The 70,567-nt window shown below is 49.3% G+C and overlaps 1 protein-coding gene and 1 long non-coding RNA gene across 2 annotated transcripts; both read left to right on the forward strand.

Moving 5' to 3' along the window:
- Positions 1–35,181: 35,181 nt before the first annotated feature.
- Positions 35,182–35,505, forward strand: LOC142882452 (uncharacterized). The gene is made up of 2 exons (XR_012925794.1): positions 35,182–35,266; positions 35,385–35,505. It is a non-coding gene; the product is annotated as an uncharacterized LOC142882452 (long non-coding RNA).
- A 5,703-nt stretch (positions 35,506–41,208) lies between these two features.
- LOC142882451 (CUGBP Elav-like family member 4) lies at positions 41,209–46,645 on the forward strand. Its single transcript, XM_076017197.1, has 2 exons — positions 41,209–41,544; positions 46,548–46,645. Exons 1-2 carry the CDS (start codon positions 41,229–41,231, stop codon positions 46,643–46,645), a joined length of 414 nt encoding a protein of 137 aa, XP_075873312.1. The 5' UTR covers positions 41,209–41,228.
- The last annotated feature ends 23,922 nt before the right edge of the window (positions 46,646–70,567 follow it).

Consider the following 70,567-nt stretch of genomic DNA (forward strand, 5'->3'; position numbering starts at 1 on the left):
GTGGAAAAACCTAAAAAATCAAAAAAAGAGGAGAAACCCTATTGGCTTATACTTACCTGGAACCCTGTGAAAGGAAGTATACTTACTCGATGGAAAACTGCAGAAATCCCCTATTGTGGTCTGCAGAGTAGATGACAGTAAGGTCCTATTCCGTCCTGGGCATGACGTTAAAGTGCATCCATGGGAGTAGCAGGCCATGGGCCTTTGGTGAAAGCAAGCCATAATAGGTTGCTCACCCTCAGTCGACTTGCCTGATGAAGGGTATATCAACCCGAAACGTTGCAACGGTCGACTGCTAACTATTTCAGCAAGAATAGTTGAATTTTTTGAACTCCCACCACCTTAGGGTGGTGGTTTTCACAGCTCAGGGATCTGCCCAGAGCCTTTCTCGAAGCGGAGAGTGCTACAGGTTCCTTCTCCTCGGAGAGGAACTCTTTTTCCCTTAACCTACCCGGCCAGGTCCCGCGAGTCTGGTGATGGGATGTGGTCCCTTGTGCTCGTTGAGCCCCTCTAGCCTGCTCTGAAGTCCTATTAGACACCCAGACCTAATCCTAACCCTAAACTGAACCTCAGTCGGCTACACGCCTAAACTTAACCCCTATCTGGACCCTAAACTTAACCCCTAATTGGTATATGGTCTAAAATTAACCCCTATTCGGATGTAACCCTAGCCACTAATTGGATGATTTAACCCTGATTTGGATGTCTATTCCCAACCCTAACCCTAACCCTAAACCTAACCTCGATAATCCGATAAACCTTGAACCTGACCTTGGGCCTGACCCCGCTCCTCTTCGGAGGGGACGGGAATGACGGCCTGGGGTTGGGTGATGGGGGAAGGGGAAGAGGAAAGGAGGGGATGGGGGAGGGGGAGGGAGTAGAAGAAGAGTAGTAAGCTAAACAGAATCCCTATCCCTATTCCTATCCCATAACCCTAATCCTGGTCCCTAATTCTAACCCATATTTGGTACCGCTCATTCATCTTTTCATGCCATTTACTCACGCCACAAGACGGAAGAGGCCAAGAGAGCCGTTATAAAGAAGAAGGCCGCACAAGGATGTTGAGCCGTTACAATTTATTCAAGCACATATTTGTGAACATATGGGGTTGGGGGGTTTTACTAAGGCATTAGAGAAAGGTAGGAAGATAGGATGAAGCAGTTTAAGAAGAAAGGTAGATTAGAGGAACAAAGGAGATGGAAGGGAAGGATAGTGGAAGAAAGGAGGAAAAGAAGCTATACTTACCTTCACTTAAAATGGTATACTTACCTGAAAACCTGAGGAAAGAAAAAAATACTTACCCTAATTGGAGCCCCTAATGTGGAAAAACCTAAAAAATCAAAAAAAGAGGAGAAACCCTATTGGCTTATACTTACCTGGAACCCTGTGAAAGGAAGTATACTTACTCGATGGAAAACTGCAGAAATCCCCTATTGTGGTCTGCAGAGTAGATGACAGTAAGGTCCTATTCCGTCCTGGGCATGACGTTAAAGTGCATCCATGGGAGTAGCAGGCCATGGGCCTTTGGTGAAAGCAAGCCATAATAGGTTGCTCACCCTCAGTCGACTTGCCTGATGAAGGGTATATCAACCCGAAACGTTGCAACGGTCGACTGCTAACTATTTCAGCAAGAATAGTTGAATTTTTTGAACTCCCACCACCTTAGGGTGGTGGTTTTCACAGCTCAGGGATCTGCCCAGAGCCTTTCTCGAAGCGGAGAGTGCTACAGGTTCCTTCTCCTCGGAGAGGAACTCTTTTTCCCTTAACCTACCCGGCCAGGTCCCGCGAGTCTGGTGATGGGATGTGGTCCCTTGTGCTCGTTGAGCCCCTCTAGCCTGCTCTGAAGTCCTATTAGACACCCAGACCTAATCCTAACCCTAAACTGAACCTCAGTCGGCTACACGCCTAAACTTAACCCCTATCTGGACCCTAAACTTAACCCCTAATTGGTATATGGTCTAAAATTAACCCCTATTCGGATGTAACCCTAGCCACTAATTGGATGATTTAACCCTGATTTGGATGTCTATTCCCAACCCTAACCCTAACCCTAAACCTAACCTCGATAATCCGATAAACCTTGAACCTGACCTTGGGCCTGACCCCGCTCCTCTTCGGAGGGGACGGGAATGACGGCCTGGGGTTGGGTGATGGGGGAAGGGGAAGAGGAAAGGAGGGGATGGGGGAGGGGGAGGGAGTAGAAGAAGAGTAGTAAGCTAAACAGAATCCCTATCCCTATTCCTATCCCATAACCCTAATCCTGGTCCCTAATTCTAACCCATATTTGGTACCGCTCATTCATCTTTTCATGCCATTTACTCACGCCACAAGACGGAAGAGGCCAAGAGAGCCGTTATAAAGAAGAAGGCCGCACAAGGATGTTGAGCCGTTACAATTTATTCAAGCACATATTTGTGAACATATGGGGTTGGGGGGTTTTACTAAGGCATTAGAGAAAGGTAGGAAGATAGGATGAAGCAGTTTAAGAAGAAAGGTAGATTAGAGGAACAAAGGAGATGGAAGGGAAGGATAGTGGAAGAAAGGAGGAAAAGAAGCTATACTTACCTTCACTTAAAATGGTATACTTACCTGAAAACCTGAGGAAAGAAAAAAATACTTACCCTAATTGGAGCCCCTAATGTGGAAAAACCTAAAAAATCAAAAAAAGAGGAGAAACCCTATTGGCTTATACTTACCTGGAACCCTGTGAAAGGAAGTATACTTACTCGATGGAAAACTGCAGAAATCCCCTATTGTGGTCTGCAGAGTAGATGACAGTAAGGTCCTATTCCGTCCTGGGCATGACGTTAAAGTGCATCCATGGGAGTAGCAGGCCATGGGCCTTTGGTGAAAGCAAGCCATAATAGGTTGCTCACCCTCAGTCGACTTGCCTGATGAAGGGTATATCAACCCGAAACGTTGCAACGGTCGACTGCTAACTATTTCAGCAAGAATAGTTGAATTTTTTGAACTCCCACCACCTTAGGGTGGTGGTTTTCACAGCTCAGGGATCTGCCCAGAGCCTTTCTCGAAGCGGAGAGTGCTACAGGTTCCTTCTCCTCGGAGAGGAACTCTTTTTCCCTTAACCTACCCGGCCAGGTCCCGCGAGTCTGGTGATGGGATGTGGTCCCTTGTGCTCGTTGAGCCCCTCTAGCCTGCTCTGAAGTCCTATTAGACACCCAGACCTAATCCTAACCCTAAACTGAACCTCAGTCGGCTACACGCCTAAACTTAACCCCTATCTGGACCCTAAACTTAACCCCTAATTGGTATATGGTCTAAAATTAACCCCTATTCGGATGTAACCCTAGCCACTAATTGGATGATTTAACCCTGATTTGGATGTCTATTCCCAACCCTAACCCTAACCCTAAACCTAACCTCGATAATCCGATAAACCTTGAACCTGACCTTGGGCCTGACCCCGCTCCTCTTCGGAGGGGACGGGAATGACGGCCTGGGGTTGGGTGATGGGGGAAGGGGAAGAGGAAAGGAGGGGATGGGGGAGGGGGAGGGAGTAGAAGAAGAGTAGTAAGCTAAACAGAATCCCTATCCCTATTCCTATCCCATAACCCTAATCCTGGTCCCTAATTCTAACCCATATTTGGTACCGCTCATTCATCTTTTCATGCCATTTACTCACGCCACAAGACGGAAGAGGCCAAGAGAGCCGTTATAAAGAAGAAGGCCGCACAAGGATGTTGAGCCGTTACAATTTATTCAAGCACATATTTGTGAACATATGGGGTTGGGGGGTTTTACTAAGGCATTAGAGAAAGGTAGGAAGATAGGATGAAGCAGTTTAAGAAGAAAGGTAGATTAGAGGAACAAAGGAGATGGAAGGGAAGGATAGTGGAAGAAAGGAGGAAAAGAAGCTATACTTACCTTCACTTAAAATGGTATACTTACCTGAAAACCTGAGGAAAGAAAAAAATACTTACCCTAATTGGAGCCCCTAATGTGGAAAAACCTAAAAAATCAAAAAAAGAGGAGAAACCCTATTGGCTTATACTTACCTGGAACCCTGTGAAAGGAAGTATACTTACTCGATGGAAAACTGCAGAAATCCCCTATTGTGGTCTGCAGAGTAGATGACAGTAAGGTCCTATTCCGTCCTGGGCATGACGTTAAAGTGCATCCATGGGAGTAGCAGGCCATGGGCCTTTGGTGAAAGCAAGCCATAATAGGTTGCTCACCCTCAGTCGACTTGCCTGATGAAGGGTATATCAACCCGAAACGTTGCAACGGTCGACTGCTAACTATTTCAGCAAGAATAGTTGAATTTTTTGAACTCCCACCACCTTAGGGTGGTGGTTTTCACAGCTCAGGGATCTGCCCAGAGCCTTTCTCGAAGCGGAGAGTGCTACAGGTTCCTTCTCCTCGGAGAGGAACTCTTTTTCCCTTAACCTACCCGGCCAGGTCCCGCGAGTCTGGTGATGGGATGTGGTCCCTTGTGCTCGTTGAGCCCCTCTAGCCTGCTCTGAAGTCCTATTAGACACCCAGACCTAATCCTAACCCTAAACTGAACCTCAGTCGGCTACACGCCTAAACTTAACCCCTATCTGGACCCTAAACTTAACCCCTAATTGGTATATGGTCTAAAATTAACCCCTATTCGGATGTAACCCTAGCCACTAATTGGATGATTTAACCCTGATTTGGATGTCTATTCCCAACCCTAACCCTAACCCTAAACCTAACCTCGATAATCCGATAAACCTTGAACCTGACCTTGGGCCTGACCCCGCTCCTCTTCGGAGGGGACGGGAATGACGGCCTGGGGTTGGGTGATGGGGGAAGGGGAAGAGGAAAGGAGGGGATGGGGGAGGGGGAGGGAGTAGAAGAAGAGTAGTAAGCTAAACAGAATCCCTATCCCTATTCCTATCCCATAACCCTAATCCTGGTCCCTAATTCTAACCCATATTTGGTACCGCTCATTCATCTTTTCATGCCATTTACTCACGCCACAAGACGGAAGAGGCCAAGAGAGCCGTTATAAAGAAGAAGGCCGCACAAGGATGTTGAGCCGTTACAATTTATTCAAGCACATATTTGTGAACATATGGGGTTGGGGGGTTTTACTAAGGCATTAGAGAAAGGTAGGAAGATAGGATGAAGCAGTTTAAGAAGAAAGGTAGATTAGAGGAACAAAGGAGATGGAAGGGAAGGATAGTGGAAGAAAGGAGGAAAAGAAGCTATACTTACCTTCACTTAAAATGGTATACTTACCTGAAAACCTGAGGAAAGAAAAAAATACTTACCCTAATTGGAGCCCCTAATGTGGAAAAACCTAAAAAATCAAAAAAAGAGGAGAAACCCTATTGGCTTATACTTACCTGGAACCCTGTGAAAGGAAGTATACTTACTCGATGGAAAACTGCAGAAATCCCCTATTGTGGTCTGCAGAGTAGATGACAGTAAGGTCCTATTCCGTCCTGGGCATGACGTTAAAGTGCATCCATGGGAGTAGCAGGCCATGGGCCTTTGGTGAAAGCAAGCCATAATAGGTTGCTCACCCTCAGTCGACTTGCCTGATGAAGGGTATATCAACCCGAAACGTTGCAACGGTCGACTGCTAACTATTTCAGCAAGAATAGTTGAATTTTTTGAACTCCCACCACCTTAGGGTGGTGGTTTTCACAGCTCAGGGATCTGCCCAGAGCCTTTCTCGAAGCGGAGAGTGCTACAGGTTCCTTCTCCTCGGAGAGGAACTCTTTTTCCCTTAACCTACCCGGCCAGGTCCCGCGAGTCTGGTGATGGGATGTGGTCCCTTGTGCTCGTTGAGCCCCTCTAGCCTGCTCTGAAGTCCTATTAGACACCCAGACCTAATCCTAACCCTAAACTGAACCTCAGTCGGCTACACGCCTAAACTTAACCCCTATCTGGACCCTAAACTTAACCCCTAATTGGTATATGGTCTAAAATTAACCCCTATTCGGATGTAACCCTAGCCACTAATTGGATGATTTAACCCTGATTTGGATGTCTATTCCCAACCCTAACCCTAACCCTAAACCTAACCTCGATAATCCGATAAACCTTGAACCTGACCTTGGGCCTGACCCCGCTCCTCTTCGGAGGGGACGGGAATGACGGCCTGGGGTTGGGTGATGGGGGAAGGGGAAGAGGAAAGGAGGGGATGGGGGAGGGGGAGGGAGTAGAAGAAGAGTAGTAAGCTAAACAGAATCCCTATCCCTATTCCTATCCCATAACCCTAATCCTGGTCCCTAATTCTAACCCATATTTGGTACCGCTCATTCATCTTTTCATGCCATTTACTCACGCCACAAGACGGAAGAGGCCAAGAGAGCCGTTATAAAGAAGAAGGCCGCACAAGGATGTTGAGCCGTTACAATTTATTCAAGCACATATTTGTGAACATATGGGGTTGGGGGGTTTTACTAAGGCATTAGAGAAAGGTAGGAAGATAGGATGAAGCAGTTTAAGAAGAAAGGTAGATTAGAGGAACAAAGGAGATGGAAGGGAAGGATAGTGGAAGAAAGGAGGAAAAGAAGCTATACTTACCTTCACTTAAAATGGTATACTTACCTGAAAACCTGAGGAAAGAAAAAAATACTTACCCTAATTGGAGCCCCTAATGTGGAAAAACCTAAAAAATCAAAAAAAGAGGAGAAACCCTATTGGCTTATACTTACCTGGAACCCTGTGAAAGGAAGTATACTTACTCGATGGAAAACTGCAGAAATCCCCTATTGTGGTCTGCAGAGTAGATGACAGTAAGGTCCTATTCCGTCCTGGGCATGACGTTAAAGTGCATCCATGGGAGTAGCAGGCCATGGGCCTTTGGTGAAAGCAAGCCATAATAGGTTGCTCACCCTCAGTCGACTTGCCTGATGAAGGGTATATCAACCCGAAACGTTGCAACGGTCGACTGCTAACTATTTCAGCAAGAATAGTTGAATTTTTTGAACTCCCACCACCTTAGGGTGGTGGTTTTCACAGCTCAGGGATCTGCCCAGAGCCTTTCTCGAAGCGGAGAGTGCTACAGGTTCCTTCTCCTCGGAGAGGAACTCTTTTTCCCTTAACCTACCCGGCCAGGTCCCGCGAGTCTGGTGATGGGATGTGGTCCCTTGTGCTCGTTGAGCCCCTCTAGCCTGCTCTGAAGTCCTATTAGACACCCAGACCTAATCCTAACCCTAAACTGAACCTCAGTCGGCTACACGCCTAAACTTAACCCCTATCTGGACCCTAAACTTAACCCCTAATTGGTATATGGTCTAAAATTAACCCCTATTCGGATGTAACCCTAGCCACTAATTGGATGATTTAACCCTGATTTGGATGTCTATTCCCAACCCTAACCCTAACCCTAAACCTAACCTCGATAATCCGATAAACCTTGAACCTGACCTTGGGCCTGACCCCGCTCCTCTTCGGAGGGGACGGGAATGACGGCCTGGGGTTGGGTGATGGGGGAAGGGGAAGAGGAAAGGAGGGGATGGGGGAGGGGGAGGGAGTAGAAGAAGAGTAGTAAGCTAAACAGAATCCCTATCCCTATTCCTATCCCATAACCCTAATCCTGGTCCCTAATTCTAACCCATATTTGGTACCGCTCATTCATCTTTTCATGCCATTTACTCACGCCACAAGACGGAAGAGGCCAAGAGAGCCGTTATAAAGAAGAAGGCCGCACAAGGATGTTGAGCCGTTACAATTTATTCAAGCACATATTTGTGAACATATGGGGTTGGGGGGTTTTACTAAGGCATTAGAGAAAGGTAGGAAGATAGGATGAAGCAGTTTAAGAAGAAAGGTAGATTAGAGGAACAAAGGAGATGGAAGGGAAGGATAGTGGAAGAAAGGAGGAAAAGAAGCTATACTTACCTTCACTTAAAATGGTATACTTACCTGAAAACCTGAGGAAAGAAAAAAATACTTACCCTAATTGGAGCCCCTAATGTGGAAAAACCTAAAAAATCAAAAAAAGAGGAGAAACCCTATTGGCTTATACTTACCTGGAACCCTGTGAAAGGAAGTATACTTACTCGATGGAAAACTGCAGAAATCCCCTATTGTGGTCTGCAGAGTAGATGACAGTAAGGTCCTATTCCGTCCTGGGCATGACGTTAAAGTGCATCCATGGGAGTAGCAGGCCATGGGCCTTTGGTGAAAGCAAGCCATAATAGGTTGCTCACCCTCAGTCGACTTGCCTGATGAAGGGTATATCAACCCGAAACGTTGCAACGGTCGACTGCTAACTATTTCAGCAAGAATAGTTGAATTTTTTGAACTCCCACCACCTTAGGGTGGTGGTTTTCACAGCTCAGGGATCTGCCCAGAGCCTTTCTCGAAGCGGAGAGTGCTACAGGTTCCTTCTCCTCGGAGAGGAACTCTTTTTCCCTTAACCTACCCGGCCAGGTCCCGCGAGTCTGGTGATGGGATGTGGTCCCTTGTGCTCGTTGAGCCCCTCTAGCCTGCTCTGAAGTCCTATTAGACACCCAGACCTAATCCTAACCCTAAACTGAACCTCAGTCGGCTACACGCCTAAACTTAACCCCTATCTGGACCCTAAACTTAACCCCTAATTGGTATATGGTCTAAAATTAACCCCTATTCGGATGTAACCCTAGCCACTAATTGGATGATTTAACCCTGATTTGGATGTCTATTCCCAACCCTAACCCTAACCCTAAACCTAACCTCGATAATCCGATAAACCTTGAACCTGACCTTGGGCCTGACCCCGCTCCTCTTCGGAGGGGACGGGAATGACGGCCTGGGGTTGGGTGATGGGGGAAGGGGAAGAGGAAAGGAGGGGATGGGGGAGGGGGAGGGAGTAGAAGAAGAGTAGTAAGCTAAACAGAATCCCTATCCCTATTCCTATCCCATAACCCTAATCCTGGTCCCTAATTCTAACCCATATTTGGTACCGCTCATTCATCTTTTCATGCCATTTACTCACGCCACAAGACGGAAGAGGCCAAGAGAGCCGTTATAAAGAAGAAGGCCGCACAAGGATGTTGAGCCGTTACAATTTATTCAAGCACATATTTGTGAACATATGGGGTTGGGGGGTTTTACTAAGGCATTAGAGAAAGGTAGGAAGATAGGATGAAGCAGTTTAAGAAGAAAGGTAGATTAGAGGAACAAAGGAGATGGAAGGGAAGGATAGTGGAAGAAAGGAGGAAAAGAAGCTATACTTACCTTCACTTAAAATGGTATACTTACCTGAAAACCTGAGGAAAGAAAAAAATACTTACCCTAATTGGAGCCCCTAATGTGGAAAAACCTAAAAAATCAAAAAAAGAGGAGAAACCCTATTGGCTTATACTTACCTGGAACCCTGTGAAAGGAAGTATACTTACTCGATGGAAAACTGCAGAAATCCCCTATTGTGGTCTGCAGAGTAGATGACAGTAAGGTCCTATTCCGTCCTGGGCATGACGTTAAAGTGCATCCATGGGAGTAGCAGGCCATGGGCCTTTGGTGAAAGCAAGCCATAATAGGTTGCTCACCCTCAGTCGACTTGCCTGATGAAGGGTATATCAACCCGAAACGTTGCAACGGTCGACTGCTAACTATTTCAGCAAGAATAGTTGAATTTTTTGAACTCCCACCACCTTAGGGTGGTGGTTTTCACAGCTCAGGGATCTGCCCAGAGCCTTTCTCGAAGCGGAGAGTGCTACAGGTTCCTTCTCCTCGGAGAGGAACTCTTTTTCCCTTAACCTACCCGGCCAGGTCCCGCGAGTCTGGTGATGGGATGTGGTCCCTTGTGCTCGTTGAGCCCCTCTAGCCTGCTCTGAAGTCCTATTAGACACCCAGACCTAATCCTAACCCTAAACTGAACCTCAGTCGGCTACACGCCTAAACTTAACCCCTATCTGGACCCTAAACTTAACCCCTAATTGGTATATGGTCTAAAATTAACCCCTATTCGGATGTAACCCTAGCCACTAATTGGATGATTTAACCCTGATTTGGATGTCTATTCCCAACCCTAACCCTAACCCTAAACCTAACCTCGATAATCCGATAAACCTTGAACCTGACCTTGGGCCTGACCCCGCTCCTCTTCGGAGGGGACGGGAATGACGGCCTGGGGTTGGGTGATGGGGGAAGGGGAAGAGGAAAGGAGGGGATGGGGGAGGGGGAGGGAGTAGAAGAAGAGTAGTAAGCTAAACAGAATCCCTATCCCTATTCCTATCCCATAACCCTAATCCTGGTCCCTAATTCTAACCCATATTTGGTACCGCTCATTCATCTTTTCATGCCATTTACTCACGCCACAAGACGGAAGAGGCCAAGAGAGCCGTTATAAAGAAGAAGGCCGCACAAGGATGTTGAGCCGTTACAATTTATTCAAGCACATATTTGTGAACATATGGGGTTGGGGGGTTTTACTAAGGCATTAGAGAAAGGTAGGAAGATAGGATGAAGCAGTTTAAGAAGAAAGGTAGATTAGAGGAACAAAGGAGATGGAAGGGAAGGATAGTGGAAGAAAGGAGGAAAAGAAGCTATACTTACCTTCACTTAAAATGGTATACTTACCTGAAAACCTGAGGAAAGAAAAAAATACTTACCCTAATTGGAGCCCCTAATGTGGAAAAACCTAAAAAATCAAAAAAAGAGGAGAAACCCTATTGGCTTATACTTACCTGGAACCCTGTGAAAGGAAGTATACTTACTCGATGGAAAACTGCAGAAATCCCCTATTGTGGTCTGCAGAGTAGATGACAGTAAGGTCCTATTCCGTCCTGGGCATGACGTTAAAGTGCATCCATGGGAGTAGCAGGCCATGGGCCTTTGGTGAAAGCAAGCCATAATAGGTTGCTCACCCTCAGTCGACTTGCCTGATGAAGGGTATATCAACCCGAAACGTTGCAACGGTCGACTGCTAACTATTTCAGCAAGAATAGTTGAATTTTTTGAACTCCCACCACCTTAGGGTGGTGGTTTTCACAGCTCAGGGATCTGCCCAGAGCCTTTCTCGAAGCGGAGAGTGCTACAGGTTCCTTCTCCTCGGAGAGGAACTCTTTTTCCCTTAACCTACCCGGCCAGGTCCCGCGAGTCTGGTGATGGGATGTGGTCCCTTGTGCTCGTTGAGCCCCTCTAGCCTGCTCTGAAGTCCTATTAGACACCCAGACCTAATCCTAACCCTAAACTGAACCTCAGTCGGCTACACGCCTAAACTTAACCCCTATCTGGACCCTAAACTTAACCCCTAATTGGTATATGGTCTAAAATTAACCCCTATTCGGATGTAACCCTAGCCACTAATTGGATGATTTAACCCTGATTTGGATGTCTATTCCCAACCCTAACCCTAACCCTAAACCTAACCTCGATAATCCGATAAACCTTGAACCTGACCTTGGGCCTGACCCCGCTCCTCTTCGGAGGGGACGGGAATGACGGCCTGGGGTTGGGTGATGGGGGAAGGGGAAGAGGAAAGGAGGGGATGGGGGAGGGGGAGGGAGTAGAAGAAGAGTAGTAAGCTAAACAGAATCCCTATCCCTATTCCTATCCCATAACCCTAATCCTGGTCCCTAATTCTAACCCATATTTGGTACCGCTCATTCATCTTTTCATGCCATTTACTCACGCCACAAGACGGAAGAGGCCAAGAGAGCCGTTATAAAGAAGAAGGCCGCACAAGGATGTTGAGCCGTTACAATTTATTCAAGCACATATTTGTGAACATATGGGGTTGGGGGGTTTTACTAAGGCATTAGAGAAAGGTAGGAAGATAGGATGAAGCAGTTTAAGAAGAAAGGTAGATTAGAGGAACAAAGGAGATGGAAGGGAAGGATAGTGGAAGAAAGGAGGAAAAGAAGCTATACTTACCTTCACTTAAAATGGTATACTTACCTGAAAACCTGAGGAAAGAAAAAAATACTTACCCTAATTGGAGCCCCTAATGTGGAAAAACCTAAAAAATCAAAAAAAGAGGAGAAACCCTATTGGCTTATACTTACCTGGAACCCTGTGAAAGGAAGTATACTTACTCGATGGAAAACTGCAGAAATCCCCTATTGTGGTCTGCAGAGTAGATGACAGTAAGGTCCTATTCCGTCCTGGGCATGACGTTAAAGTGCATCCATGGGAGTAGCAGGCCATGGGCCTTTGGTGAAAGCAAGCCATAATAGGTTGCTCACCCTCAGTCGACTTGCCTGATGAAGGGTATATCAACCCGAAACGTTGCAACGGTCGACTGCTAACTATTTCAGCAAGAATAGTTGAATTTTTTGAACTCCCACCACCTTAGGGTGGTGGTTTTCACAGCTCAGGGATCTGCCCAGAGCCTTTCTCGAAGCGGAGAGTGCTACAGGTTCCTTCTCCTCGGAGAGGAACTCTTTTTCCCTTAACCTAACCCTAACCCTAACCCTTACCCTAACCCTAACCCTAACCCTAACCCTAACCCTAACCCTACCCTAACCCTAACCCTAACCCTAACCCTTACCCTTACCCTAACCCTAACCCTAACCCTAACCCTACCCTAACCCTAACCCTAACCCTAACCCTAACCCTAACCCTAACCCAACCCTAACCCTAACCCTACCCTAACCCTAACCCTAACCCTAACCCTAACCCTAACCCTAACCCCTAACCCTACCCCTGACCCTAACCCTAACCCTAACCCTAATTTCAACTTTGACCTAGAGACATGGGGCCACTTGCTCTTTCATCAGGAGCCCCCAAGAAGCGCCCACAGCAAATTTGGGGCTTCTAGTACTTGAGGAACCCTAACCCTAACCTTAACCCTAACCCTAACCCTAACCCTAGCTTCAGCCTTATTTCAATGCAAGTCTATGGGGTGAAATTTCAACTTTGTCCTAGAGACATGGGGCCACTTGCTCTTTCATCAGGAGCCCCCAAGAAGCGCCCACAGCAAATTTGGGGCTCTTAGTACTTGAGGAACCCTAACCCTAACCTTAACCCTAACCCTAACCCTAGCTTCAGCCTTATTTCAATGCAAGTCTATGGGGTGAAATTTCAACTTTTTCCTAGAGACATGGGGCCACTTGCTCTTTCATCAGGAGCCCCCAAGAAGCGCCCATAGCAAATTTGGGGCTTCTAGTACTTGAGGAACCCTAACCCTAACCTTAACCCTAACCCTAACCCTAACCCTAGCTTCAGCCTTATTTCAATGCAAGTCTATGGGGTTTAATTTCAACTTTGTCCTAGAGACATGGGGCCACTTGCTCTTTCATCAGGAGCCCCCAAGAAGCGCCCACAGCAAATTTGGGGCTTGTAGTACTTGAGGAACCCTATCCTTAACCCTAACCCTAGCTTCAGCCTTATTTCAATGCAAGTCTATGGGGTGAAATTTCAACTTTGTCCTAGAGACATGGGGCCACTTGCTCTTTCATCAGGAGCCCCCAAGAAGCGCCCACAGCAAATTTGGGACTTCTAGTACTTGAGGAACCCTAACCCTAACCCTAACCCTAGCTTCAGCCTTATTTCAATGAAAGTCTATGGGGTGAAATTTCAACTTTGTCCTAGAGACATGGGGCCACTTGCTCTTTCATCAGGAGCCCCCAAGAAGCGCCCACAGCAAATTTGGGGCTTCTAGTACTTGAGGAACCCTAACCCTAACCCTAACCCTAGCTTCAGCCTTATTTCAATGCAAGTCTATGGGGTGAAATTTCAACTTTGTCCTAGAGACATGGGGCCACTTGCTCTTTCATCAGGAGCCCCCAAGAAGCGCCCACAGCAAATTTGGGGCTTCTAGTACTTGAGGAACCCTAACCCTAATCTTAACCCTAACCCTAACCCTAACCCTAGCTTCAGCCTTATTTCAATGCAAGTCTATGGGGTGAAATTTCAACTTTGTCCTAGAGACATGGGGCCACTTGCTCTTTCATCAGGAGCCCCCAAGAAGCGCCCACAGCAAATTTGGGGCTTCTAGTACTTGAGGAACCCTAACCCTAATCTTAACCCTAACCCTAACCCTAACCCTAGCTTCAGCCTTATTTCAATGCAAGTCTATGGGGTGAAATTTCAACTTTGTCCTAGAGACATGGGGCCACTTGCTCTTTCATCAGGAGCCCCCAAGAAGCGCCCACAGCAAATTTGGGGCTTCTAGTACTTGAGGAACCCTAACCCTAACCTTAACCCTAACCCTAACCCTAACCCTAGCTTCAGCCTTATTTCAATGCAAGTCTATGGGGTTTAATTTCAACTTTGTCCTAGAGACATGGGGCCACTTGCTCTTTCATCAGGAGCCCCCAAGAAGCGCCCACAGCAAATTTGGGGCTTCTAGTACTTGAGGAACCCTAACCCTAACCCTAACCCTAGCTTCAGCCTTATTTCAATGCAAGTCTATGGGGTGAAATTTCAACTTTGTCCTAGAGACATGGGGCCACTTGCTCTTTCATCAGTAGCCCCCAAGAAGCGCCCACAGCAAATTTGGGACTTCTAGTACTTGAGGAACCCTAACCCTAACCCTAACCCTAGCTTCAGCCTTATTTCAATGAAAGTCTATGGGGTGAAATTTCAACTTTGTCCTAGAGACATGGGGCCACTTGCTCTTTCATCAGGAGCCCCCAAGAAGCGCCCACAGCAAATTTGGGGCTTCTAGTACTTGAGGAACCCTAACCCTAACCTTAACCCTAACCCTAACCCTAACCCTAGCTTCAGCCTTATTTCAATGCAAGTCTATGGGGTGAAATTTCAACTTTGTCCTAGAGACATGGGGCCACTTGCTCTTTCATCAGGAGCCCCCAAGAAGCGCCCACAGCAAATTTGGGGCTTCTAGTACTTGAGGAACCCTAACCCTAACCTTAACCCTAACCCTAACCCTAACCCTAGCTTCAGCCTTATTTCAATGAAAGTCTATGGGGTGAAATTTCAACTTTGTCCTAGAGACATGGGGCCACTTGCTCTTTCATCAGGAGCCCCCAAGAAGCGCCCACAGCAAATTTGGGGCTTCTAGTACTTGAGGAACCCTAACCCTAATCTTAACCCTAACCCTAACCCTAACCCTAGCTTCAGCCTTATTTCAATGAAAGTCTATGGGGTGAAATTTCAACTTTGTCCTAGAGACATGGGGCCACTTGCTCTTTCATCAGGAGCCCCCAAGAAGCGCCCACAGCAAATTTGGGGCTTCTAGTACTTGAGGAACCCTAACCCTAACCTTAACCCTAACCCTAACCCTAACCCTAGCTTCAGCCTTATTTCAATGCAAGTCTATGGGGTGAAATTTCAACTTTGTCCTAGAGACATGGGGCCACTTGCTCTTTCATCAGGAGCCCCCAAGAAGCGCCCACAGCAAATTTGGGGCTTCTAGTACTTGAGGAACCCTAACCCTAACCTTAACCCTAACCCTAACCCTAACCCTAGCTTCAGCCTTATTTCAATGAAAGTCTATGGGGTGAAATTTCAACTTTGTCCTAGAGACATGGGGCCACTTGCTCTTTCATCAGGAGCCCCCAAGAAGCGCCCACAGCAAATTTGGGGCTTCTAGTACTTGAGGAACCCTAACCCTAATCTTAACCCTAACCCTAACCCTAACCCTAGCTTCAGCCTTATTTCAATGAAAGTCTATGGGGTGAAATTTCAACTTTGTCCTAGAGACATGGGGCCACTTGCTCTTTCATCAGGAGCCCCCAAGAAGCGCCCACAGCAAATTTGGGGCTTCTAGTACTTGAGGAACCCTAACCCTAACCTTAACCCTAACCCTAACCCTAACCCTAGCTTCAGCCTTATTTCAATGCAAGTCTATGGGGTGAAATTTCAACTTTGACCTAGAGACATGGGGCCACTTGCTCTTTCATCAGGAGCCCCCAAGAAGCGCCCACAGCAAATTTGGGGCTTCTAGTACTTGAGGAACCCTAACCCTAACCTTAACCCTAACCCTAACCCTAGCTTCAGCCTTATTTCAATGCAAGTCTATGGGGTGAAATTTCAACTTTGTCCTAGAGACATGGGGCCACTTGCTCTTTCATCAGGAGCCCCCAAGAAGCGCCCACAGCAAATTTGGGGCTTCTAGTACTTGAGGAACCCTAACCCTAATCTTAACCCTAACCCTAACCCTAACCCTAGCTTCAGCCTTATTTCAATGCAAGTCTATGGGGTGAAATTTCAACTTTGTCCTAGAGACATGGGGCCACTTGCTCTTTCATCAGGAGCCCCCAAGAAGCGCCCACAGCAAATTTGGGGCTTCTAGTACTTGAGGAACCCTAACCCTAACCCTAACCCTAGCTTCAGCCTTATTTCAATGCAAGTCTATGGGGTGAAATTTCAACTTTGTCCTAGAGACATGGGGCCACTTGCTCTTTCATCAGGAGCCCCCAAGAAGCGCCCACAGCAAATTTGGGGCTTCTAGTACTTGAGGAACCCTAACCCTAACCTTAACCCTAACCCTAACCCTAGCTTCAGCCTTATTTCAATGCAAGTCTATGGGGTGAAATTTCAACTTTGTCCTAGAGACATGGGGCCACTTGCTCTTTCATCAGGAGCCCCCAAGAAGCGCCCACAGCAAATTTGGGGCTTCTAGTACTTGAGGAACCCTAACCCTAACCTTAACCCTAACCCTAACCCTAACCCTAGCTTCAGCCTTATTTCAATGCAAGTCTATGGGGTGAAATTTCAACTTTGTCCTAGAGACATGGGGCCACTTGCTCTTTCATCAGGAGCCCCCAAGAAGCGCCCACAGCAAATTTGGGACTTCTAGTACTTGAGGAACCCTAACCCTAACCCTAACCCTAGCTTCAGCCTTATTTCAATGAAAGTCTATGGGGTGAAATTTCAACTTTGTCCTAGAGACATGGGGCCACTTGCTCTTTCATCAGGAGCCCCCAAGAAGCGCCCACAGCAAATTTGGGGCTTCTAGTACTTGAGGAACCCTAACCCTAACCTTAACCCTAACCCTAACCCTAACCCTAGCTTCAGCCTTATTTCAATGCAAGTCTATGGGGTGAAATTTCAACTTTGTCCTAGAGACATGGGGCCACTTGCTCTTTCATCAGGAGCCCCCAAGAAGCGCCCACAGCAAATTTGGGGCTCTTAGTACTTGAGGAACCCTAACCCTAACCTTAACCCTAACCCTAACCCTAGCTTCAGCCTTATTTCAATGCAAGTCTATGGGGTGAAATTTCAACTTTGTCCTAGAGACATGGGGCCACTTGCTCTTTCATCAGGAGCCCCCAAGAAGCGCCCACAGCAAATTTGGGGCTTCTAGTACTTGAGGAACCCTAACCCTAATCTTAACCCTAACCCTAACCCTAACCCTAGCTTCAGCCTTATTTCAATGCAAGTCTATGGGGTGAAATTTCAACTTTGACCTAGAGACATGGGGCCACTTGCTCTTTCATCAGGAGCCCCCAAGAAGCGCCCACAGCAAATTTGGGGCTTCTAGTACTTGAGGAACCCTAACCCTAACCTTAACCCTAACCCTAACCCTAACCCTAGCTTCAGCCTTATTTCAATGCAAGTCTATGGGGTGAAATTTCAACTTTGTCCTAGAGACATGGGGCCACTTGCTCTTTCATCAGGAGCCCCCAAGAAGCGCCCACAGCAAATTTGGGGCTTCTAGTACTTGAGGAACCCTAACCCTAACCCTAACCCTAGCTTCAGCCTTATTTCAATGCAAGTCTATGGGGTGAAATTTCAACTTTGTCCTAGAGACATGGGGCCACTTGCTCTTTCATCAGGAGCCCCCAAGAAGCGCCCACAGCAAATTTGGGGCTTCTAGTACTTGAGGAACCCTAACCCTAACCTTAACCCTAACCCTAACCCTAGCTTCAGCCTTATTTCAATGCAAGTCTATGGGGTGAAATTTCAACTTTGTCCTAGAGACATGGGGCCACTTGCTCTTTCATCAGGAGCCCCCAAGAAGCGCCCACAGCAAATTTGGGGCTTCTAGTACTTGAGGAACCCTAACCCTAACCTTAACCCTAACCCTAACCCTAACCCTAGCTTCAGCCTTATTTCAATGCAAGTCTATGGGGTGAAATTTCAACTTTGTCCTAGAGACATGGGGCCACTTGCTCTTTCATCAGGAGCCCCCAAGAAGCGCCCACAGCAAATTTGGGACTTCTAGTACTTGAGGAACCCTAACCCTAACCCTAACCCTAGCTTCAGCCTTATTTCAATGAAAGTCTATGGGGTGAAATTTCAACTTTGTCCTAGAGACATGGGGCCACTTGCTCTTTCATCAGGAGCCCCCAAGAAGCGCCCACAGCAAATTTGGGGCTTCTAGTACTTGAGGAACCCTAACCCTAACCTTAACCCTAACCCTAACCCTAACCCTAGCTTCAGCCTTATTTCAATGCAAGTCTATGGGGTGAAATTTCAACTTTGTCCTAGAGACATGGGGCCACTTGCTCTTTCATCAGGAGCCCCCAAGAAGCGCCCACAGCAAATTTGGGGCTCTTAGTACTTGAGGAACCCTAACCCTAACCTTAACCCTAACCCTAACCCTAGCTTCAGCCTTATTTCAATGCAAGTCTATGGGGTGAAATTTCAACTTTGTCCTAGAGACATGGGGCCACTTGCTCTTTCATCAGGAGCCCCCAAGAAGCGCCCACAGCAAATTTGGGGCTTCTAGTACTTGAGGAACCCTAACCCTAATCTTAACCCTAACCCTAACCCTAACCCTAGCTTCAGCCTTATTTCAATGCAAGTCTATGGGGTGAAATTTCAACTTTGACCTAGAGACATGGGGCCACTTGCTCTTTCATCAGGAGCCCCCAAGAAGCGCCCACAGCAAATTTGGGGCTTCTAGTACTTGAGGAACCCTAACCCTAACCTTAACCCTAACCCTAACCCTAACCCTAGCTTCAGCCTTATTTCAATGCAAGTCTATGGGGTGAAATTTCAACTTTGTCCTAGAGACATGGGGCCACTTGCTCTTTCATCAGGAGCCCCCAAGAAGCGCCCACAGCAAATTTGGGGCTCTTAGTACTTGAGGAACCCTAACCCTAACCTTAACCCTAACCCTAACCCTAGCTTCAGCCTTATTTCAATGCAAGTCTATGGGGTGAAATTTCAACTTTGTCCTAGAGACATGGGGCCACTTGCTCTTTCATCAGGAGCCCCCAAGAAGCGCCCACAGCAAATTTGGGGCTTCTAGTACTTGAGGAACCCTAACCCTAACCCTAACCCTAGCTTCAGCCTTATTTCAATGCAAGTCTATGGGGTGAAATTTCAACTTTTTCCTAGAGACATGGGGCCACTTGCTCTTTCATCAGGAGCCCCCAAGAAGCGCCCACAGCAAATTTGGGGCTTCTAGTACTTGAGGAACCCTAACCCTAACCTTAACCCTAACCCTAACCCTAGCTTCAGCCTTATTTCAATGCAAGTCTATGGGGTGAAATTTCAACTTTGTCCTAGAGACATGGGGCCACTTGCTCTTTCATCAGGAGCCCCCAAGAAGCGCCCACAGCAAATTTGGGACTTCTAGTACTTGAGGAACCCTAACCCTAACCCTAACCCTAGCTTCAGCCTTATTTCAATGCAAGTCTATGGGGTTTAATTTCAACTTTGTCCTAGAGACATGGGGCCACTTGCTCTTTCATCAGGAGCCCCCAAGAAGCGCCCACAGCAAATTTGGGGCTTCTAGTACTTGAGGAACCCTAACCCTAACCCTAACCCTAGCTTCAGCCTTATTTCAATGCAAGTCTATGGGGTGAAATTTCAACTTTGTCCTAGAGACATGGGGCCACTTGCTCTTTCATCAGGAGCCCCCAAGAAGCGCCCACAGCAAATTTGGGGCTTCTAGTACTTGAGGAACCCTAACCCTAACCTTAACCCTAACCCTAACCCTAGCTTCAGCCTTATTTCAATGCAAGTCTATGGGGTGAAATTTCAACTTTGTCCTAGAGACATGGGGCCACTTGCTCTTTCATCAGGAGCCCCCAAGAAGCGCCCACAGCAAATTTGGGGCTTCTAGTACTTGAGGAACCCTAACCCTAATCTTAACCCTAACCCTAACCCTAACCCTAGCTTCAGCCTTATTTCAATGCAAGTCTATGGGGTGAAATTTCAACTTTGTCCTAGAGACATGGGGCCACTTGCTCTTTCATCAGGAGCCCCCAAGAAGCGCCCACAGCAAATTTGGGGCTTCTAGTACTTGAGGAACCCTAACCCTAATCTTAACCCTAACCCTAACCCTAACCCTAGCTTCAGCCTTATTTCAATGCAAGTCTATGGGGTGAAATTTCAACTTTGTCCTAGAGACATGGGGCCACTTGCTCTTTCATCAGGAGCCCCCAAGAAGCGCCCACAGCAAATTTGGGGCTTCTAGTACTTGAGGAACCCTAACCCTAACCTTAACCCTAACCCTAACCCTAACCCTAGCTTCAGCCTTATTTCAATGCAAGTCTATGGGGTTTAATTTCAACTTTGTCCTAGAGACATGGGGCCACTTGCTCTTTCATCAGGAGCCCCCAAGAAGCGCCCACAGCAAATTTGGGGCTTCTAGTACTTGAGGAACCCTAACCCTAACCCTAACCCTAGCTTCAGCCTTATTTCAATGCAAGTCTATGGGGTGAAATTTCAACTTTGTCCTAGAGACATGGGGCCACTTGCTCTTTCATCAGGAGCCCCCAAGAAGCGCCCACAGCAAATTTGGGACTTCTAGTACTTGAGGAACCCTAACCCTAACCCTAACCCTAGCTTCAGCCTTATTTCAATGAAAGTCTATGGGGTGAAATTTCAACTTTGTCCTAGAGACATGGGGCCACTTGCTCTTTCATCAGGAGCCCCCAAGAAGCGCCCACAGCAAATTTGGGGCTTCTAGTACTTGAGGAACCCTAACCCTAACCTTAACCCTAACCCTAACCCTAACCCTAGCTTCAGCCTTATTTCAATGCAAGTCTATGGGGTGAAATTTCAACTTTGTCCTAGAGACATGGGGCCACTTGCTCTTTCATCAGGAGCCCCCAAGAAGCGCCCACAGCAAATTTGGGGCTTCTAGTACTTGAGGAACCCTAACCCTAACCTTAACCCTAACCCTAACCCTAACCCTAGCTTCAGCCTTATTTCAATGAAAGTCTATGGGGTGAAATTTCAACTTTGTCCTAGAGACATGGGGCCACTTGCTCTTTCATCAGGAGCCCCCAAGAAGCGCCCACAGCAAATTTGGGGCTTCTAGTACTTGAGGAACCCTAACCCTAATCTTAACCCTAACCCTAACCCTAACCCTAGCTTCAGCCTTATTTCAATGAAAGTCTATGGGGTGAAATTTCAACTTTGTCCTAGAGACATGGGGCCACTTGCTCTTTCATCAGGAGCCCCCAAGAAGCGCCCACAGCAAATTTGGGGCTTCTAGTACTTGAGGAACCCTAACCCTAACCTTAACCCTAACCCTAACCCTAACCCTAGCTTCAGCCTTATTTCAATGCAAGTCTATGGGGTGAAATTTCAACTTTGTCCTAGAGACATGGGGCCACTTGCTCTTTCATCAGGAGCCCCCAAGAAGCGCCCACAGCAAATTTGGGGCTTCTAGTACTTGAGGAACCCTAACCCTAACCTTAACCCTAACCCTAACCCTAACCCTAGCTTCAGCCTTATTTCAATGAAAGTCTATGGGGTGAAATTTCAACTTTGTCCTAGAGACATGGGGCCACTTGCTCTTTCATCAGGAGCCCCCAAGAAGCGCCCACAGCAAATTTGGGGCTTCTAGTACTTGAGGAACCCTAACCCTAATCTTAACCCTAACCCTAACCCTAACCCTAGCTTCAGCCTTATTTCAATGAAAGTCTATGGGGTGAAATTTCAACTTTGTCCTAGAGACATGGGGCCACTTGCTCTTTCATCAGGAGCCCCCAAGAAGCGCCCACAGCAAATTTGGGGCTTCTAGTACTTGAGGAACCCTAACCCTAACCTTAACCCTAACCCTAACCCTAACCCTAGCTTCAGCCTTATTTCAATGCAAGTCTATGGGGTGAAATTTCAACTTTGACCTAGAGACATGGGGCCACTTGCTCTTTCATCAGGAGCCCCCAAGAAGCGCCCACAGCAAATTTGGGGCTTCTAGTACTTGAGGAACCCTAACCCTAACCTTAACCCTAACCCTAACCCTAGCTTCAGCCTTATTTCAATGCAAGTCTATGGGGTGAAATTTCAACTTTGTCCTAGAGACATGGGGCCACTTGCTCTTTCATCAGGAGCCCCCAAGAAGCGCCCACAGCAAATTTGGGGCTTCTAGTACTTGAGGAACCCTAACCCTAATCTTAACCCTAACCCTAACCCTAACCCTAGCTTCAGCCTTATTTCAATGCAAGTCTATGGGGTGAAATTTCAACTTTGTCCTAGAGACATGGGGCCACTTGCTCTTTCATCAGGAGCCCCCAAGAAGCGCCCACAGCAAATTTGGGACTTCTAGTACTTGAGGAACCCTAACCCTAACCCTAGCTTCAGCCTTATTTCAATGAAAGTCTATGGGGTGAAATTTCAACTTTGTCCTAGAGACATGGGGCCACTTGCTCTTTCATCAGGAGCCCCCAAGAAGCGCCCACAGCAAATTTGGGGCTTCTAGTACTTGAGGAACCCTAACCCTAACCTTAACCCTAACCCTAACCCTAACCCTAGCTTCAGCCTTATTTCAATGCAAGTCTATGGGGTGAAATTTCAACTTTGTCCTAGAGACATGGGGCCACTTGCTCTTTCATCAGGAGCCCCCAAGAAGCGCCCACAGCAAATTTGGGGCTCTTAGTACTTGAGGAACCCTAACCCTAACCTTAACCCTAACCCTAACCCTAGCTTCAGCCTTATTTCAATGCAAGTCTATGGGGTGAAATTTCAACTTTGTCCTAGAGACATGGGGCCACTTGCTCTTTCATCAGGAGCCCCCAAGAAGCGCCCACAGCAAATTTGGGGCTTCTAGTACTTGAGGAACCCTAACCCTAATCTTAACCCTAACCCTAACCCTAACCCTAGCTTCAGCCTTATTTCAATGCAAGTCTATGGGGTGAAATTTCAACTTTGACCTAGAGACATGGGGCCACTTGCTCTTTCATCAGGAGCCCCCAAGAAGCGCCCACAGCAAATTTGGGGCTTCTAGTACTTGAGGAACCCTAACCCTAACCTTAACCCTAACCCTAACCCTAACCCTAGCTTCAGCCTTATTTCAATGCAAGTCTATGGGGTGAAATTTCAACTTTGTCCTAGAGACATGGGGCCACTTGCTCTTTCATCAGGAGCCCCCAAGAAGCGCCCACAGCAAATTTGGGGCTCTTAGTACTTGAGGAACCCTAACCCTAACCTTAACCCTAACCCTAACCCTAGCTTCAGCCTTATTTCAATGCAAGTCTATGGGGTGAAATTTCAACTTTGTCCTAGAGACATGGGGCCACTTGCTCTTTCATCAGGAGCCCCCAAGAAGCGCCCACAGCAAATTTGGGGCTTCTAGTACTTGAGGAACCCTAACCCTAACCCTAACCCTAGCTTCAGCCTTATTTCAATGCAAGTCTATGGGGTGAAATTTCAACTTTTTCCTAGAGACATGGGGCCACTTGCTCTTTCATCAGGAGCCCCCAAGAAGCGCCCACAGCAAATTTGGGGCTTCTAGTACTTGAGGAACCCTAACCCTAACCTTAACCCTAACCCTAACCCTAGCTTCAGCCTTATTTCAATGCAAGTCTATGGGGTGAAATTTCAACTTTGTCCTAGAGACATGGGGCCACTTGCTCTTTCATCAGGAGCCCCCAAGAAGCGCCCACAGCAAATTTGGGACTTCTAGTACTTGAGGAACCCTAACCCTAACCCTAACCCTAGCTTCAGCCTTATTTCAATGCAAGTCTATGGGGTTTAATTTCAACTTTGTCCTAGAGACATGGGGCCACTTGCTCTTTCATCAGGAGCCCCCAAGAAGCGCCCACAGCAAATTTGGGGCTTCTAGTACTTGAGGAACCCTAACCCTAACCCTAACCCTAGCTTCAGCCTTATTTCAATGCAAGTCTATGGGGTGAAATTTCAACTTTGTCCTAGAGACATGGGGCCACTTGCTCTTTCATCAGGAGCCCCCAAGAAGCGCCCACAGCAAATTTGGGGCTTCTAGTACTTGAGGAACCCTAACCCTAACCTTAACCCTAACCCTAACCCTAGCTTCAGCCTTATTTCAATGCAAGTCTATGGGGTGAAATTTCAACTTTGTCCTAGAGACATGGGGCCACTTGCTCTTTCATCAGGAGCCCCCAAGAAGCACCCACAGCAAATTTGGGGCTTCTAGTACTTGAGGAACCCTAACCCTAATCTTAACCCTAACCCTAACCCTAACCCTAGCTTCAGCCTTATTTCAATGCAAGTCTATGGGGTGAAATTTCAACTTTGTCCTAGAGACATGGGGCCACTTGCTCTTTCATCAGGAGCCCCCAAGAAGCGCCCACAGCAAATTTGGGGCTTCTAGTACTTGAGGAACCCTAACCCTAACCTTAACCCTAACCCTAACCCTAGCTTCAGCCTTATTTCAATGCAAGTCTATGGGGTGAAATTTCAACTTTGTCCTAGAGACATGGGGCCACTTGCTCTTTCATCAGGAGCCCCCAAGAAGCGCCCACAGCAAATTTGGGACTTCTAGTACTTGAGGAACCCTAACCCTAACCCTAACCCTAGCTTCAGCCTTATTTCAATGCAAGTCTATGGGGTGAAATTTCAACTTTGACCTAGAGACATGGGGCCACTTGCTCTTTCATCAGGAGCCCCCAAGAAGCGCCCACAGCAAATTTGGGCCTTCTAGTACTTGAGGAACCCTAACCCTAACCTTAACCCTAACCCTAACCCTAACCCTAGCTTCAGCCTTATTTCAATGCAAGTCTATGGGGTTTAATTTCAACTTTGTCCTAGAGACATGGGGCCACTTGCTCTTTCATCAGGAGCCCCCAAGAAGCGCCCACAGCAAATTTGGGGCTTCTAGTACTTGAGGAACCCTAACCCTAACCCTAACCCTAGCTTCAGCCTTATTTCAATGCAAGTCTATGGGGTGAAATTTCAACTTTGTCCTAGAGACATGGGGCCACTTGCTCTTTCATCAGGAGCCCCCAAGAAGCGCCCACAGCAAATTTGGGGCTTCTAGTACTTGAGGAACCCTAACCCTAACCTTAACCCTAACCCTAACCCTAACCCTAGCTTCAGCCTTATTTCAATGCAAGTCTATGGGGTGAAATTTCAACTTTGTCCTAGAGACATGGGGCCACTTGCTCTTTCATCAGGAGCCCCCAAGAAGCGCCCACAGCAAATTTGGGGCTTCTAGTACTTGAGGAACCCTAACCCTAACCTTAACCCTAACCCTAACCCTAGCTTCAGCCTTATTTCAATGCAAGTCTATGGGGTGAAATTTCAACTTTGTCCTAGAGACATGGGGCCACTTGCTCTTTCATCAGGAGCCCCCAAGAAGCGCCCACAGCAAATTTGGGGCTTCTAGTACTTGAGGAACCCTAACCCTAATCTTAACCCTAACCCTAACCCTAACCCTAGCTTCAGCCTTATTTCAATGCAAGTCTATGGGGTGAAATTTCAACTTTGTCCTAGAGACATGGGGCCACTTGCTCTTTCATCAGGAGCCCCCAAGAAGCGCCCACAGCAAATTTGGGGCTTCTAGTACTTGAGGAACCCTAACCCTAACCCTAACCCTAGCTTCAGCCTTATTTCAATGCAAGTCTATGGGGTGAAATTTCAACTTTGTCCTAGAGACATGGGGCCACTTGCTCTTTCATCAGGAGCCCCCAAGAAGCGCCCACAGCAAATTTGGGGCTTCTAGTACTTGAGGAACCCTAACCCTAACCTTAACCCTAACCCTAACCCTAGCTTCAGCCTTATTTCAATGCAAGTCTATGGGGTGAAATTTCAACTTTGTCCTAGAGACATGGGGCCACTTGCTCTTTCATCAGGAGCCCCCAAGAAGCGCCCACAGCAAATTTGGGGCTTCTAGTACTTGAGGAACCCTAACCCTAACCCTAACCCTAGCTTCAGCCTTATTTCAATGCAAGTCTATGGGGTGAAATTTCAACTTTTTCCTAGAGACATGGGGCCACTTGCTCTTTCATCAGGAGCCCCCAAGAAGCGCCCACAGCAAATTTGGGGCTTCTAGTACTTGAGGAACCCTAACCCTAACCTTAACCCTAACCCTAACCCTAGCTTCAGCCTTATTTCAATGCAAGTCTATGGGGTGAAATTTCAACTTTGTCCTAGAGACATGGGGCCACTTGCTCTTTCATCAGGAGCCCCCAAGAAGCGCCCACAGCAAATTTGGGGCTTCTAGTACTTGAGGAACCCTAACCCTAACCTTAACCCTAACCCTAACCCTAGCTTCAGCCTTATTTCAATGCAAGTCTATGGGGTGAAATTTCAACTTTGTCCTAGAGACATGGGGCCACTTGCTCTTTCATCAGGAGCCCCCAAGAAGCGCCCACAGCAAATTTGGGGCTTCTAGTACTTGAGGAACCCTAACCCTAACCTTAACCCTAACCCTAACCCTAGCTTCAGCCTTATTTCAATGCAAGTCTATGGGGTGAAATTTCAACTTTGTCCTAGAGACATGGGGCCACTTGCTCTTTCATCAGGAGCCCCCAAGAAGCGCCCACAGCAAATTTGGGGCTTCTAGTACTTGAGGAACCCTAACCCTAACCTTAACCCTAACCCTAACCCTAGCTTCAGCCTTATTTCAATGCAAGTCTATGGGGTGAAATTTCAACTTTGTCCTAGAGACATGGGGCCACTTGCTCTTTCATCAGGAGCCCCCAAGAAGCGCCCACAGCAAATTTGGGGCTTCTAGTACTTGAGGAACCCTAACCCTAACCTTAACCCTAACCCTAACCCTAGCTTCAGCCTTATTTCAATGCAAGTCTATGGGGTGAAATTTCAACTTTGTCCTAGAGACATGGGGCCACTTGCTCTTTCATCAGGAGCCCCCAAGAAGCGCCCACAGCAAATTTGGGGCTTCTAGTACTTGAGGAACCCTAACCCTAACCTTAACCCTAACCCTAACCCTAACCCTAGCTTCAGCCTTATTTCAATGCAAGTCTATGGGGTGAAATTTCAACTTTGTCCTAGAGACATGGGGCCACTTGCTCTTTCATCAGGAGCCCCCAAGAAGCGCCCACAGCAAATTTGGGGCTTCTAGTACTTGAGGAACCCTAACCCTAACCTTAACCCTAACCCTAACCCTAGCTTCAGCCTTATTTCAATGCAAGTCTATGGGGTGAAATTTCAACTTTGTCCTAGAGACATGGGGCCACTTGCTCTTTCATCAGGAGCCCCCAAGAAGCGCCCACAGCAAATTTGGGGCTTCTAGTACTTGAGGAACCCTAACCCTAATCTTAACCCTAACCCTAACCCTAACCCTAGCTTCAGCCTTATTTCAATGCAAGTCTATGGGGTGAAATTTCAACTTTGTCCTAGAGACATGGGGCCACTTGCTCTTTCATCAGGAGCCCCCAAGAAGCGCCCACAGCAAATTTGGGGCTTCTAGTACTTGAGGAACCCTAACCCTAACCCTAACCCTAGCTTCAGCCTTATTTCAATGCAAGTCTATGGGGTGAAATTTCAACTTTGTCCTAGAGACATGGGGCCACTTGCTCTTTCATCAGGAGCCCCCAAGAAGCGCCCACAGCAAATTTGGGGCTTCTAGTACTTGAGGAACCCTAACCCTAACCTTAACCCTAACCCTAACCCTAGCTTCAGCCTTATTTCAATGCAAGTCTATGGGGTGAAATTTCAACTTTGTCCTAGAGACATGGGGCCACTTGCTCTTTCATCAGGAGCCCCCAAGAAGCGCCCACAGCAAATTTGGGGCTTCTAGTACTTGAGGAACCCTAACCCTAACCTTAACCCTAACCCTAACCCTAGCTTCAGCCTTATTTCAATGCAAGTCTATGGGGTGAAATTTCAACTTTGTCCTAGAGACATGGGGCCACTTGCTCTTTCATCAGGAGCCCCCAAGAAGCGCCCACAGCAAATTTGGGGCTTCTAGTACTTGAGGAACCCTAACCCTAACCTTAACCCTAACCCTAACCCTAGCTTCAGCCTTATTTCAATGCAAGTCTATGGGGTGAAATTTCAACTTTGTCCTAGAGACATGGGGCCACTTGCTCTTTCATCAGGAGCCCCCAAGAAGCGCCCACAGCAAATTTGGGGCTTCTAGTACTTGAGGAACCCTAACCCTAACCTTAACCCTAACCCTAACCCTAGCTTCAGCCTTATTTCAATGCAAGTCTATGGGGTGAAATTTCAACTTTGTCCTAGAGACATGGGGCCACTTGCTCTTTCATCAGGAGCCCCCAAGAAGCGCCCACAGCAAATTTGGGGCTTCTAGTACTTGAGGAACCCTAACCCTAACCTTAACCCTAACCCTAACCCTAGCTTCAGCCTTATTTCAATGCAAGTCTATGGGGTGAAATTTCAACTTTGTCCTAGAGACATGGGGCCACTTGCTCTTTCATCAGGAGCCCCCAAGAAGCGCCCACAGCAAATTTGGGGCTTCTAGTACTTGAGGAACCCTAACCCTAACCTTAACCCTAACCCTAACCCTAACCCTAGCTTCAGCCTTATTTCAATGCAAGTCTATGGGGTGAAATTTCAACTTTGTCCTAGAGACATGGGGCCACTTGCTCTTTCATCAGGAGCCCCCAAGAAGCGCCCACAGCAAATTTGGGGCTTCTAGTACTTGAGGAACCCTAACCCTAACCTTAACCCTAACCCTAACCCTAACCCTAGCTTCAGCCTTATTTCAATGCAAGTCTATGGGGTGAAATTTCAACTTTTTCCTAGAGACATGGGGCCACTTGCTCTTTCATCAGGAGCCCCCAAGAAGCGCCCACAGCAAATTTGGGGCTTCTAGTACTTGAGGAACCCTAACCCTAACCTTAACCCTAACCCTAACCCTAGCTTCAGCCTTATTTCAATGCAAGTCTATGGGGTGAAATTTCAACTTTGTCCTAGAGACATGGGGCCACTTGCTCTTTCATCAGGAGCCCCCAAGAAGCGCCCACAGCAAATTTGGGGCTTCTAGTACTTGAGGAACCCTAACCCTAACCTTAACCCTAACCCTAACCCTAGCTTCAGCCTTATTTCAATGCAAGTCTATGGGGTGAAATTTCAACTTTGTCCTAGAGACATGGGGCCACTTGCTCTTTCATCAGGAGCCCCCAAGAAGCGCCCACAGCAAATTTGGGGCTTCTAGTACTTGAGGAACCCTAACCCTAACCTTAACCCTAACCCTAACCCTAGCTTCAGCCTTATTTCAATGCAAGTCTATGGGGTGAAATTTCAACTTTGTCCTAGAGACATGGGGCCACTTGCTCTTTCATCAGGAGCCCCCAAGAAGCGCCCACAGCAAATTTGGGGCTTCTAGTACTTGAGGAACCCTAACCCTAACCTTAACCCTAACCCTAACCCTAGCTTCAGCCTTATTTCAATGCAAGTCTATGGGGTGAAATTTCAACTTTGTCCTAGAGACATGGGGCCACTTGCTCTTTCATCAGGAGCCCCCAAGAAGCGCCCACAGCAAATTTGGGGCTTCTAGTACTTGAGGAACCCTAACCCTAACCTTAACCCTAACCCTAACCCTAGCTTCAGCCTTATTTCAATGCAAGTCTATGGGGTGAAATTTCAACTTTGTCCTAGAGACATGGGGCCACTTGCTCTTTCATCAGGAGCCCCCAAGAAGCGCCCACAGCAAATTTGGGGCTTCTAGTACTTGAGGAACCCTAACCCTAACCTTAACCCTAACCCTAACCCTAACCCTAGCTTCAGCCTTATTTCAATGCAAGTCTATGGGGTGAAATTTCAACTTTGTCCTAGAGACATGGGGCCACTTGCTCTTTCATCAGGAGCCCCCAAGAAGCGCCCACAGCAAATTTGGGGCTTCTAGTACTTGAGGAACCCTAACCCTAACCTTAACCCTAACCCTAACCCTAGCTTCAGCCTTATTTCAATGCAAGTCTATGGGGTGAAATTTCAACTTTGTCCTAGAGACATGGGGCCACTTGCTCTTTCATCAGGAGCCCCCAAGAAGCGCCCACAGCAAATTTGGGGCTTCTAGTACTTGAGGAACCCTAACCCTAATCTTAACCCTAACCCTAACCCTAACCCTAGCTTCAGCCTTATTTCAATGCAAGTCTATGGGGTGAAATTTCAACTTTGTCCTAGAGACATGGGGCCACTTGCTCTTTCATCAGGAGCCCCCAAGAAGCGCCCACAGCAAATTTGGGGCTTCTAGTACTTGAGGAACCCTAACCCTAACCCTAACCCTAGCTTCAGCCTTATTTCAATGCAAGTCTATGGGGTGAAATTTCAACTTTGTCCTAGAGACATGGGGCCACTTGCTCTTTCATCAGGAGCCCCCAAGAAGCGCCCACAGCAAATTTGGGGCTTCTAGTACTTGAGGAACCCTAACCCTAACCTTAACCCTAACCCTAACCCTAGCTTCAGCCTTATTTCAATGCAAGTCTATGGGGTGAAATTTCAACTTTGTCCTAGAGACATGGGGCCACTTGCTCTTTCATCAGGAGCCCCCAAGAAGCGCCCACAGCAAATTTGGGGCTTCTAGTACTTGAGGAACCCTAACCCTAACCTTAACCCTAACCCTAACCCTAGCTTCAGCCTTATTTCAATGCAAGTCTATGGGGTGAAATTTCAACTTTGTCCTAGAGACATGGGGCCACTTGCTCTTTCATCAGGAGCCCCCAAGAAGCGCCCACAGCAAATTTGGGGCTTCTAGTACTTGAGGAACCCTAACCCTAACCTTAACCCTAACCCTAACCCTAGCTTCAGCCTTATTTCAATGCAAGTCTATGGGGTGAAATTTCAACTTTGTCCTAGAGACATGGGGCCACTTGCTCTTTCATCAGGAGCCCCCAAGAAGCGCCCACAGCAAATTTGGGGCTTCTAGTACTTGAGGAACCCTAACCCTAACCTTAACCCTAACCCTAACCCTAGCTTCAGCCTTATTTCAATGCAAGTCTATGGGGTGAAATTTCAACTTTGTCCTAGAGACATGGGGCCACTTGCTCTTTCATCAGGAGCCCCCAAGAAGCGCCCACAGCAAATTTGGGGCTTCTAGTACTTGAGGAACCCTAACCCTAACCTTAACCCTAACCCTAACCCTAGCTTCAGCCTTATTTCAATGCAAGTCTATGGGGTGAAATTTCAACTTTGTCCTAGAGACATGGGGCCACTTGCTCTTTCATCAGGAGCCCCCAAGAAGCGCCCACAGCAAATTTGGGGCTTCTAGTACTTGAGGAACCCTAACCCTAACCTTAACCCTAACCCTAACCCTAACCCTAGCTTCAGCCTTATTTCAATGCAAGTCTATGGGGTGAAATTTCAACTTTGTCCTAGAGACATGGGGCCACTTGCTCTTTCATCAGGAGCCCCCAAGAAGCGCCCACAGCAAATTTGGGGCTTCTAGTACTTGAGGAACCCTAACCCTAACCTTAACCCTAACCCTAACCCTAGCTTCAGCCTTATTTCAATGCAAGTCTATGGGGTGAAATTTCAACTTTGTCCTAGAGACATGGGGCCACTTGCTCTTTCATCAGGAGCCCCCAAGAAGCGCCCACAGCAAATTTGGGGCTTCTAGTACTTGAGGAACCCTAACCCTAATCTTAACCCTAACCCTAACCCTAACCCTAGCTTCAGCCTTATTTCAATGCAAGTCTATGGGGTGAAATTTCAACTTTGTCCTAGAGACATGGGGCCACTTGCTCTTTCATCAGGAGCCCCCAAGAAGCGCCCACAGCAAATTTGGGGCTTCTAGTACTTGAGGAACCCTAACCCTAACCCTAACCCTAGCTTCAGCCTTATTTCAATGCAAGTCTATGGGGTGAAATTTCAACTTTGTCCTAGAGACATGGGGCCACTTGCTCTTTCATCAGGAGCCCCCAAGAAGCGCCCACAGCAAATTTGGGGCTTCTAGTACTTGAGGAACCCTAACCCTAACCTTAACCCTAACCCTAACCCTAGCTTCAGCCTTATTTCAATGCAAGTCTATGGGGTGAAATTTCAACTTTGTCCTAGAGACATGGGGCCACTTGCTCTTTCATCAGGAGCCCCCAAGAAGCGCCCACAGCAAATTTGGGGCTTCTAGTACTTGAGGAACCCTAACCCTAACCTTAACCCTAACCCTAACCCTAGCTTCAGCCTTATTTCAATGCAAGTCTATGGGGTGAAATTTCAACTTTGTCCTAGAGACATGGGGCCACTTGCTCTTTCATCAGGAGCCCCCAAGAAGCGCCCACAGCAAATTTGGGGCTTCTAGTACTTGAGGAACCCTAACCCTAACCTTAACCCTAACCCTAACCCTAGCTTCAGCCTTATTTCAATGCAAGTCTATGGGGTGAAATTTCAACTTTGTCCTAGAGACATGGGGCCACTTGCTCTTTCATCAGGAGCCCCCAAGAAGCGCCCACAGCAAATTTGGGGCTTCTAGTACTTGAGGAACCCTAACCCTAACCTTAACCCTAACCCTAACCCTAGCTTCAGCCTTATTTCAATGCAAGTCTATGGGGTGAAATTTCAACTTTGTCCTAGAGACATGGGGCCACTTGCTCTTTCATCAGGAGCCCCCAAGAAGCGCCCACAGCAAATTTGGGGCTTCTAGTACTTGAGGAACCCTAACCCTAACCTTAACCCTAACCCTAACCCTAACCCTAGCTTCAGCCTTATTTCAATGCAAGTCTATGGGGTGAAATTTCAACTTTGTCCTAGAGACATGGGGCCACTTGCTCTTTCATCAGGAGCCCCCAAGAAGCGCCCACAGCAAATTTGGGGCTTCTAGTACTTGAGGAACCCTAACCCTAACCTTAACCCTAACCCTAACCCTAACCCTAGCTTCAGCCTTATTTCAATGCAAGTCTATGGGGTGAAATTTCAACTTTGACCTAGAGACATGGGGCCACTTGCTCTTTCATCAGGAGCCCCCAAGAAGCGCCCACAGCAAATTTGGGGCTTCTAGTACTTGAGGAACCCTAACCCTAACCTTAACCCTAACCCTAACCCTAACCCTAGCTTCAGCCTTATTTCAATGCAAGTCTATGGGGTGAAATTTCAACTTTGTCCTAGAGACATGGGGCCACTTGCTCTTTCATCAGGAGCCCCCAAGAAGCGCCCACAGCAAATTTGGGGCTCTTAGTACTTGAGGAACCCTAACCCTAACCTTAACCCTAACCCTAACCCTAGCTTCAGCCTTATTTCAATGCAAGTCTATGGGGTGAAATTTCAACTTTGTCCTAGAGACATGGGGCCACTTGCTCTTTCATCAGGAGCCCCCAAGAAGCGCCCACAGCAAATTTGGGGCTCTTAGTACTTGAGGAACCCTAACCCTAACCTTAACCCTAACCCTAACCCTAGCTTCAGCCTTATTTCAATGCAAGTCTATGGGGTGAAATTTCAACTTTGTCCTAGAGACATGGGGCCACTTGCTCTTTCATCAGGAGCCCCCAAGAAGCGCCCACAGCAAATTTGGGGCTTCTAGTACTTGAGGAACCCTAACCCTAACCCTAACTTCAGCCTTATTTCAATGCAAGTCTATGGGGTGAAATTTCAACTTTGTCCTAGAGACATGGGGCCACTTGCTTTTTCATCAGGAGCCCCCAAGAAGCGCCCACAGCAAATTTGGGGCTTCTAGTACGTGAGGAACCCTAACCCTAACCCTAACGCTCCCCGCTCCCCCTCCAACGGACCGGGGAGTGTTACTGCCGGTCTGTGCGGACACGCCACCCTTTTATGTCCGACATCCCCGCACTCAAAACATTTCAGATTCCCTGAGTTTGCATAGACCATGTAGTACGCATCCCCATGTTTTACTCGGAAAGAAATGTCCAGAGTCGGCGTGTCGAGGTACATGAACACCTGTCTGCGAAGAGATTGTACGTGCTGGAGCTTCTCGTTCTTACAGCCCAAAGTGACGTTTTTAAAACCGCTGGCAAACTTACCATAGCGCCGCAACTCTCTCTACAACGCTTCGTTCAGGATGAACGTAGGTACGGCGCTTACGGTGATGCGGGTCGATGGTACTGCCAGCGGGGACACTTGGATGAACTCCCCGTCCAACGTTAATCCCTCACCGATCAGGTCACTGACGTGTTTCTGATCGGTCAGAAACATTACCAGTGCCTTATTCATACGGGATGCGTATGAGATGTTGGCGTGCCCCACCTGCTCCCCGATCGCCAGTAGAACTTGTTCTACGGAGGAGCTCGGTGGGGACCCAACGCGGACACCGTTCCTCAGTGACAGAGGCGACGCCGCAGAGGGCGAAGCCACGAGGCCACGAGGCTGCCGCGACGTCCGGCGACAAACAAAACTAAACTAAACTAAGAAAAAATACCAAACTACACTCGCACAATCAAAAACTATTAACAAACAATTCTAAAGTGCTCAGTTTTAAAAAAAGTTAGAAAAAACACCGAAATTTTTAGATCACCTATCCGCCACCGAGAGACACGTCCACCACCAGACACATAGATAGATAGATAGACAGATAGATAGATAGATAGATAGATAGATAGGTAGATGATAGATAGATAGATAGATAGATACATGATAGATAGGTAGATGATAGATAGATAGATAGATAGGTAGATGATAGATAGATAGATGATAGATAGATAGTCTGTCAGACTGACTGACTGTCTGTCTGCCCGCCTTTCTGTCTGACTGACTGACTGTCTGTCTGTCTGCCTTTCTGTCTGTCTGTCTGACTGTCTGTCTGTCTGTCCGCCTGCCTGTCTGACTGACTGTCTGTCTGTCTGTCCCTCCGTCCTGCTATTGTCTGTCTGTCTGTCCATCTGCTCCAGGCCCAGAAGCTCCAGCTGGCCCCGCCCTCAGGTCAGGGGTTGTACCGCAGCGGCTTGCATGTTGCGACTTGAAGGCTTCCTTGATCCGGCGTCCAGGGCCTTGCACCAAAGTCCCTCTCACCTGCTGTGCTTTGACCTGCGACTACTTCTGCAGCCGTGCAGGAAGGCAAGGCTCAGGATCCACCAGGGTATCTAGCACATCTGGAAAAGGAGAACCTGGACTCTTGGAACCGCCGCCAACGAAAAAGAAGAGAGGCAACAGGAGAAAAAGGCAGCGCTCGCTCAGTCAGGATGATAATGATGATGATGATAATGATGATGATGATGATGATGATGAAGACTCTTGGTGGCTGCCGGTAAGAAAAACCTGTTGAGATGTTTGAGAAGGCACAGAAGCTGCAGGTTGACTCCAGTCGTTCTGCTTCCAACAGTCGTTCACGGCCCCCCCCCCCTCCCGAGGCACCTGTCAACGGCACCGTGGCACCCAACAGCGGCAGCCCCTCCCCCGTCCTCCTGGCTGTGGCTGCTGCCACCGTTCTGCTGGCAAACCTGCTCAGATGATTCCGGTTATGCAGGACGATTGTGAAATGATGACTGATGATTGACTTTGAATGCTGGTCAGAGGAGGAGGAGCTCACTGTTGCTTGGTAACCGTGTGTGTGTGTGTGTGTGTGTGTGTGGCAGGTCACCAGCTGATCCCCTGGACTGGTTGGTGACTTGAGTGACGCAGCAGCAGCAGCAGCAGCGCCGCCTCTTAAAACATTAAAGTCACTTAAATGTCTTCAATAAAGATTCTTTCCATGCAGGTGTGTGTCCTAATTTGTGTGTCAACAAGCGAAGCGGCTAGCGGCTAACAAGCTAATCAGCCGCTATCACCTAGCAAGCTAGCAGTCTTCAAAGACAAAATGCAGAGAAAAGAAGACAATAGAAGGCGTCAATAGAGATGAGGGAGAATAGAAATAAAAAGATAACAAAATAAAAGCACTCAATTTTAAGCGTGAGAGAAAAGAGTCTCAACCTGGATTGAAACCCGTTCACACTGACTTCACTTGTGTTGGCAGCTGCTTCCATCAGTGAGCAGCATCACAGCTCAATGCTGCTTCGCCATGTTGACTCTGAACTCTGGGCTCCACTATCGGACCTGAGTCTACACATCAGAGTCCTACTGGGCTTATAATCTATGAGCATTTCATTGTGTTCTGGACCTGCACCGTTCAGTGGCTTCTAGACCAGTAGCAGAACCTTCCAGTCGATGCTATTGCTGACTGGGAGCCAGTGGAAAGTCTTCACAACTGGATGTGCGCTGATCTCTCAGTTGTGGTAAGAACCCGAGCTGCAGCGACAAAGATTCATACAATTTTTATTGACAATTTATTTATTTGTTTTTTAATTTGAAATTGTATTTTGCATGTTGGCCCTGTGATGAAGTGGCGACTTGTCCAGAGTGCTACCCTGCCCCAGCTGTCCTAGGGTGACCCCTGCCTTCACCCTAGGACAGCTGGGAGAGGCTCCAGCAGATCCCCGGGACCCTGAGCTCGGGAATAAGCAGGTATAGAAAATGAATGAATGAATTAATACATTAGTGGTTCTCAAAGTGAGGTCCAAGGACCACAAGAGGTCACAGAAAGCCCAAAAGCCTATGCCTATTGTTGTAATACATATAAATATATAAAATATAAACTGTTCTTTATTACAAAAGTGCAATGCAAATGATCTGAACTTTAAATATCAACAAAATGCAAACCGGAGTAAATGGAATAGTTAAGGCCAAATCAAAAGAAAAAAATGCCACAATATATAATATAAAACATTTAATGGTGGTGTAACAAACCAAGTTTTTTTAAATGTGTAGTGTCTCTTCTTGTCCACTAGATGGCACTGTAGTTCGCAGACTGTTGTGTTGTGATTTGCGTTTAATTTCTTTGTTTTTCTATTGTCGGAAATGAGTCTGACCGGAAGAGGGGTACCGAGCAAAGATTCCGTTAAAATGCTGTTAAAAGATTCCAACTTTGTGTTAAAGTGGCCATGTACAAATAAACGAAGAAAAGACCCTTATTTTGACCATGTCTGGCCCGCTGTGTGTCTCTGTCTGGCCCGCGGGCCACGTCTTGGCCCGCTGTGTGTCTCTGTCCGGCCGCGTGAGGCAGTCATAAATGATGTGATCTACCGGTCGATGGCGAAGGTAGTTTGCCGCGATCGCATGGAGACTGTTGTTATTCTATATTTAGTTTAATGCATTATAGCTGTGAGAGTTAGTATATTATCAAATATTGTATGTATGTGTTAGAAGTATTAGAGTTAGTTAAATGTTTAAATGTAATGAATGTCAATAAATGTAGTCCTCTTATAATCATTTGCCCATTCTTATCAGTACCATTCAGAACCTCGGAGTAAAGACAGATACTGTTTGACTGATTAAGCCTCAGGAACAGTGACATGGGGTGATCAGAGTGGGGGTGAACACAGAAACTGCATTTGTTACCCCCCATAAAGTTTATGACCCATCCAGGCACGGGAACAAGAACTTTTCACCTCAGGGTTTTATGGCAGGAAAGTTTTCAGCAGACCAGATCGAGAGGAGGATGGACCATTTGGCTCCCGGCCAAATAAGGACTTGTTTCCTGCCACAGATTAGCCTAAAACGGGGAAGGCTACACCACTGGACAGCCAATAGGAGGACGACATGGAAGAAGACATCTACATATGTTATTACTGTTTGTTTCTGTATTTAAGATGGCGTAAGGGACAGAGAGATCAGACTTGGCATCTGATAACACATTGTTGTTGTTAGAGTTAAGCCTCCGGAGCTCTGTACCAAGTATCTTGTTTTTTCTGTTACTAAAACTTCTTAAGATTTCACTTGTCTACTACTATCTTCATTCAACGAACACGTGGTGTGGTAGCATGATATTAGGTAAAGGAACCAAACCAACAAGAGACAGAGTCGCGAGGATACTTCCGCGGGTCCGCGGGACTTCAGCGCTGTTTCCCACCAGAACTCTTCTTCATGTTGGCTGCACAAGCAAGTTTTGGCAAGTTTGCAAACTGTGACAGAAAGTGTGACGTGATCAGTATCGCTTGTCGCGCGCTACGTGTTCAGGTGCAGGCTGAAGGCAGAGGGGGCGGGGTCCTACAAGGGGGGGGGGGTCTGCTGCTGCCGTGTCATGTCATTGCAAATTGCGCATTGTTGTTGTTGCTGTGGTGTTCATTCTGGCAGCCCTAGGAGCCCCCCCCCCAGTGGGTGGGCCCAGAGCAACTGCGTGGCTTGCCTGTCCGCAAGCGCCGCCCTTGACTCTGCGCAGCCAGTACGTAGTCGTGGTGAATGGGCGGCACAGCGGTGCTGCCTGCAGCGTCGTAGTTTACGGTTCTGAACGCAAACAAACGTGAATTTGCTCCCAAAATAAATTCACGTTTAATCCAAGAGAGTTCTATCGATCTTTATTTTGCCGCAGACTTCCGCAAATGTCTCTGCCAAGTGAGCCATTTACCTTTGAGAACACATTCCACATGCAGTGTGACCTGCCATTGTTCTACTTCACGCTTCAGTGGAGACACGTGACTGTAATCAACCAATGGGAGCGTTTCGTCCGACGTCAGGGGTGAAGCGCGAACTACGTCCACAGTAACAACCAACTCCAATAGTTCACTGTAGTTGTTGCTCTTTTCCCACTGAGGATGTCCTGCAGCAACACCGCGGAGTCAGGAGAGTTTGGAAGCATTTCCACCTCTCCTGCGCCCTTCATGAAGATGAGCAGTCCCAACGCAGTGAAGGCCGTATTCACAAAGCTGGAGGCGTTCATGGACACTGTAAATAAGCGGCTGGACAGGATGGAGTCGATGCTTTGCAAGGTCAGAGAGGAACTCAAGGTCACCAGAGGCTTCAGTAAGTTTGTTTTAGTTGCCCGGTGTGTGTGTGTGTGTGTGTGTGTGTCTGTGTGTGTTTTTTATATATATATATATGATTACTGATATTTTACACTTTTACGTTGGTGCCTATGGAATGGACCGATTATTAGGTTACTTTATCCCATGTGATTGTGAAATTAACCTTCATACTTTTTCCCGCTCTTTTTACAGGAAGCTGTGCGAAGGTTGCACAATGGCGAAAACAACACGCACACATATGATCCACAGACAAGGTAAGATAAGGTTTTTGTTGGTGGAAATATTATTTCATGTGTAATTCCAGCCTGTGCCTTCATTTCTCCAGGCCATTATACCCTCCTAACACCTGGCTTCCTTTGTTCCACAGTGTATCCCCCCCACCACCACCAGGGGGTGACAACACATCTTTGGAGGGAAGTTTCCTTGGCTCTGGGATGTGGAGCCTGAAGTCACAGTGGGTGAGTCACAATGTCCAATGGCTCTAAACATAAAATAAACCGAGACTTTAAATCAGTTTCATTTATCAAAACATCTTTCTCTCTTCTCTCTCACACCGCTCTACTGTATATGCTGAGTTTGATAATGAATTAAAGCCATTTCTTGTCTCTAGCATCCTGCAAGACCGACTTGGAGACGATTCAGTTACAGGAAGAACCAGGATGAGAATCGCAGAAGAAAGAGGAAAGCAGGATTGCTGCACGCATGAGGCAAAGGAAGAGAAGAGTGAGTGAGACCACATGTCCCCATGTAGTAACATGTAGTAACATGGGGAAATTACTTAATTAAGAGTAATTTTATTAACTCTCCCCCACTTTGATGTGTTCAGTGGTCTAACTCCTGTTTTCCCTGTGCTTATGCAGCTGTACAATGCGAGAGCTGGTGTCCTCCAAACTGGGGAAGAGGCCTTGTGGGGGACTGCAACAGTGGACCTCATGTCCCAAGAGGAGGACTCCATCTCGGATGGAATGCCTGCGTGGGTTGTCCGGCCTCCACCCCGCAGTGCAGAGTTGTCCACACTGTGTGGTGTGCTCCAGCAGAGCCTGGACATTGACCAGAAATATGTTGTAACTCACCGGCAGAGACTTGATTGACTTGAGGCCAAAGGCCACCAGTGTCTTTTAAATGGCACATGCAGCAGCAGTGCTTGTATTGTGTGTGTATTCTATTCTATTCTATTGTCCTTTGAAATAAAACTGTTTGATCAGAAAAACATGTGTGTAATTCATTTTTGGGTGACATATATGTACATTATACATATGATAATATACTACTAATAATAAATAAAAGGAATGAAATAAATACAATAATTAAAAAAAATATGTAAATTTAAATTAAAAATAACAAGCTCCTCCCTACACACTGGACCAATGGGAAGGGGTTTTTATAGGAGGGGCAAGACAGACCAGGTGTGAAATACAAATAGCTGTGGCCCCCACCAAAACTGGTATGTATCCAGGAGTATCCAGGAGTATTCCGGTCTGTGTAACAACAGGGATACTCCTGAATATCTGGGCTGTATCCAGGAGTTTACAGGAATATTCCGGCCCGGATACATGGCTTTTCATGCAGTGTAGGCAGGGAGAGAGAGAGAGTGGTAGAGAGAGGTCGGCAGGGAGGGAGGGAGAGAGAGAGGTAGGCAGGGAGGGAGAGAGAGAGAGTGGTAGAGAGAGGTAGGAAGGGAGGGAGGGAGAGAGAGAGGTAGGCAAGGAGGGAGAGAGAGAGAGAGTGGTAGAGAGAGGTAGGAAGGGAGGGAGTGGTAGAGAGAGAGAGGGAGGGAGAGAGAGAGTGGTAGAGAGAGGTAGGCAGGGAGGGAGAGAGAGTGGTAGAGAGAGGTAGGAAGGGAGGGAGGGAGAGAGAGAGGTAGGCAGGGAGGGAGAGAGAGAGAGTGGTAGAGAGAGGTCGGCAGGGAGGGAGAGAGAGAGAGAGAGTGGTAGAGAGAGGTCGGCAGGGAGGGAGAGAGAGAGAGTGGTAGAGAGACGTCGGCAGGGAGAGAGAGAGAGTGGTAGAGAGAGGTCGGCAGGGAGAGAGAGAGTGGTAGAGAGAGGTAGGCAGGGAGGGAGAGAGAGAGAGAGAGTGGTAGAGAGAGGTCGGCAGGGAGGGAGAGAGAGAGAGTGGTAGAGAGACGTCGGCAGGGAGGGAGAGAGAGAGAGTGGTAGAGAGAGGTAGGAAGGGAGGGAGAGAGAGAGAGTGGTAGAGAGAGGTCGGCAGGGAGGGAGAGAGAGAGAGTGGTAGAGAGAGGTCGGCAGGGAGGGAGAGAGAGAGAGTGGTAGAGAGACGTCGGCAGGGAGGGAGAGAGAGAGAGTGGTAGAGAGAGGTCGGCAGGGAGGGAGGGAGAGAGAGAGGTAGGCAGGGAGGGAGGGAGAGAGAGAGTGGTAGAGAGAGGTCGGCAGGGAGGGAGAGAGAGAGAGTGGTAGAGAGAGGTCGGCAGGGAGGGAGGGAGAGAGAGAGGTAGGCAGGGAGGGAGGGAGAGAGAGAGTGGTAGAGAGAGGTCGGCAGGGAGGGAGAGAGAGAGAGTGGTAGAGAGAGGTCGGCAGGGAGGGAGGGAGAGAGAGAGGTAGGCAGGGAGGGAGGGAGAGAGAGAGTGGTAGAGAGAGGTCGGCAGGGAGGGAGAGAGGCGGCAGTCAGGCTCCAGTCACTGGGAAGATGGCTACAGTCGCTGCCAGCGCAGCAGTGCAGCCGCAGGATGGATTCAGCACCACGGACAGCGGCAGCAGCAGCAGCGGAGGCAGGATGAACGGGCTGAACGGCAGCATCGGAACCGTCGGAACCATCAGCAGCAGCTCCAGCAGCAGCACCAGCAGCAGCACCATCCCCATGAAGGACCAGGACGCCATCAAGCTGTTCGTGGGTCAGATCCCTCGGAACCTGGACGAGAAGGACCTCAAGCCGCTCTTCCAGGAGTTCGGACACATCTACGAGCTGACGGTGCTCAAGGACCGATTCACCGGCATGCATAAAGGTTCGACTCGGCTCGGCTCGCCCCGGTTCGGCTCGGTTCTGACTGTCTGTCTGTCTGACTGACTCTCTGGTCTCGTAGAGTCAGTTCGATTAGAATAAAACAGAAAGGTTCTGGTGTGTGTGTGTGTGTGTGTGTGTGTTAGGCACGTTGTCCCACTTCACTGTCATCGTTCGTTTGGATGGAGACGGTGACACGCACGCGCGTGCACAAACACGGACACTTTGTTTTCCCTTCACACACGCGTGCCCACGCACTTCACACCGCTTGTTTTGTTATTTTGAGCGCGAGGGCAGAACACGTGGACGAGTTGACGGCGAGCGCGCGGTTTGTTGTCCAGACACAACGTGAACGCACCCACGTGAACTTCCAGATGAGAACGCCTGTGTGTGTGTGTTTACATCGGTCCGCACACGCTGCAAGAGTGTGTGTGTGTGTGTGTGTGTGTGTGTGTGTGTGTGTGTGTGGCGCGAGGATCTGTCTGGAATCATCTCTGATTTTATTTTGAAAAAACAACAATAACAAAAAACTCAATAAAATCCCACCAATTCTTTCCCGCCAGACCAGAATGAGCACCGAGTTCACAGCTGATGCTCCCGCGGCCATGTGACCTCACGCGGACATTTACGTCGCCCGATTTGTTTCTCCTCCGGACGTCAATACATGGCGGAAAACACACACACACACACACACACACACACACACAGTAATCGGGATCAATCGCTACTAATAATAGTTTTATTAATGTTTGGAGGCTGATGGGGCCGCTTTTAGTTATTATTATTATTGTTATTATTATTATTATTATTATTATTGTTATTATTATTATTATTAGCAGCAGCAGCAGCTTGATGTTGGTGTTGATGTGGAGGGAAATTAGGGAAGTTTTAAAGCAGCTTTAAATGACTCACCCCCCCCCCCCCCCCCACCCAACACACACACAGCTTGTCAAAGCCAGACGGTGTTTTTATGAGTATTATTATTACACCGTCTGCAGTTCAGAGCTGCTGCTGAATGTCTCGCATGATAGCGGAGCTCTCCCTCTTTTTCCTCCTCCTCTTCCTCTTTCTTCTCCTCCTCTTCCTCTTTCTTCTCCTCCTCTTTCTTCTCCTTCTCCTCCTCCTCTTTCTTCTCCTCATCTTCCTCTTTCTTCTCCTCCTCCTCTCCCTCTTCCTTCTCCTCCTCATCTTCCTCTTCCTTCTCCTCCTCATCTTCCTTCTCCTCCTCCTCTTCCTTCTCCTCCTCCTCATCTTCCTCTTTCTTCTCCTCCTCCTCTTCCTTCTCCTCCTCCTCCTCTTCCTTCTCCTCCTCCTCTTCCTTCTCCTCCTCCTCCTCCTCATCTTCCTCTTTCTTCTCCTCCTCCTCCTCTTCCTTCTCTTCCTCCTCCTCATCGTCCTCTTTCTCCTCCTCCTCCTCGTGATTGATTAAAATGTTTTTCAGTCAGTTTGTGCTGTTGACGTCCTGGTCTTTCCTGACTGTCCTTAGCCACAGGAAGGATGATGATGATGATGATGATGATGATGATGATGATGATGATGATGATGATCCTCCTCCTCTCCAAGGCAGACCAACCAGACCCCCCAACACACACAACAGCCCTCCTCCTCCTCCTCCTCCTCCTCTCATTCCTCTTCATCCATTCAAAGTCACTTTGTTGAAAACGGCTGCTGCACTACAGATGTATTTTTTATTATTTAATAAGATTTCACCGGTGCATTATACAGATGAGCCCCCCCTTCTTTATTATTACTCCTGCTCTTGTTCCTGTGTCTCACTGCACTTGTGGACGGCAGCCAGGTGGCGCCAGAGAGAGAACATGGGGTCAGAGTCGTTAGTTAATAGATGATCTGCTGGAGCGTCTGGTCGATCAATGATTGACGATCAATTCAGCCGATCGTCTCTGCTGTCACTCACCGCAGCCGTCTGCAGTACAGCAGAGGAGGCGGAGCAGCGACAGTCACGTGGAGCCGGGTGTTTAGAATCTGTGTATTGACAGACCTCACACTTCACACTGAAGCAGAATTAGCAACGACCTCACTGTGATGTTGCAGTGAGTGATGGCAACTGGGGTCAACTGGTCGTCAGTGCGAGAGCCCCATTGGTCACAACATCTGTTCACAGAATCAAATCTATTGTTTTCCAGCTGTTTCTACATCTTGATTCAAATAACGGCCCTGAAGTCAGGCAGCGACGCTCAGAACACGATCAGAACACATTGAGGTGATGGACAGTCTGGCATCAATGAGCTCCATCTACAGCGACATTGACAGTAATCATGAGGTCGTTAACTGCAGATGATGATCACCTGCAGTTAACGAGACCACAGAGAGAATCACCATCAAACCTCAGTGGTCCTCAGCTGCTGCTGCTGCTGCTGCTGCTTTGGCTTGGACTGAGTTTAGTGTCAGTCATTTCAATTGGTGTGCGTGTCTGCAGTGCTACATTGTTGGGCCTCTGAAGGTTTCAGCAGGAGACAAATTGCTGCTGGAGTCACAGAGCAGGAAGTGAAGCTGCAGCTGCAGTTTAAAGTCTCCAGTTGACCTCTTATAGGTGGGGGGGCGGGGGAGGGGGGTGGGGGGTCTAACACAGTCAGCACTCAAGCAAAAAAACAGATGTTACGCAGCTAACGGTGCTGTTAGCAGGAAGGAAACAGGAAGTGGGCCGGGTTGATGTGCTTCAGTTCTGCACCAATGAAGCAGAATCTCGTACAAGTGAGTCGATTCCTCCACTTCCAGGTGTATTGCATGCATCAGATCACTTTGAAAACAAAAACACAATTTCCTGTGTGTGTGTGTGTGTGTGTGTGTGTGTGTGTGTGGGGGGGGGGGTGCACCCTAACCCTTCGCCTCTCACGTCTTTGTGAGTTTTTTGTAATTGCCTTGAATAAAACTTGAAGAAATTGTGGCCCTCAGAAAATGCTGTCTGTCTGTCTGTCTGTCTGTCGACTGTCTGTCTGCCTGCCTGCCTGCTTGCCTGCCTGCCTGTCTGTCTGCCTGCCTGCCTGTCTGTCTGCCTGCCTGCCTGCCTGCCCGTCTGTCTGTCTGTCTGTCTGCCTGCTTGCCTGCCTGCCTGTCTGTCTGCCTGCCTGCCTGTCTGTCTGCCTGCCTGCCTGCCTGCCTGCCCGTCTGTCTGTCTGTCTGTCTGCCTGCCTGCCTGCCTGCCTGCCTGCCTGCCTGCCTGTCTGTCTGTCTGCCTGCTTGCCTGCCTGCCTGCCTGCCTGCCTGCCTGTCTGTCTGTCTGCCTGCCTGTCTGTCTGCCTGTCTGTCTGTCTGCCTGTCTGCCTGCCTGCCTGTCTGCCTTTCTGTCTGTCTGTCTGCCTGCCTGCCTGCCTGTCTGTCTGTCTGTCTGTCTGCCTGTCTCATTTCTCACTGTGGTTTCTGCTGATTCCAGTTGTCAGGTCACCTGACCCTCAAGAGAGAACCCATCTCATCATTTTCTCACTCTTTAGATGGAAAATCAGTTTTGAAAGAAAAGGAAATCAGCCAAACTATTCTCTCAGTCAGAATTCACTTCCAGGTTCAAATGATTTTCTTGTTTCTCTCTCATCAAAAAATCACATCAGAAAATAAAACAGCGACGACCGATTTTATTCTTTACTATTATATTTTACTCACTGCAGTTCATGCAAGAATAGTTTCCCCACTCACTCACTCACTCACAGGGAGCCAATAGACTGAAACTTCTGGTCTGTTTGCAGAGAATAAGTGAGAGAGAAATCTCACTCTCTTTATTGCTGGACTCACTCTTTCATTCTGGACTCACTCTGGCACTGACGGTTGTGTTGCACTGACCTCAGTGCAGCTCCAGGTTGATGCCACTAGATATAATAATAATAATAATAATAATAATAATAATAATAATAATAATAATAATAATATTAATAATAATGATAATGTGTTTGTGTGAACAGCTCTGACTTGAAGTCAATGGCGGTGCTGATGAAGTGTCAGCAGCTGTGAAGTCACACTGCAGGACGACGCTCCAGATGTTGCTCATTATATTCCAGAGGAAACTTTGTGTTGAGAACTCGACCGCTTGCTTTACCTTTTCCAAATGCAAAACGATGATAAACAGGCGAATCACGGGATTAATAAAACCTGGGGACCTCTGGTCATTCGTAAGCCCCTCCCCCCACGTCTGTGTTTTACTCTATTTAACATCAAGACCCAGAAATGTGAAAGCTGCAAGGTGCCTTGTGAACAGGGTGCAGTGTGGGTGCTGCTCTGCAAGTCATCCGTCTCATCATCATCATCATCATCATCATCATCATTCATCCATCCATTCATTCATCCATCCATCCATCCATCCATCCATTCTTCTATACCCGCTTATTCCTACTCAGGGTCCCGGGGGTCTGCTGGAGCCTCCCTGCTGTCTTCCGTCTCTTTGTCTTCAATGTGTTCACTCTTTGATTGAACAGTTTGCTCTTTGTTCACATGGGTTTCCAGTGATAATTCCCACTGATAATTCCCCCCCGCAGCCTCCATTGTTCAACTGGGAAAGAAGGAGAAGCGGCGCTCAATAAAAACAAAGTGTACGCTGCGGTCACTGAGATCTGCAGGGGAGCAATGTGGTCACATGACAGCTGTGCTTGGAGAAATAAGGTCCACCGTGATAACTACAAGTTACCAGAGGTCACCAGAGGTCACCAGGTAAAACTAGTCCCCCCGCCTCCCCCGACACCGTGGAGATCCGGTGACGGGGGCGCGGGGGGGTGCGGGGGCGAGCGTTGGAGATGGCGATGGTTCTGGTCCTGCTGAGATGGCGTCGTGTTTTCACAGACAAGACGTGGGCCACTTCAAATCAGTTGGCGGGCCGGATTTGGCCCGCGGGCCGGACTTTGGGCATACCTGCTGTAGCCAATCACAATCTGTTACTAACTGGTGTTTACTGTCTGAGCCCTTTGCAGCGTCACGAGGGGCTGACTTCCAAAGACTGCACCACAGTGCAGTGAATGTTCTCCAGTCAGCAGGCTGACTGCAGCGTCTCTCTGTCGCCCCCTGCAGGTTGTGCCTTTCTAACGTACTGTGCCAGAGAGTCGGCCCTGAAAGCCCAGAGTGCCCTGCACGAACAGAAGACTCTACCAGGGGTAAGTGACCTCTGACCTGTGACCTACGCCCCAGGCCAACATCCCTCCTGGAGGTCAGCCTTAGGAAACCACAATGCCACACGCACGCACACACACACACACGCACACACACATGCACACACACACACACACACACACACACACACACACGCACACACACATGCACACACACACACACACACACCCTCACAGTCACTTTGCGGTGAACTGAAGTCATTCTGCTTGGAAGTTTTGATCTCAGACAATTTAAAAGCATTTGTTGAAGTGAAGTGAGGTGAAGATGTGAACGCTCCTCCATCCACACAGAGTCCAAAGCAAAACACAGCAGTGCACGCATCAGGCTGAAGCATTGTCAGCTTGACTCGTCATGATGCTAATGGATGTTTTCTTCACCTCAACACAACACTTTTTAACGACAACAAACTTTATATTTTTTGAACCACAGTCATGCTGCAGTTACACAGGCAGAGCTTTAAAAATAATCCCACAATGCATTTTACTGGTGGACTTGAAAATAGCCACAAAATGTGTTTGATGATGTTTTGTCTGTGGTTGACTGAAGGCTTTCCATGCATTTATGGAAATGGAAATAGTTCAAATCACACAGAGCCGTGTGCTGACTACATTTTCTCATCATTTGCAATGTTTGTAACTTGAATGAATGATAGTTGTTGTATTCTACGCTCACTGCTGACCTCAGTCAGAACAGGTGGTCCTGGTGGACTCTGGTGGTCCTGGTGGTCCTGGTGGACTCTGGTGGTCCTGGTGGTCCTGGTGGTCCTGGTGGTCCTGGTGGTCCTGACCTCACTGAGAGGCTCCAACAGGAGAAGCTGTGGTCCTGGTGGTCCTGGTGGTCCAGGTGGTCCTGGTGGTCCAGGTGGTCCTGGTGGTCCTGGTGGACTCTGGTGGTCCTGGTGGTCCTGGTGGTCCTGGTGGTCCTGACCTCACTGAGAGGCTCCAACAGGAGAAGCTGTGGTCCAGGTTGACTTTGCACCACTGACGCTGCAACTCGTGTTTCTCACAACTGCTTGTTGGGTTTGTGAGCTCTGGTGCAGGGTGTCATAGGTGCAGCTGGTGTGTGTGTGTGTGTGTTTGGGGGGGGGGGGGTCAGCCTGGCTGAGCTGCTGCAGGTTCCCTGATCTATGATTGACAGCGATGGCAGATAAACCCCACGCAGAGAGAAGGAATGTGAGCAGAGCTGCAGGCGGAGATAAGAGCCCAGACCAACACACACACACACACACACACACACACACACACACACACACACACACACACAGTCCTCCTCTGGATGGAAACATCTCACCTTCCTCCTTGGAGTTTTTTTACTTGTTTATTTATTTTGCCGTGACGTTAGCGTTGTTAGCAATGTTAGCTGATGACTCTCTAGGAGGTGCTTATCCTCCCCTTAACCCTAACCCCTCCTCCTCCACCTCTCCCTCCTCCTACTCCTCCGCTGCCCTGCACTGCTGCTCTGCTCTGCCTCCTGCTGGTGTTAATTTAGCTCCTCCCACATGTGTGTATGGAAATGTGTTGGTCCATTTGTGTCTCCCAGCACGGCTGTATTTATTCAACAGAACCCTGGCGTCGTCTTAATATTATTATATAACCTTCATTCATTCATTCATCTTCTATACCCGCTGACTCCTCTTCAGGGTCACGGGGTATTGGACAACCTTCACATCAAAACCAAAAAGACGACACGGCCACTGCAGATGCACATTGTCTTATAAACGCACAACATTTCGTTGTTCCAGGTCTTGATCTTCATGAAAGATCATCGTGTGTGCGTCTCTGAGTCTCCACTTCCTGCAGTAAGATTTGAGGCAGACGAAGCGCCGCCTGCCTCAAGGAGCGGCAGCTACTGGTGTTTCAGAAGCTGATTTTCAGCCTCAATATGCAACCTGTCCATGTATTGTATTTATTTGTTGGTCTATTGTGGGTCATTGTGTGCAGCTCGCTCGCTGCTCTGTTCACAACAGAAAGATTTATTATGAATCATCACCATCTTCATCACCATCTTCATCATCATCACCATCTTCATCACCACCATCATCACCACCATCATCACCATCACCATCATCATCATCATCATCATCACCATCATCATCATCATCATCATGATCATCATCATCACCATCACCATCATCATCATCTTGATCACCATCATCATCATCATCATCATCATCATCACCATCATCATCATCATCATCATGATCATCATCATCACCATCATCATCATCATCATGATCAGCACCATCATCATCACCATCACCATCTTCATCACCACCATCATCACCATCACCATCATCATCATCATCATCATCATCATCATCATCATCATCACCATCATCATCATCAGCAGCACCATCATCATCATCATCATCACCATCATCATCATCATCATCATCTTGATCACCATCATCATCATCATCATGATCAGCACCATCATCATCATCTTCATCACCATAATCATCATCATCATCATCATCATTATCTTCATCACCATCATCATCATCTTCATCATCACCATCTTAATCATCATCATCATCATCATCATCATCATCACCATCATCATCATGATCAGCACCATCATCATCATCTTCATCACCATCATCACCATCACCATCATCACCATCATCATCTTCATCACCATCATCACCATCAGCACCATCATCAGCACCATCATCTTCATCATCACCATCTTAATCATCAACTTCATCATCATCTTCATTATCATCACCATCATCTTCATCATCATCATCATCATCACATCAACCCTCAACTCAATACTTCTGAACCAATTGAAGGCCAGGAGGGAGGTTTGGATCTTGAAGGTCTTGCATGAACTGTGCAGAAAATGAAAGAACGTCGCCGCTGTCGATCAGAAGGAAAAATATTCCTAGAAAAACTTCACGACTGCAAAAAACCCGAGGAGAAGAAATATTAAAATATGAACGGAGACAGAAGGCTGCTGGATGAGGAAAATATGAGACAGGCAGCAAATCAGCAGGTGGCAAAATGGTGAGGAGGCGTGGCCTGGTGTGTGTGTGTGTGCGTGTGTGTGTGTGTGTGTGTGTGTGTGATGGAGATGAACGGGCTCAGCTCAGACCACTGGGACTCAATCAGCCTGAGAAGCACAGAGACTGAGGTCACTGCTGTACACTCATTACACCTGCCTGAAGGGTGTTAGAGTTAGGCACACACACACACACACACACACACACACACACACACACACACACACAGGTATAATCATGAACCCCCACTGATCCCAAAGTTGTTTTGTTGCGAGCGACAGTACGCTCACATTTAAACGGCTCAATTGAAAAGTGACCTCGTGGAAAGTAAAACACATTTTCCCCACTGGGCTCCTCCCACTGGGCTCCTCCCAGTGTCTTCTGGCTGCAGACCATCTACACACGTGTATTCATCATCACAAGGAAAAACTCATGAAGACACGTCCACGACCGTCATGCCAAGACAACAACAACAACAACAACAACAACAACAACAACAACAGAGAGAAACATTGAGGGAGGGACTTCAACATCACACTCAGAGCAATGATTTCATTGGACGACCTGGAAATAAAACTTCTGCCAAGAAAGACAGAGTGAGTGTGAGTGTGTGTGTGTGTGTGTGTGTGTGTGTGTGTGTGTGCGCGTGTGTGTGTGTGTGCTCATAATTGGGGAATATTTCTTTTTAACGATAGGCCCCAGAAAGTCATTTCACTTTTCAGCCAATTACTTTTTTCTTTTTTTCCCTCCTCCCCCATCCCCCCATCCCCCCATCCCTCCATCCCTCCTCCCCCTTCCCTCCATCCCTCCATCCCTCTATCCCCCTCTCTCCAGCCTCCAGCCCAGTGGTGCTCTCAGACTGGCGGGATGGAGATGGAACCTTTTTAGTTGCAGAGGGACAAAACGATGAGCAGCTGTGTGTGTGTGTGTGTGTGTGTGTGTGTGTGTGTGTGCAGGTTCATTCCAGGACCTCTGACTTCCTCCCATCACCGTCCATGAGTGGGTCTTGGTTGATGTGGGTGTGGAAGGTCACTGTGTGGACACACTGGCTGCCAGGTAGCAGCGCCACCTGGCAGCATCACATGGGATAAGATGGATGGTTTGGAATGTGTTGAATGAATGACGGATTAGAGCTGCAGCTCCATTCACTGTAGCACTTTGGCGTAAAAATGAAAAAAAAAATCTAATTGTTTTCTAGATATTGCTTCAAGAGTTTACAAGGTGTCCCTGAATGCACCACGAAAGCGCTCCCACGCTTTACCGTGTGAGGTGGTTTAGACGCACACGCCAGATTATAGACAGCGTGACTGAGCTTTTCCCAAGCGCGGCTGGCGTGACCGTAGTGCTTCAACACTGCACACGGAGGAGAAAACCTCGTGAAGCGACACACACAATGCCAGACTCACAATAAGCATGCTGCTCAAAAGGAGGCTTCACACTCTATGCACAGCTTCCTACTAAAACCAAAGGGTTAGGGTTAGGGTTAGGGTTAGGCAGACAAGGTAACAGCTGCTGAAATAAGCAGCGTTTATCACACCGTGTCGCACAGGTCAGAAGACTGGCAGGAAGCTGTCATCAGTTAGAGTTCCAGACTCTGAAAATGGCATGTGGCCGTACAAAAGCAACATCCATAGTTCCAGATGTGCTCGCACCTGCTTGTGTGGAGTTAAAAACACCTGTTGCTCAAGAGCCAAGTGACAAATAAGCCCACACTCCATTCTTCCTACTATCAAGACTACTGTGGATGCACTGGTAACTGTCACTGAGGGTCACTGAGGGGTCACTGAGGTGTCACTGAGGGTCACTGAGGGGTCACTGAGGGTCACTGAGGGGCACTGAGGGTCACTGAGGGTCACTGAGGGGTCACTGAGGGTCCCTGAGGGGTCACTGAGGGGTCACTGAGGGTCACTGAGGGGTCACTGAGGGGCACTGAGGGGTCACTGAGAGGTCACTGAGGTGTCACTGAGGGGTCACTGAGGGGCACTGAGGGTCCCTGAGGGTCACTGAGGGGTCACTGAGGGGTCACTGAGGGTCACTGAGGGGTCACTGAGGGTCACTGAGGGGCACTGAGGGTCACTGAGGGGTCACTGAGGGGTCACTGAGGGGTCACTGAGGGTCACTGAGGGGTCACTGAGGGGCACTGAGGGGTCACTGAGAGGTCACTGAGGTGTCACTGAGGGGTCACTGAGGGGCACTGAGGGGTCACTGAGAGGTCACTGAGGGGTCACTGAGGGTCCCTGAGGGTCACTGAGGGGTCACTGAGAGGTCACTGAGGGGTCACTGAGGGTCACTGAGGGTCACTGAGGGGTCACTGAGGGTCCCTGAGGGTCACTGAGGGGTCACTGAGAGGTCACTGAGGGGTCACTGAGGGGTCACTGAGGGGCACTGAGGGGTCACTGAGAGGTCACTGAGGGGTCACTGAGGGGTCACTGAGAGGTCACTGAGGGGTCACTGAGGGGTCACTGAGGGTCCCTGAGGGTCACTGAGGGGTCACTGAGGGGTCACTGAGGGTCACTGAGAGGTCACTGAGGTGTCACTGAGGGGTCACTGAGGGGCACTGAGGGGTCACTGAGAGGTCACTGAGGGGTCACTGAGGGGTCACTGAGGGTCACTGAGGGGTCACTGAGGGGTCACTGAGGGGCACTGAGGGTCCCTGAGGGGTCACTGAGGGGTCACTGAGGGTCACTGAGGGTCCCTGAGGGGCACTGAGGGTCCCTGAGGGGTCACTGAGGGGTCACTGAGGGTCACTGAGGTGTCACTGAGGGTCCCTGAGGGGTCACTGAGGGGCACTGAGGTGTCACTGAGGGTCCCTGAGGGTCACTGAGGGTCACTGAGGGGCACTGAGGTGTCACTGAGGGGTCACTGAGGGTCACTGAGGGGTCACTGAGGGTCACTGAGGTGTCACTGAGGGTCACTGAGGGTCCCTGAGGGGTCACTGAGGGTCACTGCTGGGTCCCACTGTGTCCCACATCTGGTAAGTTGGGATCTGCTCACCCTAGCATGACTGGGTAAACGAGTGCGGAGGAGGTGCAGAAGCTCAGTGTTAGCTGCAGACAGGAAGTGAAGTGTGACACAGAGTTCTGAGTCTGAACTGTGTGAACACTGTGAACGTTATGAAGAGCAGAGACGTGAAGAAAGGTTCTGCAGTTCAATCCAATGAATACATGAAGCTTCAATCGTGCAGAGTCCTGAGCACCAAAAATACAATGATACAAAATACAATTTTTAGGTAAAAAAAACAGCTTTCTTGTAATTAGATAATAGACTTTTCAAAATGTGGCTAAAAATAAACCAGATAGGACAAACAGCACAATAAGAGACTTTTTAATGAGAACAACACAACACTGGTCACGTGGAAACGAGCGCTACAGTTGGGTGCATGACATGACAACAGAAAATCCTGATGATATTTTGAGGGATGATATGCAGAAATCTGTCGAGCTGTCGTTGCTGGGTCGTACAACAAGATATGAACCCAAAGCAATCCCAAGGTCCTGGGGTGGCCCGCACAAAGCCAGAGCCAGACCCGAACCGGACCTCAGTTTAGAATCTTTGTGGACGTCCATGCTTGGAACCCACCCAGTTGGACCGGCTGGAACAATGTGCAATGGAATCATGGTCCAACATGCCGGAGGAAAGCAGCGTCGACCTGCTGAAGAACGACTCAGAGGTCAGAGGTCAGAGGTCGTGTTCAGTTGTGGCTCAGAAAGGCTCATACACTATTGACTCGTGGTGATCAGGGGAGTTTTGCCCTTTGTAGTTTTAACTCAGTGTATCAATAAAATATCTCTGTCAGATTTAGTGAACATTTTATCTTTGTTAGTTTGGAAACAAATTACAGCGTAAACATCTGTTGCCAATGTTCATTTCCAGGGAGAAGTGGGGGGGGGGGTTAATCAGTTTGGCCTCAACTGTGTACATGTACACACATTTAATAATTATATTGTCGCCTCTTGCGCTTCCTGAAAGCACCGTCGAAGCGTTTCAACCTTGAAGAATCCACCTACACTTCAGCGTCTCGCTGCTCGCTGCTGTTAGATGAGGCGCCTCGGTTCAGCCAATCAGAGACCTCGCTGTGTGCTGCCCCATCATCTCATTGCAGCACTGCAGCTCCAAGTGAACAGCAGTAGGAGGTCACATGGCTTCTTCTCCTTTCTGTGGAAAGAATCTGACACTTCCTGTCTTCCTGAGACCTTTGCTTGTTTCCCCTCTGTCCATTTGTATCTCCCGCTGCCCTGAAGGGGTGCTGGGGTGAAGGGACCTCTCAGGTGAGTGCAGCAGGTGTGCAGGCAGACAGCTGAGGTACCTGTGTGCTGTGAGCGGCCCAGGGATGTGTTTTACAGATTGAAAGGTCACGATGGTAAATTGGTTGGCTCTCAGAACAGGAAGCTCGGCAGGAATCTGTGGGATCAATCCTAATAATAATAAAACGCTGCCCTGTGTGCTCACTGGCAGTCCCACACACGCTTGTCATGGGGGGGGGGGGCAATGTCTGTTGAAGCCTTTGGAGGCTGCAACTGAAGGGGATTCTGAAAGGTAGCGCTGTCGTCAAGGCGAGAGAGCATCGAGGTTGGCCCAGATTACCGTGTGATTGACGGAGTGTCGACTGGTCTTGATCGAGACCTGGACCAGACCCAGACCCAGACCCAGACCCTCCAGTACGAGAACGCCACAGTGCACCGTATCTAAAAAGGAAGAGAAGCAGAAATGAAAGTGGCCTTGACCATAAACATTTCCACATTTTGAAATGAAGGTCTTGGTCTCACCCCCCACCCCCTCCCGGTGCTGCAGGTACTTCATTTCCACGACTCCCTGGGTGACAGCGAGCGTCCTCCTCGACCGCCGTTGCCTCCGTGCAGATTTGGTTACAGCTGTTAGCGCAGCAGCAGCCTGCCAGGCCCCATCTCCCCGGATACCTGCCTCTAATCACTGTGTTTATTGGAAATTAAAGACATGGCAGCTAATGAAACGCAGCAAACATTAGCGCCAATGCGGCGTCATTAATTCTAGCCGTGTGAGGCAGCAGAGGCACAAAGAGGTGCAGAATATTAGCATAAATATGAATTTCAGACGGCTGCAGAGCACTCGAATGAAGAGGAAAGTGATGGGAAAAGGTGTGTTTTCATTTCCTTCTCTTATTTTGAGGACGAGGGTGAGAGAAAAGATGATTGGAGAGGGCGGAGGACGACACAGCAGCAGCTTTTCATTTGGTCGCAGGAACAAGAAGGTGGAATGATGGGAAGTGGTTGGAAGTGAGGCAGCAACAAGACACCATGCTGGTGGAGGGATGGAGGAACGTACCGAGGCGCTCCATCATGAACTTCCTCACAAACGCACTCGCTCATGGTCCTACTCCACCTCCTCTCCCTTCTCCACCTCCTTCCCCTCCTCCACTCCTCCACTCCTGTCCATCCATTGGTTGGAACTCTCTGGTCTCTGGGTTCACTCACTCACTCACCCTCAACTTTGACTCCAGTCGGCACATTAACAAGATGTTCCACTTCCCTCCTCCCTCTCCATCCCTCCTCCTCCCCCCTTTCTCCCACCATTGGCTGCCTGATTTTTCTTCTCTTATTTTCATTTTGTGCACTGCGGAAACAAAGCAGGTTCTGCGCCGCAGGAACATCAATGAGCAGAGAAGAAAAGAAGTTTAGTTTTCTGCTCTTTCTTCCTGCTCTCTGTTTTCTGTCCCTGGAGAGTGGCTCTAGCTGGAGTGTCACTCAGAGTGTCATTCAGGATGGACACAACATCTCTGGGGATTTTTCTCTTCAAAAAAAAACTTGAGAGAGAAAAATGTTTTACTGCTCCGTTGCTATTGAGAGCTCTCTCTCTCTCTCTCTCTCTCTCTCTCTCTCTCTCTCTCTCTCTCTCTCTCTCTCTCTCTCTCTCTCTCTCTCTCTCTCTCTCTCTCTCTCTCTCTCTCTCTCTCTCTCTCGCTCGGATCCTTTGGTTCCAGACAGATTCTGTCTCCAACCAATGGCAGTTGAGGGAGGAGCATCAGCAGCAGTTTGATGATTGAGCTTTTGAAGACAATGACGCTGATGGTGGAAAGTCATCTCCATCTCTCTGTGCCTTGAGTGTAAACACAGTGATCTGGTGTGTGTGTGTGAGTGTGTGTGTGTGTGTGTGTGTGTGTGTGTGTGTGTGCAGCTGCAGCTCCTGCTGTCCTACTCACTCTTCCTCAGCATGCAGATGTCCTCTGCACACCTTGGAGCTGCGCTGTAATCTGATTAAATTGTCCCAGCAGTGGTGGAGCTGCGCTGCCCTTTGACTGCCTGCCGCTGCCGTGAGGAAAACAACACATCTCTCCTCCACGGCCAGATTAAATTGCACCGGGTTCATCGTCCCTGATGCCTTGCAAAAATAAAATAAGAAATAAAAATAATAACAGCAAAATCCAATTTGATAAAGCAGTAATTGGATTTGCAGACATGTGAGGAGAGATGAGTCTCTAGATTACTTGAGTAATGAAGTCTTGGGATATTGGCCGTATGTAAGGTGTTAATGACTGGGAGGGATTTTTTTAAATGAATTTATTCTTAGCAAAGTAATGATGTATAAACGCTCTGCTGATGACGGACTGCCACTAAATTTGGATGACAAATCTAGCAGCTGATTAATGGCGAGCTGGAAAGGAAAGAAGGAAAGCGTGAGTGAGTGAGGCCAAACCAAAGAAGAAGAGGAAGGAGGAGAGAAGCTCTCTTCTCCTCCACCACCTCTCCAAACTTTAGTCCCTCTGTTTCTTATGAAGACGGCTAGGTGGCGCTGCTCCTCCTCCTGCTTTTCCCTCCTGACTTTATTTAGTAATAGACTCAAATGTTGAGTGAACTGAGTCGATCAGAAGAACGTCTACTGTGAAGATGATACCATCAAAGTCTTTGGTGCTGAAACCCCACAGGAAGTAGAAAAATCTAGACGTACAGAAACTTCTCACCCAGAGGAGATTGAAGGAGGTCCAAGACACGAACAAGAGCTGGGCATCAGTGACGAGGCTCCGCCCCTGTGTGTGATTGGCTGGAGAGGAGGTGGAGGTGGTTGAGGTGGTACACTGGGGTCCTAAGGGAAAGAAGCTCCTCAGTCAATGAGTGTTAATGAGGAACAGAACATATCACACCCCCCACTGTGAGTCTGCCACCTGGTGGTCAACATCACAATCGACCTCCGCGTGGCTGCGTTTTTTTCCCCCTGATTTTTTTCCTTCTCCTCTAATCTCCTGACGACAGGAGGAGGTTGATGGACAGACAGACAGACAGACAGACAGACAGACAGACAGATCTGTCATCTCCCCCCCACCCCTCCAGGCTGGATGTGACCGTGACCTACTTTGATCAGCACCACATCCCAGCACACCACGCCCCCTGCAGGACACGTGCAGCAGCGCTCTGAGGGGAAGATGTTTACCACGTCGAGAGGTCGACAGCTTTCCTCGCCAACACACTGCTGCCAAACATCTGCAAAAGACTTCCAGGGACGGCTGGAAAAGTCCAACAATCAGGGACTCACACCTTTGGTGACAGTCAGTCACAGAATGAGTTTCACAGACGGAGAGAATTCTAGCCATCGCAGTCCAGTCCAGTACTGTCCAGTAGCAATGTACTGAAAAACAAAACAAAATACCTCTGTACTGCTCGCATGGTGTCGTCAACAGGGTCCATTGGTGCTGTTCACTTTTTGCTTGAATGTTTTTTGAGGACAAATATTCAGCGTCCAGCTTCCAAGCAGATCAACAACTCAGGTATGACTTCATGTGAAGCCCTGTTTGCTCACCAAGTGAGGGATGTTGACTCATCTGAAAGGCTTGCTACTCTCCACTTCCTCCCACTGTCAGTCAGTCAATCAGTCAGTCTGTCTGTCTGTCTGTCTGTCTGTCTGTCTGACTGTCAGCCAGTCAGTCAGTCAGTCAGTCTGTCTGTCTGACTGTCAGCCAGTCTGTCTGTCTGTCTGTCTGTCTGTCTGTCTGTCTGTCTCTGTCTGTCTGTCTGTCTGTCTCAAAACCACCAACAGAAAGTGGGAAACAAAGATCAAAGAATCACCAACATTTTCTTCCCTTCATCTCCTCCTCCTGCAGAGAGACCCTCAGTCCAGTGCCCCCCCACCCACACACACACCCACCACAGCACATTGAGTCTCACTCTGTTCACCGCAGGGTGATTTTTCAGCCTCCAGGTGTTTTACCTGCAGAAAACACATCCCTCCCGAGAAACACATCAGTGTCACCGAGTCTGGCTCATCGCTCAGCACAGGGCGAGCGAGGGAGCAAGGGAGGGGCCGCAAGGTGAAAGACAGACAGGCAGACAGACAGGCAGACAGGCAGACAGATGGACGGACAGATAGACAGACAGGCAGGCAGGCAGGCAGACAGACAGACAGACAGACGTCCAGGAGCTCAGACTCAGCCGGTGTAAAGTCAGAGAGTCGCCAGACATTGAGATCGTTGGATCTTCTGCAGCCAGCAGGCTGCCTTCAACACAAACTACCCCCCCCCCCCACTCCCACCTCCATTCTCCACCCCTCTCCTCTTCTCCTCCTCCTCCTCCTCCTCCTCTCATACCAGCGTCTAAACACAGAGACAGGATGGAAATAAAATCAGAAATCAGAATTGGGAGCTGCTGCTGCTGCTGCTGCTGCTGCTGTTGCTGCTGCTGCTGCTGAGCCCAGACAGGGTTGTTGTGTTTGCTCATGTTGCCAGTCTGCAAGCGAGCGAGCAGGGCGAGCAAGCGGGCGGGTGATGGCGAGGGAAAGTAGTAAAATGGAAGTGGGAATAATAGATGAGTGTCTGCTGGGATGAAAGCTTTAAGTGATACAAATGTGTCCCATTCTCAGTGATCCATCCAGGCCTTGCTGTCGTCCGCGCTGATTTGTTTGAAAGGTCATAGAAGAAATGACTTTGGCTGGCAAAGGCAACCCCTCCTCCCCTCAACTCCCCACCACCCAGAACCCCTCCCCTTCTGCACCCCCCCCCCACCACATACACACACACACACCTGTGTTTGTTGTATGTTGGTCTCAGCAGAGTGATGGTTGGAGATGGTTGGAGATGATGGGTGTGATGGGTGTGTAGCAGCAGGTGGTGTTTTTTAGGGGCCGCTGGGTCGTTTGCCAAGGTCGAACTCAACCAGGCTCTGCGTTGAGCAGCAGCAGCAGCAGCAGCAGCAGCAGCAGCAGCAGCAGCAGGTTCAGTTTAATCAAGCGCAGCACGCAGACAACAACCACAACAAGGAGGGAATAAATGAGGCATCACACAGGAGAAATGTAGCTGCACTTAGCATTCAGCATTTAGCTGGCTACACACACACACACACACACACACACTCTCAAACTGGAAGACACATTGGAAAGAGTGTGACTGCGTTGTGTGTGTCGGCCCCGCAGGGTAACACAACTCATCTGTTTCAGCCAGTCAACAACCTTCACCCTCCAGCCTGGAGATAAGAGTCAGAGACACACTGGACAGGAAGCACTGGAGGTCCAATCAGTGAGCAACAGGGAGCACTGGAGGTCCAATCAGTGAGCAACACACTGGACAGGAAGAACTGGAGCTTTCAGAGGGAAACAGAAAACACACCTGGAAGGTGAACTGAGTGGCAAAGATGTGAAGGTGATTCATTTGATTGAACAGGAAGTCCAGAGATCATGTGATCATGTGAGTGGCTGTCGGCGCAGCACCTGCATACCTGCACTGCCCCCCCCACCAGCCTCTTCAGTGGTGACATTTCCTGTTTCCCTGGAGACGGAGTGTTCCAGTCGGTTGCCATGGCAACCCCCCCCCTCCACCTCCTCCTCCTCAACCTCCTCCCCCACCTCCTCCTCTTCCTCCACTTCCTCCTCCTCCACCTCCTCCTCTTCCTCCTCCTCCTCCTCCTCCTCCTCACCCCCCCAACCTCCCAACCTCCTCCTCCTCCTTCACCTCCACCCCCTCCTCACTCCGACACTTTACTTTTATTGTGCGGTGCTGCCATCCCATAATGTCACCCATAATGTCATTGCTGGACGCTGTCTTCACCCCCCCCCCCCTCTTCTACTTCTTATTAAAAGTTGTTTGTCATGTAGAAGTGGATCCTATTGGCCGTCCCTGGTGAAGAGCGTCGGCCACCCAGCGGCTCCTGAACCGCCGCGGGCCGCTGGGGATGAATCTCCCTCTTCATCACGTCTGTGTGTGATTCACCTTCACTCAGACTCAGTGGCTGCAGCTGCTGCTGCTGCTGCAGCTCTTGCTGCTGGCGGCTGACCCTCTCATTCTCAGACGGAACGCAAAAGATTAGAAATCATCATTGTCTGTGTCTCTCACCCCCCCCCCCCCACCCCACCCCGCCCCATCAGCACCTCACCCCCCCCCCCCCCCCCCCCACCCAAGTCCTTCGATCGCCCCACTTTGGCGAACTACTCAGCGAGTGTCTCTCATTCCTGCTGTGCTGCTTCTGTGTTACTGAATGACGAACATAGTTGTGATGTCTTCCTAAGCTCCGCCCACTTGCGCTCAACCACCTGGTGTTGCTCGGGGTATCTTTTAACTTGAAAAACAAGCAAAATTCACCTGAACAGCAACAGGTGGAAGCTTTGAGATGTTGCCTCACAGCTTCACTTGGTTGTCGTCACTTGAAACGCACGAGTCCGAACGAGTCCGGCAACACTGCGAGTCGTCGGAGAGGCGAACACATCGATTGACGGCACCTCACTTTCTAATCAAGGAAGCCTGCGGACGAACCGAGCCGTACGTTTTCCTGCTGATAAAGTGGTCGCTGTTGACTGAGTGTGCTTCTCTGTGTCCCTGCAGTGAGACTGAGACGCCTCTGTCAGTGGGAATGGGACAGAAGCAAAGCAAAGGGCGGAGAGCCTGTGAATGTCACGCTGCGGTGGTCATATTAACCCTAAACTCACATTCCCCAGTTGTCAGCTGCTGCACGTCACATTCTTGACACCACCTGGAGCACATGATGACATTTGTTAGCATGGAACAGCAGTGCGTCATGAAGGGCTTTCTATATTGTGAGTAACATCAAGAACTGAACCACCGGGTCCATTTAGCTCCAGCACCTGTAGCTCACAGTGATGGTATTGATCCATTGACTGGCTGGGCTTCATCTGTTCACACCAGCAGCAGCAGCAGCAGCAGCAGCAGCAGGTTCAGAGCACTTCAATTATCAGAGCCATCACAGCCTCACTGCTGCCAGTGGCAGCTCGTCCAGCACCGTCATCTGTCAGGGAGGGAAACCCACTGACACGTCTCAGCAGCCACACACACACACACACCTGCCCCAGAGGTGGAGGAGGTGGTGGTGGTGATGGTGGTGGTGGTGGAGGTGGTGGAGGTGATGGTGGTGGTGATGGTGGTGATGGTGGTGGTGGTGGTGATGGTGGTGGAGGTGATGGTGGTGGTGGTGGAGGTGGTGGTGGTGGTGGTGATGGTGGTGATGGTGGTGGAGGTGATGGTGGTGGTGGTGGTGGTGGTGGTGATGGTGGTGATGGTGGTGGAGGTGATGGTGATGGTGATGGTGGTGGTGGTGGTGATGGTGATGGTGGTGGTGGTGGTGATGGTGGTGGTGGTGATGGTGGTGGTGGTGGTGATGGTGGTGGTGGTGGTGGTGATGGTGGTGGTGGTGGTGGTGATGGTGGTGGTGGTGGTGGTGGTGGTGATGGTGGTGGTGGTGGTGATGGTGGTGGTGGTGGTGATGGTGGTGGTGGTGGTGGTGGTGGTGATGGTGGTGATGGTGGTGGTGGTGATGGTGGTGATGGTGATGGTGGTGATGGTGGTGGTGGTGGTGATGGTGGTGGTGGTGGTGGTGATGGTGGTGGTGGTGGTGATGGTGGTGATGGTGATGGTGGTGATGGTGGTGATGGTGGTGGTGGTGATGGTGGTGGTGGTGGTGATGGTGATGGTGATGGTGGTGGTGGTGGTGATGGTGGTGGTGGTGGTGATGGTGATGGTGGTGGTGGTGGTGATGGTGATGGTGGTGGTGGTGGTGATGGTGGTGGTGGTGGTGGTGGTGATGGTGATGGTGATGGTGGTGGTGGTGGTTGGTGGTGGTGGTGGTGGTGATGGTGGTGGTGGTGATGGTGGTGGTGGTGGTGATGGTGATGGTGATGGTGATGGTGGTGGTGGTGGTGATGGTGGTGGTGGTGGTGATGGTGGTGATGGTGGTGGTGGTGATGGTGGTGGTGGTGGTGATGGTGGTGGTGGTGATGGTGGTGGTGGTGGTGGTGGTGGTGGTGGTGGTGGTGGTTGAAGTCTTCAACCAGTGCTGTGATCGTTTGCTGTGCGGAACAAAAGCAGAAATGTGTTTCTTTACAACACAGGAGCAGAAGAGCCGAGTGCATTACCACAATATTGTACCAAAAAATAACAACAAGAACAAAAGCTGTCACACAGAGGACAGATAGCAGCAGATTAGTGAAGATGACGGTGGCCGTGTGTGCCTCCAATTCACCACTTTGCTATGGTTGTTTCTACATTTCCATAATCGTGCCTGAGAGAACAACACCATCACTGCGATGCAAATGCAGGACGGCTGAATGTCGTCTCCACAAACACGCTAATCAAGACCGAGTGGAACAGCGGCAGCACGAAGCCCTCACTCACTGGCCAGGTGTGTTGAAGTGAACCCCAAGCAGACTCTCCCAGACTGTGTTCACGCTGCTGATACCTCCTGTTTCTGCTGAAGGTGGCGCTCTTTTGTTTGTTGCTGTCCATCCAGAAGCAGCAGGATGTTGATCTCAAGTCTGAGAGGAGGTCAAGCAGCGTGGCGGCCAGACTGCCACCCACGCCAACACTCAGCCGTGTGTGTGTGTGTGTGTGTGTGTGTGTGTGTGTGTGTGCTTGACACTCCCCTGGTCTCACTGACTGCCTCAGGGGTTTTGTGACTCTCAGATGCAGTGATGGATGGCGCTGCATGTTGCAGGGAGAAATTAGTCATCACACAACTTGTATCATAAAACAACACAACAGCACCGTTGACTCTCGCCAGCGGTAACTGGAAGGATGCAGTTTATCCTTCACCACTGAGCCACCGAGGACAGAAGATATAAAGTGTGTTTCTCCAGCCAACGTGTTACCTATTTACACACAACCCAGTGTTGCTTCCTCCTCGTGGGACGCCGCACGCTTCCTGTGCAGCCTTTCAGCTGATTTGATTTGATGTTTTTTCTCCTGTGTTTTGCTTTGATTTGAATTCTGAGGCGTCGCTGTTGAAAGATCAGCGAGGAGGAAACACGACGCGCACAATCTTTGTGCCCTTGACTTTGCTTTGATTCATTAATTATCATCACAAAGATTTGGTGTCTGTGGTGACGTTGACTTGGAGACCAGATTGAAACTCTGTCAAATGGGATCGAAAGTAAAGTGGAATCCGATTGGACGGCTGGAAGATTTGAGGAAGACAAAAAGGAAGAAATGTTGTCAAAGTTTCCTTGACAGCACAACGACACTCAATGCACCTTCAACTGGCCTCATTTTGGTCCACGTGCCAGCTTTTGACCTGCAGAACTTCTCCCACTGAGGTTATGGACAATGAAATGTCCTTATAAACAGTGAATCTCTCAGAGAGTTTGTATCAATACAATAGAAACTGTGGGTCCAAGTGAAAGACTCAGAACTTCATTTGGATGTAAATATTTTTCTGTTTTGCTTTTTTGCTTAAAATCAACGAGTAAAATAATTCTTAGTAAAAAGTTTCCGTTTCAAAATCTGCCGTGCAATTTTTAATTTGAACATATTCGTAGTAATGATAAAGTAATCTTGTGAGAAAGCGTTGCTGCGTGTCGCTGTGATTATCATGCTGGTGAATGCACCTGGCTCAGTGACGTCTGTGGAAAGTCTTGCGGTTAAAAACTCAATTTCACTGAAGGTTAAACAGATATGATAAATGCCAGCGACGGGAATGTCAAGGGATCGAGTCATTCCTTCAAGTCTTAAGCTGAAGTGACGAGGCTAAGAAAGGAATTATCGCCCTGAACCTGGCCGGGTTTGGCCCCCGCCCGGCTTAAACAAGCACTTTGCTGTGAAAAGGCCTCTAAGCCGGTGAATTCCTGCCAGTTATCTCGCCTGTTTCACCACCGTCAACACTCGGCCCGTTTGCACTGACATTGGGTTCCACCTGAGAGCCGGCCAGTGTGAATGTTCTTCTGCGAGGGTTCAAAGTCTCTGTGACCATGAGTTCATCTTCATCTCAGGCGCTGAGCCGGCGACTCGCAGTAACACCAAGGCTTTGTCTGTAGTGTGGCCCCTCGCTGGTTTGTTGTTAAAGCACAGACGGCTCTGTGATTTGCCAGAGACTGAAGAGCCGCTGATGGCCCGGTGCTCGGTCCATTCCTTCATGAGACACAATGAGACTTGACCTCGTCCAAGCCATTAACTTGACCTCTAATCTTTCTCTCAAACCAAGTTGTCACTAAGTGACGTTTAGATGCTAGAAGAGTGCAACACTACCCTAACCCTAACCCTCACCCTCACAGAGTGAGACACTAAGATCTCCATCACTTCCTGTTCCAACTGTTTTCTTTCCACTCGGACACGACTGACCACTGACGGCTGGAACCCTGAACTCACGATCTCTTCATGTCATGCTGCTGTCTGAATGTCCGTCCAGGACTCCGAACCTCATGTTGCGCCCCCTTTCTTCACTTGTCTACAGCTGTCTACAGCCGCCTGCAGCAAAACGTTCTGCAACACTCGGCACCCCAATGGTGGCGTCGTGTCAACAGTGACTTCAGTCTGCAGCACCCACTAACACCCCCCCCCCGCCACTCCCCGCCCCCGCCCCACACACACACACACACACACACACACACACACACACACACACACACACACACACACACACACACACACACACACCATTAGTCCCATATGTCAACAGATTTGCGTATACTTTCACGCCATGGTGTAGTTTGCTGTTTATTTTCAGCAGGCCGGCGCCTAATTAGGGGGCGCTGGTGTAGAACATGAACGGCAACATTAGGGTGGAGCGCTAATGACAAAAGATGTTGTGGGTGAAGCGCACTCATTGCATCCTGGACTCTCTTATTATTATTGTTATTGTTATTAATCTCAGCGGATAGCCAAGCTCTCAAATCATCGGCCGTCTTCTCCACAACCTGCCGCTGCCGCTGCCGTTGTCGTCGGAGAGCGAGTCGCTGTCGCCGGGCGCAGTGCCGCTAACGCGATGTGTTTGGGTCTCGGCAGCGTAAAGGACAACAGCAGCTTTTCAATCAGAGGGTCAGAGATTCTTCTGAGGGCCACGGAACTCCAAGGCCCTACGAGTCAACTGACAACTGCTGTGTGTTTTCATCAACCTCATTTATAAACAGTGGGTCCACTGAGCGGTGCTCACACTGGGACATCATGCATCTGCAGTAGCAGTAGGAGGTGAGGGGGGGGGGGTCTGCTTGTGGTAGTTTTGTGATTTTACAGCTGGGGTAAGAGAGATGTGAGACGGGAAAGTCTCGAATTGTAGCATTTATTATTATTATTATTATTATTATTATTATTATTATTATTATTATTATTATTTTACATTAATATTTTTCCTTCATGAGTAATAAAAGTCTTTGTGGAAACAAACTCATTGTTTTAAACATTTATATTAGATACAAAATCCTACACTGGGCTTTTCTAAAAGGACACCTTTAAAACACAACAGAATTGGCTACTTGTCCAAAAGAGACATTAAATCCTCCAGGTCATATTTACTGCACCAGTTGGAGAGTAAAAGGTGACTTCAGAGATGAATCTGCCAAGACTGAAGTCAACATTGTGAATTCATTGTGCGTCAACGTTGAGGAAAAGACCGTCGGGTCCCTGATAATCCATCTCTTACTGAGTAACTAGTTAAAACCATGCACTGGCAACACAACCACAGACTGGCTCAAACACAATGATTGGGTGGGGGGAGGGGTGGAGGTGATGTGAGGAAACCACACCCCCCCCCACCCACCACCACTGCTTTGTGTTACCTGTTCCCTCTGTCAACGCAGGGCTTTGCTCAGGAGACAGCGGAGAGAATCAAAAGTCATCAGCAAACATTAGCGACGCTTCGTGAGCCGCCTGTTGCTGCGCTGCTGCCACAACCCCCCCAACTGCCCAATCACTGGCTGATTTACCTCTTTGATCCCCCCCCCCAACCTCAATAACACTCATCAGTTCCCCTAATGCACCGGGCCGTGTTCCGTGTGGGGTCTGATGATGACTTTCTCTCTCTGGGACATGGAAGGCTGGACGGGGCTCGATGGTGATTGGTCGTCCGAGGTGGAACGGAGAGCTGAAGTGAGGATGGTATCAGGCAGGAGGGTGAGTCGCTCTTCGACCTTCACCACTCATCACCTGCCACTAGGGGTCAATGGGGCCAAAGAGAGTGAGTTGGCCAGTCAACCGTGAATAAAGATGTCGCCCCCTGGTGTGAAACAGGGTAATGCAGATTAGTTTTAGTGTCCTTGTCATCGTCCATGTTTCTCTCATGTTTCCTCAGGCGGGTTGGTTGGAGCACCCATGTGCACAAATCTTCTTTGGGTGGAGCTCTGGGTGTCAGCTACAGTCCTGTGGCTGCTTCTGGTCTGATACCTGGTGGGACGATACCAGCGAGAGCAGGCAGATGGTCAGTGGGAGTGGCTTTGAGGCAACCAGAGACAGTTGGTAGAGCAGAGTTGAGGGCAGTGTCCAGTAACATGGGGCTACGACAGCAGACTGGGGCCCAGTATTCAGTCACGGAGAATAGCGGAGCCTCGGTGGTGTTCTGGTGGATGCTCCCCATGTGGTGCCAGCTGGACGGTGTGTCAGTGCCGGGCAGCAGGTGCTCTTCAGACTGTCCAGGTGTTGTTTAAATGACAGTGTTGTGTCTAGTGTGACACCAAGGTGTGTGAACTATGATCTTAACTTCACGAGCAGAGGTGCAACATTGTTCTCACTGTCTGGCAATGCTGAGTTTAAGGCACAAACCCAACAGCCATCAATCAGTGCATCACGTGTAGCATTCAATCTTCTGGTCCTGCTCCTACAGGGAGACGCAGTGACCACAGCCAGCAAAAATAAACATATAAAATATATCCAGGTACTGCTTTCCATACGCTGCGACGCATCACGGCCCGTATGGAATTATTAATATGACTCACCCTCATCCTCATCCTCACTGGCCCCACTGCAAAACAGTTTCTCTAGTTAGTCCAACTGTTGGAGGGAAGAGCAGCGTTCTGGCCTCCAGCGGAGCAGACCCAGGTCCTGGATGCAGGTGGCAGCCGGGAGCGTCGGGACAACGAAGTGGTGAAAGAGTTCTGCCACGCAGCGGAGAGAGGAAATGTTCAAAATGCTCGGCAGCTCTTATTTAGAGGACATTGTGTGCGACTGCGATGGAGAGAAGCGTGCGTCCACTGGAAGAGGCGTGGTCTCCCAGGACTGCTGCATGAGTGCACAGATGAGGACTTCCAGTCAACAACAAGTGGAGACAATGAGAAATCTTTCATGCTGCACAATGTCTCACCTATACAACGAATTGCAAATAAGCAGTATTGTTAATTGTTGCTAGGAAATAGTATGTGTTTGTCAATCAAAAGCAACGTTTGCAACAGTAAAGAGACTGCAGGGAACTGAGTGAAATGTGATAACGACAACAATAGAAGACATGAGAGGACGTCAACAGACAGTCAGTCAGACAGGCAGGCAGACAGTCAGACAGACAGACAGACAGACAGACAGTCGGACAGACAGACAGGCAGGCAGACAGACAGACAGTCGGACAGGCAGACAGACAGACAGTCAGACAGACAGACAGACAGACAGGCAGACAGACAGTCAGTCAGACAGGCAGACAGACAGACAGACAGACAGGCATGTGACATGAGAGCAGAGATACATCAACACGGTGGTGGAGGAGAAGCTGAGTGTGAAACAGCAGATAAAAATCATTCAATCAATTCAAGTTCAAATTGAGTTGTGGCAGAGGTGATATAATATGTGTAATGTGTGCGTGAGTGTGACACACATAGTGTGTTTATACAGTGGTAGCATAGCAGTAGCATAGTAGAGTATTATTGTGTGTGTACACATATTCTGGGGCTCAAAAACCTTCCTCTACTTTTACATTTCCCTGCTGGAGACAGAAGTGAGCTTGAAGGAAGAGAGACATTCTGTGTGTGCTCCTTCCTTCCGCCCTCCCCCCCCATCCTTCCTTCCTCCCTCCTTCCTTCCTCCCTCCCCCCCTCCTTCCTCTCTCCCTCCTTCCTTCCTTCCTCCCTCCCCCCTCCATCTTTCCTTCCTTCCTTCCTTCCTCCGTCCCTCCCCCCTCCATCCTTCCTTCCTCCCTCCTTCCTTCCTCCCTCCCCCCCTCCTTCCTCCCTCCCTCCATCCTTCCTTCCTTCCTCCTTCCTTCCTTCCTCCCTCCCCCCTCCATCTTACCTTCCTTCCTTCCTTCCTCCGTCCCTCCTCCCTCCATCCCTCCTTATTTCCTTCCACCCTCCCCCTCCTCCCTCCCTCCCTCCCTCCATCCTTCTTTCCTTCCTCCCTCCCCCCTCCATCCTTCCTTCCTCCCTCCCCCCTCCCTCCCTCCCTCCTCCCCCCTCCTTCCTTCCTCCCTCCCTCCTCCCTCCCTCCTTCCCTCCCTCCCTCCATCCTTCCTTCCTCCCTCCCTCCATCCTTCCTTCCTTCCTCCTTCCTTCCTTCCTCCCTCCCCCCTCCATCCTTCTTTCCTTCCTTCCTTCCTCCGTCCCTCCTCCCTCCCTCCATCCTTCCTTCCTTCCTCCCTCCCCCCTCCATCCATCCTTCCTTCCTTCCTCCCTCCCTCCATCCTTCCTTCCTCCCACCCTCCCCCCTCCATCCTTCTTTCCTTCCTTCCTTCCTCCGTCCTCCCTCCCCCCCTCCATCCTTCCTCCCTTCCTCCCTCCCTACTTCCTTCCTTCCTCCCCACCTCCTCCCTCCCTCCATCCATCCTCCCTCCCTCCCTCCCTCCTTCCTTCCTTCCTCCCTCCCCCCTCCCTCCCTCCATCCTTCCTCCCTCCCTCCCCCCTCCCTCCCTCCATCCTTCCTTCCTCCCTCCCTCCTTCCTACCTCCCTCCCCCCTCCTCCTTCCCTCCCTTCCCCCCTCCCCCCTCCATCTCTCCTCCCTCCCCCCTCCCTCCCTCCATCCTTCCTCCCTCCCTCCCTCCTTCCTCCCTCCCCCCCTCCTCCTTCCATTCCTTTCCTCCTTCCCTTCCTCCCTCCCCCCTCCATCCTTCTTTCCTTCCTTCCTTCCTCCGTCCCTCCTCCCTCCCACCATCCTTCCTTCCTCCCTCCCCCCCTCCATCCATCCTTCCTTCCTTCCTTCCTTCCTCCCTCCCTCCATCCTTCCTTCCTTCCTCCCTCCCCCTCCACCCTCCCCCTCCCCCCCCTCCATCCTTCCTTCCTTCCTCCCTCCCCCTTCCATCCTTCCTTCCTTCCTTCCTTCCTTCCTCCCTCCCCCTCCATCCTTCCTTCCTTCCTTCCTCCGTCCCTCCTCCCTCCCTCCCTCCATCCTTCCTTCCTTCCTCCCTCCCCCTCCCTCCTTCCTTCCTTCCTTCCTCCCTCCTTCCTACCTCCCTCCCCCCCTCATCCTTCCCTCCCTCCCTCCATCCTTCCTTCCTCCCTCCCTCCCTCCCTCCTTCCTACCTCCCTCCCCCCCTCCTCCTTCCCCCCCTCCCTCCCACCTTCCTTCCTTCCTCCCTCCCCCCTCCCTCCCCCCTCCATCCTTCTTTCCTTCCTCCCTCCCACCTCCATCCTTCCTTCCTTCCTCCCTCCCCCCCAGCCTCCCTCCTTCCTTCCTTCCTCCCTCCCCCCTCCATCCTTCCTTCCTTCCTCCCTCCCCCTTCCATCCTTCCTTCCTTCCTTCCTTCCTCCGTCCCTCCCTCCATCCTTCCTCCCCCCCTCCTCCCTCCCTCCATCCTTCCTCCCTCCTTCCCTCCCTCCTTCCTTCCTTCCTCCCTCCCCCCTCCCTCCCTCCTTCCTTCCTTCCTTCCTCCCTTCCTTCCTTCCTCCCTCCCCCTTCCATCCTTCCTTCCTTCCTTCCTTCCTCCCTCCCTCCATCCTTCCTTCCTCCCTCCCCCCCTCCATCCTTCCTTCCTCCGTCCCTCCTCCCTCCCTCCCTCCCTCCTTCCTTCCTTCCTTCCTCCCTCCATCCTTCCTTCCTTCCTTCCTTCCTCCTTCCCCCTCCATCCTTCCTTCCTTCCTTCCTCCGTCCCTCCTCCCTCCCTCCCTCCATCCTTTCTTCCTTCCTTCCTTCCTCCCTCCCCCCTCCTCCCTCCCTCCTTCCTTCCTCCCTCCCCCCTCCTTCCTTCCTCCCTCCCCCTCCATCCTTCCTTCCTTCCTCCCTCCCTCCCTCCTCCCTCCCTCCATCCTTCCTTCCTTCCTTCCTCCCTCCCCCTCCATCCTTCCTCCGTCACTCCCTCCTTCCTTCCTCCCTCCATCCTTCCTTCCTCCCTCCCTCCTTCCTTCCTTCCTCCCTCTCCCTCCATCCTTCCTTCCTTCCTACCTCCCTCCCCCTCCTTCCTTCCTTCCTCCCTCCCCCCCTCCATCCATCATTCCTTCCTTCCTTCCTTCCTTCCTTCCTTCCTCCCTCCCCCCTCCATCCTTCCTTCCTTCCTCCCTCCCCCCTCCATCCTTCCTTCCTTCCTTCCTTCCTCCGTCCCTCCTCCCTCCCTCCCTCCCTCCATCCTTCCTTCCTCCCTCCTCCCTCCCTCCATCCTTCCTTCCTTCCTTCCTTCCTCCGTCATTCCCTCCTTCCTTCCTTCCTTCCTTCCTTCCTCCCTCCCCCTTCCATCCTTCCTTCCTTCCTACCTTCCTCCCTCCCCCCTCCCTCCCTCCTCCCTACCTTCATCCTTCCTCCCTCCTTCCCTCCTCCTTCCTACCTTCCTCCGTTCTTCCTTCCTTCCTCCCTCCCCCCTCCTCCCTCCCTCCTTCCTTCCTTCCTCCCTCCCCCCTCCTTCC

The sequence above is a fragment of the Nelusetta ayraudi genome, unplaced genomic scaffold, assembly GCF_046127955.1.
Source record: "Nelusetta ayraudi isolate G7.1 ecotype Tasmania unplaced genomic scaffold, CSIRO-AGI_Nayr_v1 ptg000283l, whole genome shotgun sequence".
Taxonomy (NCBI): Eukaryota; Metazoa; Chordata; class Actinopteri; order Tetraodontiformes; family Monacanthidae; genus Nelusetta; species Nelusetta ayraudi.

Excerpts from the sequence above, each read along its gene's own strand:
- LOC142882451 (XM_076017197.1), top strand. The coding sequence starts at position 41,229 with ATGGCTACAGTCGCTGCCAGCGCAGCAGTGCAGCCGCAGGATGGATTC. Across the intron at positions 41,545-46,547 it reads ATTCACCGGCATGCATAAAG|GTTGTGCCTTTCTAACGTAC; the intron begins GTTCGACTCGGC and ends CGCCCCCTGCAG.